General features: G+C 49.3%; 2 protein-coding genes across 2 annotated transcripts; one reads left to right on the forward strand and one right to left on the reverse strand.

The window, feature by feature from the left end:
• Positions 1-6,476: 6,476 nt before the first annotated feature.
• On the forward strand, positions 6,477-7,579 carry LOC308635104 (cyclin-dependent kinase 5 activator 2-like; the record flags this gene model as incomplete). The annotated part of the gene is given in 2 exon segments (XM_081269359.1): positions 6,477-6,588; positions 6,591-7,579. Coding segments are annotated over 2 exon segments (1,101 nt in total).
• Positions 7,580-28,802: 21,223 nt separating this feature from the next.
• On the reverse strand, positions 28,803-45,855 carry LOC308635065 (DNA-binding protein RFX2-like; the record flags this gene model as incomplete). The annotated part of the gene is given in 13 exon segments (XM_081269326.1): positions 28,803-29,021; positions 29,843-29,916; positions 29,919-29,991; positions 31,197-31,294; positions 32,677-32,831; positions 33,322-33,434; positions 33,660-33,778; positions 34,692-34,807; positions 36,473-36,592; positions 37,564-37,745; positions 45,060-45,094; positions 45,097-45,124; positions 45,415-45,855. Coding segments are annotated over 13 exon segments (1,773 nt in total).
• Positions 45,856-64,419: the final 18,564 nt, after the last annotated feature.

A 64,419-nucleotide genomic window follows, 5' to 3' on the forward strand; every position in this document is an offset into this window, starting at 1 on the left:
TGGGGCCAGTACAGTGCCTGGCACAGTAAAGGCACTCAGAGGGTCACAAAATTAATGAGGCCTGCAGTGGGACCAGAGAAAGGGACGCATTTCTGAGACACTGTCAAGTCTTCATGACCTCAGGAATCAAATCAACCCCCCAACAAACAATCTGAGTTGCAGTGGTACCAGCACAGTAGCTAAGTAGAAGTAACAGCTGTAAATTTGGGTCTCAAGAATGAAACAAGGGCTGGGGATGTGGCTCAAGCAGTAGCGCGCTCGCCTGGCATGTGCATGGTGCTGGGTTCAATCCTCAGTACCACATACAAATAAAGATGTTGTGTCCGCCGAAAACTAAAAAATAAATACTAAAAAATTCTCTCTCTCTCTCTTAAAAAAAAGAACGAAACAAAAAGAAATGATAGTACCACCCTGGCTATTTAATGAAGAATGTTTTGATGAAAGAAAAATCAAAAATAAAAACTTACTGCCAGTGCAGTCAAGCAAACCTTTCTGGTTTTGTAAAAATACTAACAGTATAGTTTAAAGTTCTGAATACGAAGCATCATACTCATGGAATATACAAGCATTGTTCCAACATTGTAAGATTAAACAAAATCTTACAAAAACCCTTTGTTCATGGTCTACTTTTATAGACCTCAGAGAAATTAAGAAATTTGCTCAGAGGCCACAGCTCCTAAATGGAGGGAGTGGATTGGAACCCAGACCTGAGTGACTCCAGAAGACAACTATGAACCCTCACACTGTCTCTTTTAAAATAACAAACATTTTCTGTGCTATTTGTGAGTAAGATTTCTTCAGCCTGGTGTGGTGGCACACACTTGTAATCATAGCAACTTGGGAGGCTGAGGCAGGAGGATTGCAAGTTCGAGGCCAGCCTCTGCAACTTAGTGAGGCCCTATCTCTAGTAAAATATAAAAAAGGGATAGGGATGTGGCTCAGTGGTTGAGTTCCTCTGGGTTCAATTCCCAGTACAAAAAAAAAAGACAGAAAGAAAGAAAAACATTTTACTGGTCCCTCCCTTTGATAATGAAGGAATCTGGGCCAGTCAGCCTCTTGTTCAGTCCCAGGGATCAGTCCCTCTCAGGAATGAATCGTGTAAATCAAAATAAGAAATATTCTTGTGATTTATGTCTGAGTCTAGGGACCAAGTACTCTCTAGAGGTTGCTGGAGGCAGACAAAAATGGTCCTTGGAGCAGAGAAGAGATATCTGTGTGGCTTTAGGGCACAGAACTGGAGTTCTGAAAGTCTCTTTCCCCAAGAATCTTCGGGAGCCAGGTTTACAGACCTTCTTGGTATAGGTCAGGCACAGAAGCAACCTCCTAGCCCAGTACACCGGGGTGGGAAAGCAGGTGTCTCTGAGAGTCTGTGCTCACAGTGTAGAATCTGGACAGGATAAGGGACATGTGACATGAGGGCACTAGAGAAAGGCCCAGTCATAGCGGCAATCTCTGGCAGCCACCTGCCTGGTTGAGATGTAAACGCTGATTCCAGCTCCAGCCCCCAGACAGGCTAAGAATATCTCAGCCGAGCAACAGCCCCCACCCCCGCCCTTCTTGATCTGCTCCTACATCTGTAGTGCTATCCTGGGCGCCAGTGAGGATATGGAGTGGGGGTGATGCTTGGAGCATGGGGTGAAGGGGAGGAGGCCAAAAAGAGGCTTGGTGCAGGCAGGAGAAGGTGAACTGAGAAAGGCTGGGAGGATTAGACAGAGAAAGCTGTTCTCAGGGGCAGCCAAGGAAGGTGGAGGCAGGAGCTGGGCAGCTGAGGAGGAAGGTCAGAGATGAGGACTGGAGAGGGCTGGTATGGATAACTAGAAGGGAGACATAGCTCCCCTGTTCATCAAGGAAGGAATCAACTCGTGGCAGAGAAAAGGAGCCTCCAGCTCACCTCTATTCTTTCTGTTCCCTTCATTCTGCGACCTCTACCATCTTAGCATTGCTTGATCCCTTCTTTCTGCCCTGGGGCATGGCATTCCTCCTGTGTTCCTGACCCTATTCCCTGTTTCAAAGAATCTGTGTTTGGGCTCCTTAATTAAGTCCCTCTAGCAAGGAGCTTGCTATTTGCAAGGAAAGAAGTGAGAATGTGGGTGGGGTCTCCTTGCCCACAGTTAGTGGCACCTCCTTTGTCAGTATCATCTCTTTGATCACCCCTTCTCCCCACCCTCCTTTTACCTAGGGAAGGGTTCTACTCCCCTCCACCTACCTACCCAGCTCTCCTGTGGTAAGGTTCTCAGGAGAGGGAGGGAGACCTGGGCTGGTGCATATCTCCCCTTTGCCCATCTCAGGAACTGAGGGTTAGGGTTAGGGGTGAGGAGCCAGAGCTGGTGAGGGTTGGGAAGTAGGATCCAAGCATCAGACGCCCAGGCTGGGTATCCATCCTGGCTGCTTTAAGATTCTGTGTTTCCATTTGACTCTGTAGAGGCCCCTGGAGACATCAGCATACCAAATGACCAAAACCTGGGGTCTGCAGCTTTGATGTCTATGGGAAGACCCTGGACCTCAGCCTTCCCTCCTGTGCCTACCCATCTTTTAGAGCTCCTCTAAAGCATGGAGGGACCTGGGAAGATTTCCATTACTAAGAGCCAGAGCTCCCTTCCCTCTCATCACCTGGGTTGAACTGCAGAAGTGCAGGCCTCACAAGGATGCTGTGCACACAAAGACTGAGCCTGTCAGACAGAGACAGATCAGGGAGAGCCAGACAGGGTTGGAGCTAGAGAGCCAAACAGATTGGTAGGCTAGATTCAACTTAGAATCCGAATCATAGAATTGGGAGAGACTTTAGGAATCCTCTTTCAGTTCAATTCCTGAAATGTTATTTTATTCTTTTAATATTCATTTTTGTCTGATAATAAAACTAAAATGTATAGAATCTTTGCATTTTAATATGAATAAACAGAGGTTCCGAGAACTGAAATGACTTCCTCAAGGTCATACAACTGGGTAGCAGTGGACTAGAACTCCTTCTCCCACCCCCTAGACTGTGGCCCTTTAGAGAGGAAGGAAGGCAGTACCAGAGGAAGGAAGAGCCAGACTGCACTGCCTGGAGACATTCCCTTAAAAACAGGGCTCATTACCCAGGCAGGAATGTGAGGGGGTCATCTAAGGTGAAGCTGGTGGTGATCCTCAACGATAAACCCTGTACTGCTATCACCTCAGTCTGGGCCTTTCAGCTCCTGGTCTGGGCCTGCAGTTGTTGCCTTGAGCCTCAGAAACAACCAGTAATCTGGACAGGGTGCTGTTCTAGATAACCTAAAGAGACAAGGGGACAGACAGGGAGCCAGGCTTCAGGAGCTTTCCCATCTAAGGGAGTCTGACATAGCCAGCCCATCCCCGAGGAGCATGCAGGAAACGGACAAGAAGCAACATCCAGACACTAACACATAAGGGGAAATCACAGCATACAGACCTTAAATATAACTCAACCAAAAAAGCACACTGGCGGGAAGCAAGTTGTGGCTCAGCAATAAAGCACTTGCCTAGCATGTGCACGAGTACTATCCTGGGTTTGATCCTCAGCACCACATAAAAATAAGGTATTATGTCCAACTACAACTAAAAAAAAAAATCGCACTGGCAGATTGGCAGATGTGGCAGGGAAGTCATTGCCCTTCTGTAAATTCCACCTACTCCATGAAGTCTTCCTGGTTTCACTACCTTTATCTTCTTTGGTCTCCACCCTGTAGAAGTAAAACCTCCTTCTGGCTCATCCATTAGAGCCTGCAGCTTGCATATAAGAGCAATACTATTGCTCTTTGTGGATCTGTTTTAATTAGTTTGTCTTTTAAAATTCATTCCAGTGACCCAGGAGACTGAGGCAAAAGGATCACAAATTGGAGGCCAACCTCAACAACTTAGTGAGGCCCTAAGCAACTTTTTAAAAATTATTTAATTAAATTAATTATTTAATTACTATACCCCCTGTCTCAAAATAATAATTAAAAAAATGACTGGGGGTATAGTTCAATGGTAAGCACCCCAGGTTCAATACCCTGTACTCACCTCCTCCAAAAAATTCTATCCATATTTCCATAATGGAAATCAGAGTCTAGCCCTTAATCAGGTTGTTAGGTAGCAGCTGCTGCTGAGTGTAAGAGGTTGTAGAGGCTGAAGTCAAAGCATTTGGTTCCCTCCAATAACTCTAGAAAGACTCCCTGGAGAAACGGGGATTTCAAGAACTTGACAGAAGGCAGGGTGGTAGGTAGTCTGAGAGAGAATTCTGGCCAGAGCAGGAGCTCAGAAATTGAGGAGAGAGGAATTGTGTGTGAGGCAGAAAGAGGGTCTGAGGCAGGGCAAGGCAAAGAGTGAGGAGTGAGACCCCTGGAAGTACATGGTCTCGGGATCCTGAAGCAGAGGAGGCAGTTCTTGATCCTGATCAAGAGAACAAAAGAGGTCACAACAGGGCCTGGAGTGGGGGTACCATGGTGGTGATGTCCGTGGTGCTGCAGGGAAGATCTTGTTCTAAACATTACCAGCAATAGGCCTTACGTCAATGAGGGACTCCTGGGAGCAGTGCTGGGAGGACCCACGTGCCATTCAGATTCACGTGCCCAGTGTTTCTGCCAGCGCAACTCAGTCTCTGTGGGGCCTGTCCTTAACTACCGGTGAGCCAACTGTTCCTTGGGTGTCAGATAAAGGCTGACTCAGAAGGCCTTGTAGGAGGAAGTGGGGCCAATTACAGGAGTTGAAAAGAAGGAACATTTCCCTACAACTGTGGAGAGAATGAGATTGAGCAGGCCAGCTTGGGCTGCAAAAGAATAAAAATCAGATCCAAGAGAGCAGGAACAATCCTGTTGAGAAGGTACACACTGGGTACTGAGTCAGGGAGGAGGTACAAGTCTGAGTGTGACCATGGTACTCAAGATAGCCAGGCTGCAGGATTCCAGGAGGGTGTGAATGAGTAGGGGCCGGGAAATTGATAAGAAAAGCTGGGGCTTCTGGTGGTTGGACCTGCAGCCCACAAAGATTCTGGAAAAGCCTATCTAGAGTGAAACACACACACATACACACACATACACACACACACACACACACACATTTGAATGTGTGCACAAACTGATCTTCATAACAATGGATCCTGGGAGCTGTGTGGGTCCATGAGGCACATAGAGGCAACTCCAGGGAAAGTTCTGAGGATTTTACCCTGTAGACAGTCTTCTCTCCCCATCAGGCTCATACCCACCTACAAGGCCATTTAAAAAAATAGAAGTCTCCTGTGTTGAGAAGCTACAGAGAGCAGACCAGGAAACGGGTGCTACAAGGCACATAGAGCTAGCTGGGCTCAGGACCTGCAGGTAAGGCCCAGAGAGTTCAAATTCCTGGACAAAGATCTGGTGGGCACTGAGGAGGGAACAGACAGACCCAGAGAGAAATGGGTAGGACCTAACCAAACAGCCTGTAGCTGGAAGTTGGGCAGCAGGGCCTGTGCAGCAGGATGAAAACCCACCTCAATTTGGACTGGAGTGGAGGTTGACCAACCCTCTTAGGCCTCCTTCCACACAGGAAGCCATGTCCACTGTCCAAGCCTGATCCCAATTTTCAGCGTTTCCCCAGGGATCAATCATCCATCACCCACCCAAATGTGAATCAGTGTGTGCTGGTGGGGACAACCAGGCAAGACGAGCTGCCCAGGGACCACAGCCGCAGGCTCAGTTGCAGGGACATATTCTGAGGGTCTTGCTCCCCTGAAGCAAAGACCCCCAAGAAGGCAGACTCTGACCTGCAGGAAGTCTCATCATCGGCCAACACCCCCTCACAGGCAGAGCAATAATGTGCCTGCTGACAGTCCTTCATAGTGGCGGCGGGGGGCGCTGAATCGACCCGACGGCCAGATTGGAGAAACCAGTGCAGTGCCAAGGAGCTGGGACCTACGCCTCTGGATGAGGGCACTCACTGCCACGCTGCCCTCCTACACATAGATGGGGGCGGGGAAAGGAAAGACTGTTCCCATGGCTTCTCTGCTACCGCGAATCCAGTACATCAAAACAAGCTGATCCACCGCCCTAGGATTTGGAGAAGGTGGTGGGAGCAACCATTCTCCCCACGCCCTACCTCTGACCCAGAGAGGGACCCTTGAACGAAGGCCACCTCCTGCCCCTTACCCACTTTTCCCCTTCGAGTGAAAGGAAAGGACCCAGGACAGAGGGTGGGAGCTAAGGCGGGATTTGAGATTGATATCTGACATCTTATTGGTCAGAGGAGCTGCCGATCAGAAGGGCAGCTCGGTGAGGATTGGCTGCGTGAGGCGGGGCGCGGCGGGGAGAAAGAAGGGGCCTAAGGGGTGGGGCTGACGCTGCAGCTGGCGCAGCTCAGACTCTGAGCATCTGCCGCCGAACAGCAAAGCAGCTCCTTCCCCCGCCTGTCCGCGCGCGCGGCCCAGGGCTAGGCCCCCCACCGCCGGGTCCCCCGGGGCTGCAGCAGCAGCGGCGCCGCCCGCGGTTCCCGCCGGGGCCCGGGCGCCGGCCCCGCTCTGCAGGATGGGCACGGTGCTGTCGCTTTCCCCTGCCTCCTCGGCCAAGGGCCGGAGGCCCGGCGGGTTGCCGGAGGAGAAAAAGAAGGCGCCGCCCGCGGGGGACGAGGCGCTGGGGGGCTAGGGGCGCCGCCAGTGGGCAAGGGCGGCAAAGGCGAGAGTCGGCTCAAGCGTCCGTCCGTGCTCATCTCGGCGCTCACCTGGAAGCGCCTGGTGGCCGCATCTGCCAAGAAGAAGAAAGGCAGCAAGAAGGTGACGCCCAAGCCAGCGTCCACCGGTCCTGACCCTCTAGTCCAACAACGCAACCGCGAGAACCTTCTCCGCAAGGGCCGGGACCCCCCCGACGGCGGTGGCGCTACCAAGCCCCTGGCTGTGCCAGTGCCCACAGTGCCCGCGGCTGCTGCCACCTGCGAGCCACCGTCGGGGGGCAGCGCTGCAGCCCCGCCGCCAGGATCGGGTGGAGGAAAGCCACCGCCGCCACTACCCCCAGCCCCGCAGGCGGCGCAGCCGGTGCCTGGTGGCTCGCCGCGGAGGGTTATCGTGCAGGCGTCCACAGGCGAGCTGCTCCGCTGCCTGGGCGATTTCGTGTGTCGACGCTGCTACCGCCTCAAGGAGCTGAGCCCTGGCGAGCTGGTGGGCTGGTTCCGCGGCGTGGACCGCTCGCTGCTGCTGCAGGGTTGGCAAGACCAGGCCTTCATTACGCCCGCCAACCTGGTGTTCGTGTACCTGCTGTGCCGCGAGTCGCTGCGAGGGGACGAGCTGGCGTCGGCCGCCGAGCTGCAGGCCGCCTTCCTCACCTGCCTCTACCTCGCCTACTCCTACATGGGCAACGAGATTTCCTACCCACTCAAGCCCTTCCTCGTGGAGCCTGACAAGGAGCGCTTCTGGCAGCGTTGCCTGCGCCTCATCCAGCGGCTCAGCCCGCAGATGCTGCGGCTCAACGCCGACCCCCACTTCTTCACGCAAGTCTTTCAAGACCTCAAGAATGAGGGCGAGGCTGCCGCCGGCGCCAGGGGTCCACCGAGTGGGAGCGCGCCCACAGCTTCTTCGGCCGCCAGGGATAGCTGCGCGGCCGGAGCCAAGCACTGGACTATGAACTTGGACCGCTAGGGATACCCAGGGGCCGTGCCCGCCCCCCACCCAAGTCTCCGACACAAACTCGGACCCCCCCTCTCCCCCGCCCCCGGGACTCTCAAGCCACCGCCGGTGTTACCGCCACTCTGGGCTGGGCGGAGGAGGAGCCGCTCCTGTCCCGCAGGGGAAGGTGGAGGCTAGGACACCAGAGGCCACGGTGTCTGGATTTGCTGGGCGTGGGCTGGGAATGGGGGATGAACACTGGAAGGCCACCCCAGCCTCATCCTTTCCATCTGTCAGTGTCCTTATCTCTTCATTTCTGCCGGGTTTCCCCCTTCCCTGCCGTGCGTGTCTGTAAGTCCATCTCCCCTGCCCCCCCCCCCATTTCTTCACCTTCTTTCTGAGTCTTCATCTTTCCTCCTGTCTGCACTTTCATCTCTCCCTCTACCTTTGCATTCACCGTTCCTTGGGTCTGTGTTTCCATCTCCAGCTTACCCCCGTGCCTGACTGTATCCCATCGCCCCCGTTTCTTCTCCTGCACCTGTGTCCCCATCTTCCCTTCTTGATCTCTTTCTCCTTGCTCCTGTCATGTGTGAATATTTCCCCTCCTGTTTGCCTTCCCCCTCTGCTTGTATCATCTTGCAATTCTTCCCCTGACTGAGACCCCTTATCCCCCTCCCCAGATCAAAGGGACTGTTAGTTTTTAATTTGGACCAACTGAGGTGCGACAAGAAACTGCAGTCCCAGGCGACCAGACAACCACCAGAATGGCCCCTTGCCCCACCCCCACCGCCTCTCCCCACCTTTTCCAACAGGTTGCATGCCGGGAGTTGGCGGGGGATGGGGGCGTGGAGGGACTGCTGGCTTCTTTCAGGAGGCTGAGATTTGGGGCAAAATCAACCTGCGAGAACACCCCAGCGGCGATGCCTCAAGTGGGCGGGCGGCAAGAGAAAGAAAACTCTACTTATTTTGAGGGAGGGGCGTCCCTCTTCCTTATCCTTAGGTTTCTTGTTATCCCTCTCCCCTTTTAATTTATTTCACTGTTTCCGGAGGGAGGGGGGAGGGGGGGTTGTTGGGCCGAGAACTGTCCGAGGTGCTGAGCTGGGGAGGGACCGGAATCTTCCCGGGAGAGTACTCGGAACTGGGTTGGGCCTGGGGCCGTGTCCAAGGTGCCAATGATGCGGGCCGACGGCGCGGGCCGCACTGTCTGTCTGTCCGTCTATCCCGGAGAGAACTATAAAGCGCTGGAAGCGCCTGCACATGGTTTTGCGCCGGCCTTTCTTTGGGCCCCTGGAGGGAGGGAACGGGAGCGGAAATGGAACTGTCACTGGTAGAGCAGGAGGACCAGATATGGGGTCTACTGGGGAAGGTCAAGTTCCTGAGCGCTGCTACCTGCTGACCCCTCCCACATCAGCTTCAATTTTACAGAGTAAAGTGGGGTAGCCAAGGGTTGAGGCTGAATCCACAATTCCCATCCCAGCCTCCATCTTGTCTAACCTAGCTCCTCATAAATGCCCAGGCCACTTAGAGACAAGAGGTAAGGACAGTAGAAGTCGTTTCCCTTCTATGAGGTGACCCCTTGAGGAAGAATTAACTAGTCAACTATTGCTGCTTTTCCTCTTTCCCTACCATATAGTGGATCTAGAGTCCAGTTAGGTCGGTGTTCACCGTTCCCGAGTGGGGCCTGATGGCTACATTCAGCTACCCGACCCCACCCACACTCCCACATGTGTCCCACCCTCACCACTACTGGGCAGCTTGGAGGCTGCTTTGGTTACAAGCCCACCCAGGGCAGTCTTGGGAGGCCCATCCCTGCTTCCAACTCAGACCCTGAGTCAGGGAGGCACAGAGATGAAAAGGGGAGACGAAAGCCATTCTTCAGCATTGAAACGAGGGAAAATGAGCTTTTGGCTTGAGATCCCTGCTCAGCCCCCATTGCCTTCTTAGCTGCATGGCAAATGGCTAAGTGCTCTGGTTATTGTTCCAATGGCCCAAGGAGGCCTGGCTTCAACAGAGCTCTTGAGGCTCTAACCCCGATCACCACCGTGGCCTAGAGGACCCAAAGAGAGAACCAGGAGGGGTTGGCCAAGACCAGGCCTCAGGTTTGCTGTCCGTGGTGCTGACAGGCACGTTTGGGCAGGGTGGGGACTTGTATGGGCAGGAAGAGTTGGGGACTCAGTCGCTACTAGATCTTCTGGATAATTTAGAAATAGGGTGTAAGGTATTTTGATGGCGAGTTACAGAAGTCTGGCCCGAGACCCCAGCAATGTCGCTTCCCACTTGCCCTCCTGAGAGATCAGGACTCGGCCTTCACCCGGCTTCGGCCCAGAGCTTTAGCACCAGGCCTGGAGCCGGAAATCCTCAGTCCAGATTTGTGAATCGAGCTGGGGGCGGGGGGGGGGGGGGCTGGCGGAAGAGAAGGCGGGAGCAGCCGCCTATTGGCTGGAATTTGGCGCAGTCAGCGCGGTGCCGTCTTCTCTCCCGGTTTCAGAGGAGGGAGGGAGGATCACTTGGGTCATTCCGCGGCTGTCGCCATAGTAACCAGACTGAGAGAGCGGGGCCGCCTCTCTACTTTCCCACTTCTGGCAAGGGAGAAACAATCCTGGTTCTCTAATTTGGAACTAGTTAGCGAGACTTGATTGAAATTTCTGAGTTAGAGGAGCCTAAAGGGAGTGATATGGAGATGGCAGAGCCCAGGCAGACCCGCATACATCCTGCCCTCCGGAGGCCTCTAAATACTGCCCCCAACCCACACATAACACCTACACCTACACACACACACACACACAAACACACACACACAGACACACACACACACACACACACACCCCTCTTGGAATCTGTGGTCTGGTACTGTGGACCCAGAATGAGAAAAAGGCCTTAAGGAACGGTGTTAACTTAAATCTCACCTTCCTTACCATGCCCCAAAGCAGGAGCCACTACTTTAATCCGATTAGCTGGGAGGGACTGTAGGAGGATCAACACGGAAACCCGTAAGAATTATTCTCCTGGGTCAAACTTGGTCAGAGTTCTGTTTTCTCCAAGATGGTCTTTTGGGGAGGCAAAGGGAGAAAAGAGTACGTGTAGAAACAGGATAAGATGACTTTTCTTTACTGCCCAGGAGTGAACCTGGGGGAGGTGAGTCCAGGCTGGTGAGGAGGTGGTGAAGAAGGCCCAGAGTCTAGAGAGCCGGAGGAAGAATGGAGATGGAGGATGGGAGACAAAAACCCAGCTGGAGCCGTGACTCAGCACTTCCCCTCGCAAAGAGCCGGGACCACTCTTCCAGCATAGGGGCAGCCAAAGCGGTGAGGGGAGGAGAACAGGAAAATAAAAGGGTGATAACTGGTGAGCCACCCCTTTGCGTGATCCATGCCGATACATGCATTGACACATAACCAAAAGGGCACATTTTAACCCAGAGCAAACACACATGCATTTATACTGATTAAGGGTCATTCAGTCCTAATGTACTCTCATCTTCATTCTCCCCTTCCCTGTTCCCCTTCCTGGAGCAGAGGACATTTTGTCCAGAGATCCATGCTCGCCTGTCCCTAGAATACCTTGGTACTTATTGGAAAAGGAGAAATGCAAAAACTTGCGGGTGTGGTGTGTGTGTGTGTGTGTGTGGTGTGTGTGTGTGTGTGTGTGTGTGTGTGTGTATGGGGGGTGTTGTCATGGTAACTGTTTTGTCTGCCAGGCACGGTTCACAGCAACCAGAGCATCTGGCAGGATCCAAGAGGACATCCTATGGGTTCTGCCCACTGGGACTCTGCTTCAGACACCCAGATGGGCACCTGGGGAAATTTCTATAACAGAGCCTGTCAAAGAGCTCCTCCAGGCAGTTCACCATGATTAACTAGAAGCCACTTACAGGCACCTGACCACCTTATTCTCTGGTTAAGTGGTATTCCAGATCCCCCTTGTAAATCACAGATAACATTTACAAAGACTCAAGACAGCAGGTATTAACCCTTCAAGACCTTTTTTTTTAAGACAGTGACCTTCTGTCTCAGCATCTTGACACATGTCCTACAAAGAAAGTTATTTTTATCTACACAGGAGTGTAGATGACAGAAACTTTGTTTAGTTAGTGTGATAAAAGACTGGGTACACACTGGGTGCAGTGGTGCATGCCTGTAATCCCAGCCACAGGGGAGGCTGAGGCAGGAGGATCACAAATTCAAGTCCAGTCTGGGCAACTTAGACCCCATGTTGAAACAAAAGATAAAAAGGGCTGGGGATGTAACTCAATGGTAGAGTGCACCTGGGTTCAATCCTCACTACTGAAAAAGAAGGAGAAGGAAAAAAGAAAGGAAGGAAAGAAGGGAGAGAGGGGGGAGATTGTGAATAAAATAAACTGCAGGGTACAATCCCAGAACTTAGTTTCCTTTGACTTTAAAACCTCATGAAGTTTTTAGATGCAGATATCTCAATGTACTTGCAGCTAGGCTGACTTCTCTCCAGCTCCTCCTTTTATTTCTCTCAATATTCAAGTTTAACCTCTTAGTTTCTTATTTAAAACCCCCCATTCCAGTTTGGAATTTCATGTCCCCCCATTCTTCCCACTGTCTCTTTAGCTGCTCTCAAGGTCTCTTTCTGCTTAGAAACACTGCCCATAATAATTCCCCCCCTCTTTCTTTATATTTATTTTTTATTTATAGGTGAACACAATGTCTTTATTTTACTTTATGTGGTGCAGAGAATCAAACCCAGTGCCTCATGCATGCCAGGTGAGCACTTTACCTCTGAGCTACAATCCCAGCCCCATAATTTCTCTTCTCTTTGAGACTTTCCCCAATTTTTTTTTATACCACTTACTCATAGTTTCCCATGATTTTTTTTGAGATTTTTTTTTTAGTTGTTGATAGACCTTTTTCTCTTTCTCTCTTTTTTTTCCCTTTGGTGGCGCTGGGGGTTAAACCCAGAACTTTGTGCATAAGAGTCAAGCACTCTATCAATTGAACTATATCCCCAGCTCCAGACCTTTATTTTGTTTATTTATATGCGGTGCTGAGAATCGAACCCGGTGCCTCACACATGCCAGGCAAGTACATTACTGCTGGACTACAACCCCAGCTCTCCTGTGATTAATATTTAGCTTTAAGCCCATAAATCTTAAAATTAGTCTATGTGTGTTTTCATATATGACAACCTAATAGTACAGAGGGGTGATGATGAACTATACAGAAAGGAAAAGAAGTACTTCTTTATGGTACAAATTTTCTACATGCTACTCATTTAAAAAAAATGTGGTGGCATTCAATGATATAGTCCCAGCCACATGCCAGGCTGAGGTGGAAGTATCACTTGAGTCCAGGAGTTTGAGACTATCTTGGGCACTAAAATGAGACTCCATCTCAAAAGCAAATTTAAAAATTTACATGTTATTCCAGAAAAACACAAAATATCAAGAAAAGCCAAGAAAGAAGAGTAGATTGTAGAGAGCTTGTCCTATCAGATATTAAAATTGTTGTGGAGCTATGATAGATAAAATGTGTGGCCCTGATACAGTAATAGACTTATTAATAGAATAGAAAAGAGAATCCAAAACTAAATTCTGTCATAATGAGAATTTAACAGAGGAAGAAGTTCCCTTTGGAATTTTTTGGGAAAATAGATTAGTCAGTAAATGGTTTGGGTACAACAGGGTAGTCATTTAAATGAAGAAAAAAAGGCCAAGCCCACCTCATCCTTACCCTGAAATAAATTTCGAATTGATCAAAGATTTAACTTTTAAAAAGTATAAAAGCCCTAGAGGAGAAGGCAATGTGAAAATATCTATTAATATTATAAATTTACAGACCTTTCTACTCAGAAGTCTAATTTTAACTTCTAGTGTTGATCCTAGAGAAATACTTGAATAAGTGCACAAAAAGATATGAAAAGGATTCTTTTTTACTGTACTATTGTTTGGAGAGAGAAAAATTGTAATCAACCCTAAATATCTAAATATAAATATAGGGTAAGAGTGAAATATATTTTGATACATTTGATACATCCAATTTACCAAATACTCCAATAATTAGTTAGAAAGAGAGAGAAAGACTGAAACTGTTATTGACAGGAAAGATCTCCAAAATATTTAACTAAATTAAAAGTCACATAACAATACATATGATACAACATCATTATGCAAAAGCAAAATAAAATTTCTGTGTGTATCTTGAGAAAGAGATGCATTGCAGGTCCTCTGCCTCTGAGCTACATTTCAAGCCCTTTATTTATTTATTTTTTTATCTTGACACAGGGTAAGTTGCTGAGGCTGGCCTCAAACTTGTGATCCTCCTGCCTTAGTCTGGGAATACAAGTGTGTATCACAACACCTGGCTCCCAATCCTTTCTTAAAATTTTATGAGACAGGGTTTCACTAAATTGCCTAGGCTGCCCTGGAACTTTCCATCCTCCTGTCTCAGCCTCTTGAGTAGCTGGGATTATAGGGTGTACCACTGTGGCTGGCCACATTGCTATTGACAAGTGATTTCTGGGAAGGGACTGGGATTGATGTTGTCTGGAGGACTTCATTTGTAGAGTTTAATTAAAAAAAATTTTTTTAGCTGTGGATGGACACAATACATTTATTTAATTTATTTACTTATTTTGATGTGGTGCTGAGGATCAAACCCAGTGCCTCATACTTGAGAGGCAAGGACTCTGCCACTGAGCCACAATCACAGTCCTAGAGTTTAATTTTTTTATAATAAAATATTTTATTGTTTGTTTAGTTAGAAAACAATAGTTAATATATGATCATAAATATTAGATTAAAAACTTTAAGAAAATATAAGTTGCTTATTACTATTATTGTTATTGTTGCATCTTGGGATGGGTGGAGAACATCTTTTTAAATGTAGAGAGGACTTAGAAAAAAAGATTGAGTCATCTGATTCCATTTAAACTTTTTTTTGTGTGTGTATGGGGGGATCTTAGTATTGGGGATTGAACCCACTGAGCTACATTCCCAGTCTTTATTATTTTTCATTTTGAGACAGGATCTCACTAAGTGGCTGAGGACCTCGCTAAATTTCTGAGGCTGGCCTCAAATTTGTAACCCCAGCCTCCCTAGTCACTGGGATTCCAGGTATGCACCACTATACCCAGCCCATTTAAACTTTTGAATGTCAAAAAGAAAAAAAGAGAAAAAATTGCTCTTCATCACAAATTTGATTTATTTTCTTGTTAGCATTTGTCCCCACCTCATAAATTTTGTTACTTATTTACTTGGTATCCTCTCAATAAAAATAAGGTTGAAGGACTAGTGACAAACTGAGAGAACATATTTGCAACATGGTATACTTTTCAACAGAAAAACAACTGAAACTATGAAGACAGAATTCACAAAAATAAATGTAAGTAATTGATAAATACAGGAAAAGATATTTATCTTCACTATTGACCAAGGAAATTAAGGCCAAACAGCAAATGAATTATTGCATCTCTTATCATGACAAAGGTCATCAAAATGGAAATTCCAACTGTGGGAACAGCATGGGGAGATGAACATGCTAGTTTGGTCTCTGGAGAATACTGAACCAAAATGTGAGAGGCAGCATGTTCTTCAGCTACCACATTTCAAGAAATCAGTCCTGAACAGTTAAATGGGAAAGATCTGACATGGATGCTTATTATTACAACTTTTTTTTTTTTTTTTTGGTACTGGGGATCGAAACTAGGAACATTTTATCACTGAGCTACATCCTTAGCCCCCTTTTTTATTATTTATTTTAAAATGTTGAGACAGGGTCTTCTAAGTTGCCTCGGGCCTCTCTAAATTACTGAGGCTGGCCTCAGACTTGCAGTCCTCCTGAATCAGCCTCCCAGGTTGCTGGGATTACAGGTGTACACCACCACATCCAGCATAACGTTGTTTATAATCATGAAATACTGACTACAAAAGGCTGGGGATGTGGCTCAAGCGGTAGCGCGCTCACCTGGCATACAAACACACATACAAACAAAGATGTTGTGTCTGCCGAAAACTAAAAAATAAATATTAAAAATTCTCTCTCTCTCTCTCTCTCTCTCTCTCTCTCTCTCTCTCTCTCTCTCTCTGTCTCTCTCTCTGTCTTAAAAAAATACTGGCTACAACATGAATGAACATCAGCAGGAGATTAAGTAAACTGTGGTAAGCTGGTATTTACTGGGGTATTATGAACCATTAAAAATTATACATCAGAGCCAGTTGCACGCCTGTAATCCCAGCGGCTTGGGAGGCTGAGAAGAATCTCGAGTTCAAAGCCAGCCTCAGCAATTTCGAGGCATTAAGTGAGACCCTGTCTCTAAATTTAAAAATACAAAACAGGGCTGGGGAATGTGGCTCAGTGGTCAAGTACCTCTGAATTCAATCTTCAAAAAAAAAAAAATATATATATATATATATATATATATATATATATATATATATATCTCAGTATAGATTTGTTGATGTAACAAATGACTATGACAAAGTGAAAATAGTAGGTTGAATAGCAGGTTAAAAACATTATAATATGATCCCTTTTCTTATTTTGTTTTATTTTAGGTTTTAGTACTTGAGATCAAATCCAGGGCCTGGAACAAGCTAGGCAAGTCCTCTATCACAAATTATACCCAGCCTTCAAAGCTTGGTCTCTCTCTCTCTCTCTCTCTCTCTCTCTCTCTCTCTCTCTGTGTGTGTGTGTGTGTGTGTGTGTGTGCGTGTGTGAGAGAGAGAGAGAGAGAGAGAGAGAGAGATGCGCCTTTAAACAACACTCAGATCTTGACTTAACAACCATCTCCTTCCTGATGAACTCAATTCTGCCTGCCTGACTGCTATATGGAAACAGAAAGAGACAAGGAAGGAAGGAAAGAAGGGAAGGATGGAGGGAAGAAGGAAAGGAAGATGGAGAAGAGAGAGGGAGGGGATGAAGAGGAAGAGGGAGTCGGGCAGTATCTGGCAAAGGAGAAACACATCTCCAGCACTTTCCCTCCTTTCCCACACACCTTCAAAGCCTGTTTTTCTCTCTTCCAAAGCTGTTTTCAAATCCCTATGTTTTAAGAATGTCCTTTGCTGGAGGGCAGGCTCCTATCTAGACCAGCAAACACGTGTTATACATGTTATGTCTACACAGCATACGTGTGGCGAGTGCACACACACACAGAGGCAGGGCCCATTGGCACACATTCTTACAGGACTCTAGACCATTTAAAGAGCACTTCTCTGTATTTTTCATAAGTGCTACAGAATATCCACTGTTCCTTATTCAAATAATAAAACTAGGGAAACTTTTCACATTAACTTGTTCATATCTTTTTATTAAGAAATACAGTGCCTAATAATAATTCTCCATAAGTGAGAGTGGATGTTTATTCAGGTGGCATCTGATTTCTTAGAAACAATGTTATGATGAGCATTCATGCATTGGATTTCCCCCCATTTATCTCCTTATGGCAATGAATAAATGCACTTTAGAAAAATCACAATGTTTATGTTTATCTTCAGTTGTCAATAAGTATACAACTGAATATGTATCTTTAGGACTTGACTGTGGTAACTAACTCCTTCTAGATATTTATATTCCTATTTTTCTAGATGTTCTTGTTTTATGTTGGGTTTGGGAGTTGAGTTTTTGGTATTTAAAATGAATCTGAAATTTATTCTGTATTTTTATAGTATAGTTATTTCACTCTTTAATCTATCTTGGAATTTATTTTTGAATGTCTTGAGACATAAAAATTTTCCCAAAATTAATAGCAAGCTGTTTAGCCTTTGAATAGTCTTTTCCCCCAGCAAATGCCATCTTATTATTTATGAAATTCACACCCATACATGGATCTGTTTCAAGGTTCTACTCTGTTCCACTGGTCTACTTGACTATTGCTGTGCCAAACCACACCTTTAATAACTAGTTTTGCAGTATGCTTATTGTTCTTTTGCTAAAATTGTCTTGTCTCTTCTTAAACATAGTCAAGAAGAACTTTAGAACCACGCCTGTCAAGTTCCATAAAATTTCTCTGGGAGTTGGATTGGGGTTGCTTCACTTTTATAGATCAATTTGGAGAGATTTGACAATTTTGCAATATTAAGTCATTCCACCCAGGAACATGCTCAGTCTCTCCATTTTTTCAGGTCTTCTTTTGTGTTCCTTAGTAAAGGTTTTCTTCATGTAGATGTTTTTCATTAGGTTGATCTGGGAGCAAATTTTTATTGCTGTTATAAATATCTTTTTTGAGAGAGAGAGAGAATTTTTTAATATTTATTTTTTAGTTTTTGGTGGACACAACATCTTTATTTATTTATTTTTATTTTTATGTGGTGCTGTGGATAGAACCCAGTGCCCCGCGTATGCCAGGCAAGCACCTTACCGCTTGAGCCACATCCCCAGCCCTGTTATCAATATCTTATTCTCAATTCTTTTTTTTCTTCTTTGTACAGGATAGCAAGAGAACCATATATTTAACCTTGTTGAAGTCCTTGCTGGAATTCTATTAGTTCTAATTATTTTCCAGTTGAATCTCTTAAATTTTCTAAGCAGATAGCTTATTTTCTGTACACAAGGACATTTTAATATCTTCCTCTCTGATATTTACACATAGTATGTAATTTTTCTTGTCTTATTGTATTAACCACCATGTCCTGTACTGTGCTCAGTAGTAGCAGAGATAAAAAGATTAAGAGGAATCAAAAAGACATCCTTGCTTGTCCCTAACCTTTATGGGAATGCTTCTTATATTTTACCAACTGCTTTTATATTTGTTTTTTAAATTGAATATTCTGTGTGCATTGCCATATAGTAAATCATCTCAAATCATTTTATGGAAGAGAAAACTTAAATAAAAATTAATTATTCAAACCACCTATGCTGAGTAAAACACCAACTAAACCACATCAGACTATGTGGTCTTGGGCATGTGCAATTTAGGATATAGGAGGGGGTGACCAAATGACCCCTGGGACTCCTTTTTCCCCCACGACATTTAGACAGTGTGATATGATACACAGAACAAGACTATCAATAAAAAATTTGAGTCTCTCTTCTGCAGTTACTCTCTCTTGATCTAATAGTTAGTTATTCAACTTCTCTGAATTTCAGGTTTGTTGTGTCAATCAAATGTCTATGACAGGGATAACAACATGACGGTTGATGTTGACAAATGTTGCTATGATAGTCAGCATTGTTAATAAATATCAATGTGGAGGCTGAAGGTATAGCTCAGTGGTAGAGCACTTGCCTCCCATGTGTGAGGCCCTGGGTTTGATCCCCAGAATCACAATAAACACATAAATACTGATGGAGGACTAAGGTACAGAGATGGATTCCTGAATGGGGCCCTGGGATCTCTGTTCAACTCAGCTTGCCCCTGAGGCAGTGGGGAGCCCTGGAGGCCTGGGCCTCCCCTGAGCTCTCCAGTGACCTGGGTGACATGTGTTTACTCCTTGCTGCCAGGTCTGGGTCCCAGTGGGATCCATGTGCCTCTCTCTGGAATGCCTTCAGCTGCTGGTATGTAGGTACTTGTGACAGTCTGGTCTAACACAGCAATATTTCTGAGTCTAGACCATTGAATCAGCAAGCTGTCAGGACTCTCCTGGGACTCCCCACTCCAGGGATCCCCCCAGGCTGGTTGGGACTAGCAAAGAAGAACAGCGGAGTCCTGCCTCCACAACTACTTTGTGACCAGGGTCAGGATAAGTACATCTTGGGGCATCTAGGCCCTAAGAATGGTGTCCACACATGTGTGTGCTATTGCCTGGACTAACATCCATACAGCAGAGAGTAGTGGGAATGACCTGAGCTTGGGGCAAATCTATTCCTTCACTGCAGGACCTTGGGACTTTTTTCCCTCATCTGTCATCTAGGAATAAAGGTATCCTTCAGTATCCAAGTGGGGGTTGGTTCTAGGACCCTGCTTGGGATAACAAAATCTGAAGATACTCAAATCCTTTATATGAAATGATGTAGCATTCACATATAGACTACATACATCCTCCCATATACTTCATTTTTATTTTTATTATTTTTTTGTGGGACTAGGGATTGAAGCCAGGTGTTCTACTACCAAGCTACTTCTCTTGTCCTTTGTATTTAATTTTATTTTTTGGTACTGTAGATTGACCCCAGGGGTGCTTAACCACTGTGCAACATCTCCAGCCCTTTTTATTTTTTATTTTGAGACAGGGTCTTGCTAAGATGCTTAGAGCCTCACTAAATTGCTCAGGCTGGCTTTGAACTTGCAATCCTCCTGCCTCAGTCTCCAAAGCTGTAGGGATTACTGACATGCACCACTGTGCCCAGCTTTTCATTTTATTTTTGAGGCAGGGTCTCACTTAGTTGCTGTGGCTCTCACCTAGTTGCTGAGAGTCTCAGTTGCTGACACTAGCCTCAAACTTTCGATTGTCCTGCCTCAGCCTCCTAAGTTGCTGAGATTACAGGCGTACATCACCACACCCAGCCTCCCATATATTTTAAATCATCTCTAGATTACTTCTAAATCCCAACACAATGTAAATACTATGTAAATAGATGCTGTACTCCATTAATTAGGGAATGACAACAAGAAAAAAGTCTGTATATGTTCAATACAGACCTTTTTTTTCAAGATTTTTTTTAGTACTGAAATTGAACCCGTGCTAGGCAAGTGCTCTGTCACTGAGGTACATGGATGGCCTCAAACCTGCAACCCTCCTGCTCAGCCTCCCAGGTAGTCGGGATTACATGCATGTACCACTGCATCTAGCTTTCTTTTTTTTCCAAAATATTTTTGATCCATGGTTGGTTGATTCCATGGTTGTGGGGCCCAGAGATATGAAGTGCCACTATTATAACACTCCCACTATTAAAGAGGCTGTCATAACTATTAAGTGAAATTGTGTTATGGATCAGCTTTGTAAACTGTAGAGCATAAATACAAAGTAGTTCTGGGTCTGATCCTTAGGTGCCTGGTCACAGATGTGACCATCGCACAGATGTTTGCAAAGGACGGACCCAAGAACCATGTGTCAAAGTAGAAAACCAAGGGGAAAGGGTAGGGGCACTGAAGAATGATCACAGAGAATGAAGATGAATCCTAGAGGCTACCATCAGAGCCTGGGACCCTTCCCCTCTTTTCCAATTCATCTCGCTACCCAGCAGGCCCCAGATCTCTCTCTTTGCTGCAGGATAAAAAAGAACAGCATTGCCTAGGAACCTCCCTGACAACTCTTGCTGTGTTGCTAAGCAACTTGGCCTCCTCTTCCAGAAAGAAGAACCCAATGCTCCAGGCTTGGACTTCCAGCCTCTTTTAGCTACTTCTTCTTCTTTCAGTCTCTAAGAAGGAAGGAAATTCAAGGCAGGATGTTCTTTGACTCATGAAGGAAGAATTAGGATGCAGAATTGGAGAATTAGACTGACAGAGAAATTGTATGAGCTTGCAGGGAAGGTCCTTGCTTCTAGGCTCATCCATGTGAGGGGCAATGACAGGCATGGAGCAGCCCTCTGTGCTAGAATCTTTAGGTACATTCTCTGTCCTCAAAATAAACTGAGGAGAAGGGTCTAATCAGCATTTCTATTTTATAATGAGATCACTGAAGCTCAGGGAGAGTAACTAGCCTTCTCAGCCTCACAGGGAATAAGCTGAGATGGTATTTAAAGCCACATCCATCTGAGATCCTTACTCCACCAAGTTGTTAAAGATAAGCAGGGTCACAATGGACCACAAGAACCATTAAAATGCATTTCTCACTTTGTTATTTGTCTGGAACTCATTGTGAGTGCTGGAATTGGGAGTCTGTGCTGGGGTTGAGCTGGGTTTGGGCATTTTGACTTGCAACTTCCTGCGCCTCTCAGAATCCACATATTCTTCCAGGAATATGATGGTGATTAGGGGGAAAGGGGTTGGGGAGGGACTAAAAGCTGGGCCACCGGGGTTTGAACTGCATCTCTGCCACTAGGCAGTTCTGTGATCCTAAACAAGTTATTTAACATTTGTGCATCAATTTTTCTCATCTACAGAATGGGAACAATACTAGGACCAATTCCAGAGGGTTGTAAAGGCTAAGTGAACGTAAAGCTCTTTGAATAATTCTTGGCATATAAATGTTCAGTGAGTATTTTTCCTTCTTATTGTTACTCCTAGGCAGCGTTAGCATATAAAGTTCTTTCATATCCATGGTGGTTAAGAGAACTCACTGCCTCTGGAATCGGGCTGGGCTCAGATCCTGCACTGCCTTTTCTCACTGTGTAACTTTAGAAAAACCTTATCTCCTCTGAGCTGCAGTTTTTTCCTATGTAAAATGGGGGAAATAGCAATATAGCAATGTCTACTTCAGAAGATTGCTGTAAGATTGAGTGCAATTTGGGTATTAATCATGGTGATGCTAGTTGCTGTTACAGGAAAAACTCTTTCCTCAGTTAATAGTCCATACATTAACCATGGAAAGTTATTAGATAATGATTAATAATTAAATAATTAGAAATTTTATTTTTTTTTAATATTTATTTAGTTAGTTAGTTTTTGGCGGACACAACATCTTTGTTTGTATGTGGTGCTGAGGATCGAACCCGGGCCGCACGCATGCCAGGTGAGCGCGCTACCACTTGAGCCACATCCCCAGCCCCAAATAATTAGAAATTTTAGATAAAATGACGATAGACTTAGAGAAAACTAAGTCTTGAAATAGTGTAGACATATTCTCAAGGTCACAGAGCCAGTATCTAGTTGAGAACTTATAATTCTAGATTCAGAATATTCCCCCTTCCCTCTTTTTTTTTTGGTGGTGGTGGGTGGGGATTTAATCCAGGGGTGCTTAACCACTAAGCCACACACCCCAAGCCGTTTTTTGAAAATTTGAGATAGGGTCTTGCTAAGTTGCTGAGCCTGGTTTTGAACTTGTGGTCCTCCTCCCTCTGCCTCCCAAGTTGCTGGGATTATAGATGTGCACCACTGCGCCCAGCAGTACAATCTGCTCTTACTCCCCAAAGAAACAGAAGAGTCTGAGTCCAGGAGGCCAGTCCATGTGCTGGTGGTTGTGATTCCATACCCAGTCAAGAGGCTGGTTCTTGGTGAAACTCACCCTGTGGGCCCAGGATAGTCTGGACTGACACGGAAAAGTGAGTATGGCCACTGAAGGTCCTCCCCTGAGCATGCAGATTGGGACTAGAAGGGGAGGAAGCAGGAGCTTGCTTTGCTTCATTTCTATATATTTGTCTAAGAATAGAAAACACTGATGGATGTACCAAGGTACTTACATAATCAATCTTTATAGCAACCCTATGAGGTAGGTTCTATAATTATCATATCCATTTTACAAATGAGGTCATGGAGGCACAGAGAAGTAAAGGTCACATAGCTTTTGATAGAGCCAGCACTCAAAACCTGGGAAATGCGGCCCTTGCTCTTAACTGCCTTGCTATGCTGCCTTCATATATATGTATATGTGTGTGTGTGTGTGTGTGTGTGTGTGTGTGTGTGTGTATAATTTTAGTTGTAGTTGGACACAATACCTTTATTTTATTTATTTATTTTTAAGTGGTGCTGAGGATCAAACTCAGTACCTCACATGTGCTAGGCAAATGCTCTACTGCTGATCCACAACCCCAGCCCTGCTATGCTGCCTTTTGATCATAAGAATAGTATGCTAAAAAAGAAGGAAATAGCAAACAGGGTCCAGCAGGAAAGAATTCCCAGAAATAGAAAGAGTTGCAGTTGATGGGATGTTGAGCCACTTTCCTCTGGTTTTGAGACACACTGCTGAGTTTGGACATGCCACCCAAGTCAAGATATAGTCAGACCCTCACCTCCACTCCTGAGCACAGTGGTCTACTCCAAGCTTGTAGAATGCAGGTAGGAAACTAAGGCTGGCAGAAGGCAATGGGATAACTCCTGACAAGGAACAAACACATGGAGACACTTGTGAGACAAGCTGTCAATCAGTCCTTCTTAGCCAGTTGTCTTCTGTTATGACTGGACAATTAGACAGTGCACACCTGCAATGGGGAAGTAGCAGTTCATGGTTACATGAAGAGCTCTCCAACAAGAGAGGATCTGGTGGAGTGGGAAGCACCTGAGCTCTGGGGTCCACTGCTGGGTCAGCCACTGAACTTCAAGCCTGTTTCTTCATCTGAAAATTAAGGTAATACCCCCACCTGGTAAGGTTGCAGCCAGATCAAAGGAGACACCACCTGTAAAACATCAGCATAGGGCAGAACCTGGCACAAAGTCAGGTTCAATGAATGGGAAGGTATGCTCTGATTGTCAGCAGGCCTTCTTGACATGAATTATAAATACTATAAGGAGCAAGATAACATAGGTTTTGATGCATTTTAAAGTCATATCAATGGGAAGATGGCCAGGAGCACAAAGGCTCTGATAACCCCAACCAGCCTCTTTCTCATATAAAAGTATCCAAGGAAAACCGTCAATCACCATTCCTTTGTGTATATCCTGAACATGGCAGAGAAAACTTGAAAAGAATTAATGGAAACATTGACTCTAAAAAGAGTGTTCCATAAAGTGACTGGACAAAAGATTCATGCTTCAAGGATTCCCAACACATAGAAAAAACAGCATTTGGGGAGATGGAAATTCTAGTTTTGCTATTGACCATTACATATTATATACATGTATAAATTATAATTCCATCAATGTGTACAAATATTACATGTTAATTAAAAAAGATTCAGATTCAAAATCAATAATACCAGTAATAATCACCTAGGAAACATAATGAAAAGAAGAATCTCATTTCTATTAGAAATGAAATCCATCAGCAACTTAGGAATAAACACAGTAAGAAATGAGTGAATACCTCAGTGAGGAATATTAAAATTGTAATCAGTATGGAAAGACATAAAAGAATAAATGGAAAGATGGAATCTACTTCTGGGTGGTAAGATGGCAGTTTGCAACAATACTTGCTTTCCTTAAAAACTAAGTTTGGAACAAGACCATTGAATTAAAGGGCCAAAAGTTAGTATAAAAGGGACAATACATAAGCAAAGAAAGAAGTCAGAAAGAAACTGTGAATCTCTAGCAGTGTTCCAAGTGTGGTATTGAAGTACCACAGATAAGCTGAAAAATGACATGGGACAGGGTCTGGGAACTGATTAAGTCAAAGACAGCAGTGTGGCTTATGATGAAGGAAGTTCTTCAACCAGTAGGAAAATAACAGAGCATTTTAAAAGTGATGTTGGGACCAAGGGCTCCTCACATGGAAAATATCAAGATGAAATTCTAGACTATTTCACTTTTTATTCATTTATACACAGAAATTAAATTCCAGGTATATTAACAAACTAAATGCAAAAAAGTACCAGCATCACTAAAATAGATGTAAAGTCATTTGAAGAAAATACAAACTGGAATTTTATCATTGTAAATAGTGAAGGCATGGAATGTAAATGTCATGGAGGGAGAAGGAAAAATGTGTGTGTGTGGTGTGTGTGTGTGTGTGTGTGTGTGTGTGTGTGTGTTCACACATATAGATAGATAGATGTACAAACTTTCTAAATGATTTTTAATTTACACAGAAGTTTCAGAGATAGAAAAGAGTTCGTATACCCTTCTCCCAGACTCCCTAATGTTAATATGCTACTGAACAACAAAGACAGAAGTCATCAAGTAAAAAATAAGAAAATAAGTATATTCAAGGCAAATTAATAAAGTTTACATTGAAATTAAGGGTCATTCTGAGCAGACAGACTGAGATATTTTAAGCAAACATACATTATTATAGAATAATGAGTTCCTACAAATCAGTTATAAATGACAACTCAAAAATATACAGGAAACAAAAAAGATCAGTCAATTCACAAATGCAGAAAAAAATGATGTCCAAAACATTTGTGAAAATAAACTCATGCACAGTTGTAGTTAGGAAGATAACAATTAAAATAAGATAACAATGCTCATTTATTAGAATATAGAGAATGGAATCATGCCATTAGAATATAAAGCATGTAAAATCCTGATACTATCAAGACTTTGCAACAAGGCATGAAAGACGTTCTCACATACTCTTGATGAAGCACGAATCATTTCAGCCTACTGGGAAGGCAGTTTGTTGGTATTAATCAAATTCTAAAATTCACAAACTTTTGATCCAGCAATCCATTTATAGGCGATGTCACCCAAACTCTCAAGCACATGTTTTCTGAAGATCTATGTACAAGGAAGCTGATTTCAGCATTGCTTACAGGGATAAGAAATTGGAGGCAACATGCCTCTCAGTAGTTAAGAGCCTCATTGGTGAATTATCATAGACATTTCCATGCAATCACTTACAGTGATCACAAAGAATGGAGCAAAGCTGTGTGTCAGACATGGGATGATCTCTGGGATGTTGTTTCGAAGTGGAGTAAGCTACAGAACTGATTGTAGAGCTGGATCCCTTTATATTAAAAAAGTGTTTATATCTGTGAATAAATCTAGGGAAAATGACATAAAGTTTGCCCACCGAGGAGTAGGGAAAGGGAGCATTCATGCTTTAAATGATGTAATTTTAGGTGTCTGAATCCTTCACAACATGATTATATATATCCACATACTTAATGTAATACACCTTGAAACAAGAAAAGTAATAACAGAATTTTTCTTTCTTTCTTTTTTTTACTGTTAAGAATATAACCAAAGCTAATCTTTTGGAGTGAAAATGAGGATTTAGAGGGTGACTGAATTTGTCTGCCACAGAGGGTATTGCTGAATACTGGTCCTCACTTCTGATGATGCTGGCTTCCCACACCTGCACCAGGGTGAAAGGCATTTAGCCTTTAGCACAGGCTGGCAGTTGGAAGCTTTTGCTCAAAGGCAGGTTGATGTCCTAATCAGAGTGCTTTGCCTGTGGCACAGTCTTCTCAGAAACACTGACAACCAAGAAGGAAAGCAGATAAATAGCATATTGCTGGCCAGAATGAGCCTTGCTATTTCTTAGATTAAATTGAAACATATGCCCAATTGTAAGTTTTAAGCAGTGTTATCAGGCTGCTTGACAACTCATCCAGGAATACAATATGGATCTATCAAGAATGTAGGAGCCATAATCCGAACTTCAAATTTCCTCTTGTGCACCAGTGGATGAGGGAATTGTAGGTGTGGCTTCCAGGTATGTGGGTTGCTGGGTGTGCACGAGTTCACATGTTTACCTGCTCATGGATGTGTATGTGTCAGCCTCAGTTTAAAATTTTCTATGCTACTTTCCTTGGCAAGCATAAAAATATTCCTCAGAGAAAATTTTGGCATCCCAGTCACATTTCCAAGGGATTAAGGATTGGGTGGGTGTTCAGGATGATTATGCAGAAAGCAAATTCTGGTTGGGGTCATGCTGTTCAATGAGTAAAACTTTCAATTCTGTGTATCATCCATTTATCTATCCATTCCCTCAACAAGTATGTCTTGATTACTTTAAAAATCATTTTGTAGGTCCTCTCTTCACATTCTTAATTATTTCCTTTGTGTGCAGAGCTTTTAAATCTATGCCATTCCATTTATTAACTCTTGGAATTATTTTCTGAGTTTTAGGGGTCCTATTGAGAAAGTCTTTGCCTACGTCTATATGCTGTAGGGTTGACCCTAAGCTTTCTTCTAGAAGTTGCATATTGTCTGGTCTAATTCCCAGGTCTTTGATCTATTTTGAGTTGACTTTGCTCAGAGTGAGAGATAGGGATCTAGTCTCATTCTCCTACGTATGGATAACCAGTTTCCCAAGCATCATTTGTTCAAAAGACTCTTGTTTTCTCCAATATATGTTTTTGGCACCTTTATGAAGGATCAGATGACTATATAGTCATGCTTTTAGACTATATATTTGTGGGTGTATCTCTGTGTCTTCTATTGTGTACCATTGGTCTATGCATCTGTTTTTATACCAGAACCATGCTAGCTACTCCTCTGACAGAGGATTAATATCCAGAACAGATAAATAAATTAAAAAACTCAACATCAAAAATGAAATAACTCAATTAATAAATGGGAAAATGAACTAAACAGACATTCTCAAAAGATGAAATACAAATGGCCAAAAATATATAAAAAAGTTAAACATCTTTAGCAATTAAGTAAATGTAATTCAAAACTATACTGAGCTAGGTGCAGTGATGTTTGCCTGTAATCCCAGTGACTTGGGAGGCTGAGGTAGAGGATTGTGAGTTCAAAGCCAGTCTCAGCAACTTAGCAAGGCACTTACAACTCAACAAGACCCTGTCTCTAAATAAAATACAAAAAAGGGCAGGAGATGTTGCCCAATGGTCAAATGCGCCTGGGTTCAATCCCCCATACCAAAACAAAATAAAACTACTTTGAGAGTTTATCTCACTCTGGTTAGAATGGCAGCCATCAAGAATCAAGTGATAATAAATGCTGGAGAGGATGAAGATGAAGAGGAACACTTTTCACTGTTGGTGAGATTGTAAATTAGAACAATTACTATGGAAATAAGTATGAAGATTGCTCAAAAGACCAGGCATTGAACCACCATATAACCCAACTGTACCACTTCTCAGTATTTATCCTGAAGAATTAAAGCCATCATACTATAGCAACATATGCATAACCATGTTTATGGTAGCACAATTCACAGTAGCCAGACTATGGAACCAGCCAAGGTGTCCATCACTGGATGAATGGATAAAGAAAATGTGGTATACATACACAATGGAGTTTTGTCAACCATAAAGAAGACTGAAACTATGTCATTTGCAGGAAAATGGATGAAACTCGAGACCATTATGTTAAGCCAAATAAGCCAAACTCAGAAAGTCAAGGGTCGTATGTTTTCTCCCATATGTGGAAGCTAGAGAGGACAAAGAAAACAAAGGTGTGTGTGGGAGTATCTCATGAAAATAAAGAGGAGAGCAGAAGAAAGTGACCCTGGGGAAGAGAGAAGGAGGGCGGGAGGGGGGGCACTGGACAAATTATGTTGCTATAGTGTGTGAATCTATGAATATATAATAACAAATCCTACCATTATGTACAAGTATAAAGCACCAATAAAAACATAGGAAAAAAAAGCCAGGAGGAAGTATAGCAGATTACCAAATACAGAAATAAACTTACATATTAATCTTTCATGAAACTTCTTTTGTAAATGATTCCATTCTTAAACTCTTTAAAATTTTTATCTTAAAAATTGCAAATTAATGTATTATATGGCTGTAATTTTGTGTTCTTGAATATTTTGGATCATTAAAATGTTGCCAATTTCTATATCCCTTGCAAGATATGTGGGGCTGAGACAATAGTCAAAGAAGGTGTGTGTGTTTTTGTGTGTGTTTGGTGTGTGTGTGTGTGATATGTCATGTATGAATGTATGGAGTGGGGATGGGAAAGGCCAGGATTAGAGTGAAATCCAAAGAGAGCTCTTGAGCAGGAACTGCCGGGCGGCCTTGGGGAAGCTGGGGCTGCCCACGTGCTGCTTGAGCACCTGGGTCACCACGTTGTCCAGCCAGCTGGCCCACTGGTCCAGCGAGCTCTGCTGCTGCAGGGTCAGCTTGAAATCCTGCTCCAGCCGCTGCACCAAGCTCTCCTCACACTGGCACACCCACGAGGCCTGCTCCTGCAGACAGCACAGGGACAGTGGCACCCTGTGCTGACACAAGGAGGGGGCCCAGCCACTGCAGTCCCCCAGACCTGAGCACGGCTCAGCGGGGGCCTCGGGCTGTGCCCAAGTCTGGGTTGTTCTTTATTTTTTTGGTTCTGGGCTGGAACCAGGGCCTCACACATTGCACCACTGTGCTGGGCACCCGTTGGGCCTCTTTGACATTGGCCACTGACCACTGAGCCGAGCACCTTCAGCACCTGCCTGACACTGCAGCCAGCCACGGCTGGCGCCGTGGGTGCAGAGGGTGCACAGGCCTCCTGGATGGAGGCTCGCGTCACACCGCGTCTTTGTTTTGGTTTTGTGTGTGTGTGTGTGTTCACTTATTCCACAGAGAAACTCAGGGCGGAAGTGAGGTGAACACAGAGCTGCAGCTGTCACCTGTGGTTCCTTCAGCCCAGAGGGCAGAGCCATGAGGACGGCATTAGGGAGGTGACGTGAGTGTGGCGCCAGCTCTGGGAAGCTGGGGGCGTTTGTGAGGAGGGTGAGTGAGGTGTCAGCCACAGCGCCTGGGCGGGAAAGGGGCCTGAGCCATCAAGGAACGGAGCCACCAGGGACCACCGTGGCTGGGCAGGGCTCTGACCTGGCACCGTTTCATGCAGCAGAAGCTGGGCCAGGCCCCGGGCAGGTGGGTTTGCTGTGGGCTGAAGCCATGGGACTCTTGCTTTCCTAGAGGAGGGAGGCCTAGGCCAGTGCGGGGAGGACCCTGAAGTCACGGCCTCTCTGCAACTCAGCGCCGTTCTGAGCCACACTGCGGGGACCACGTCTGAGAAAGTCACCTGCACATTGGCAAAGTCCACCCGGTTGAGGTCGCTGAGCATCTGGTTGATTTGGGAGGTGTTCTGCAGCACGGCCGGGCCGCCTGGGCCAGGTGGTTCAGGGACGTGTATCTCCGCAGAGTTTGGGCAAAGAGACTGACGACACCCACCTGCGAGGGGACAGTGTGGATCACCAGGAGCCGCAGGCCCCCGAACCAGGGCAGGAGGGGCTCTGCTCAGTTCCCTGCCGGGAGGAGGCGGCAGGAGAGGGCCCTGCTCTGCCACAGCAGGACGAGGAGTCACGCCACGCTGGGCTCAGATGGTCACACTGCAGGTGTGGCCACTTCCAGTCTCTTTGCGAGTGGGAAACGCAGACTCCTGGGCATCCCAGGCCAGAGCCCTGGGGCGTGGCCTGGGAGCGGGAATTCACAGCAGCGGCCACAGGCCACGACTCTCAGCACACCCAGCACACCCAGGGCCCAGAGCAGCACAGACCAAGGGTGGGGCGCCAGAGGCCCCTGCACCTGAGAGCTGTTTGAGAAATGCCCCCAAATGCCACGTAGTCATTCTCTTTCGCACATAGGCAAAATCTCTACCTTCTGTCGGGAGCCGCTCTGGAAATACATGCCCTGAAGTCCTGAGCAAGAGATGCTGAAGGATTTCCACCCCCCAATAACTGGGGCTTGACCCCAGCCGGGATAATGAGGTGTGGCTCCAGGGGTGGGCGTCACCCGGTGGGGTGGAGCCACACCCTCCTGTTCCTTTGCAATCCTACCACTTTGCCCTTTGGGGGATAGAATGTTCCATGGGACCTCCCCTCGGGTGTCCCTATATAAGAACATAGAATCCCAGTGCCCTCTCTCTTTCCACAGACCCCTAAGGCCAGAGAGTCATCCCCGAATTTTGAAAAGGTACTTCTGTGGGTTTCGAGCTTTCTTCGCCATTTTCTTAAGTTATTGGGATTTTAATTATCAGATTTGTGAACCCACCGAGGTCGCCGCTAGGAGAGATGGCGATGACCTTTAAAACTCAGTCTGTGGCCAGGACGGTAACGACAGGGCTATAGCGAGGAGATGGGACCTCCTCCCGTGACCACCGTGGAAACAACCCGGATAGGACACTGAGTGACGCCGGCCATGGCCCTCCCTGCCCGCACCTACGCCACACTCAGAGCATCCCCAGGGCTCCCTGAAAGGGCCAGGTGCCGCTCTTGGGCACAGTGGTCCTCGGGTTTCTGGGGAGCAGGGCAGGGAGCCCCCTCCTGCCAACCCCCGCTCCCCCACCCAGAGCACGCAGGTACTGAGGGGTCCCTGGGGCCTGTGGCTGCAGCTGTCCCCCCATCAAGGGTGGGTGCCCAGGCCCAGCCTGAGGTTACCTTGGTCTGGATGACCTGCTGCAGGAAGTCTCTCATGGCATTGGCCAACCAGCCTTCTAAGCTCTTGGCAAAATTACGGATCGCCTGTGTCAAGGTACCTGGAGACGTAAGCCACAAGGTTGACAGTGAGGAACGTGTGGGACAACGTGGGTGCAGGAGATGCCCGCCCCGGAAGGACAGCTGCGGGGGAAGGAACTGGGGCCAGGACACTTGGAGGAGGGGCCCGGGAGAGCCAGAGACGTGCCCTTTGCCACTGCCCCCCTGTCTAGGACGGTGGTTCTCACCCAGAGTGACTCTACCCCAGAGGACACTGGGCAGTATCTGGGGACATCTGTGGCTGTCTCAGTTGGGAGCTCCTGGTGTGCAGCCGGTGGAGGCCAGGGCCACAGCCCAGCACCCTGCAGCACCCAGGACCCCACCCCAGAGGACACCCAGCCCCGTCGGCGATGGCAGGGGAGACCCCGATGCATACGCCACATGCATGTAAGAATGTTCTGCCAACTTCCACACTGATGTTGGAAAAAGGGGACTATGCCCAGGACTTGAATCTTCACTGGAGGCTCGTGCTGGTCTGCAATGACCAGCTCCAGGCAGCGAGGCCACCGGAGAGAGGTGGCCTGTCTGTCCTTCCTCATCTCCTGGCAGAAAGCAGCCTGGCAGTCATCAAGACCCAGACTCGCCCTGCACCCATGACTGCTGCCAGGCTTGGCCCTAGTGCTCAGCAGCGGGCGGCCTGAGCTCTCCATGCTCCTGTCTCCCCCAGGGCCATGGGCACTCGGCCTGGGCGGGCACCACAGCCCTCGTGTGGCCTGTCATCGCCGTGGAGGGCGGAGGCCCTGGAGCAGCCCACCGCAGGGACTCACGTGTTCCTCACGTCGCCCCTCACTCTGACCCCTCATGTCCTCTGGGGCCGTCACAGGCAGAGCCTGGGGTCCCACAGTGCTGGGCAGCCTGGGGCTCCGTGCGCGCTGGTCGGGTGGGATCTGGCGGGGTGAGGTGGCCCCCAGCCCAGCAGGAGCTGTGCTTCCATCCTAGCCATCCCATGTCCACTCAGGAAATGCCCCCAACCTTACAGGGAACCTGGGACAGCAGGTGCTGGCACATCCTCAGGACTAGGGTGGTGACAACTTTACATGGCCCTGAGGCGCTGCTTCCCTCACAGTGACAGCTTGGAGCTGTGACCAAGCCACTCTCGGAGGCCATCGGGCCACTCACATGCCCTCCAGCAAATCTTCCAGAAAGCACTGAGCCTGGCCTGGCCTGCCCTGGACAGTGTCCTGACAGCTGGCAGAGCCCCTGGCAGCCACTAACTCTGACACTGTGGGCCAGGAACAAGGACAAATCCACAGGCCCTCTCGGACCTGGGAGTGTTACCTGAGGTGGGTGGGAGGGGGCGGGAGGGGCGATGCGTGCGCAGGTGACAATGGGAAGAAGAGGGAGGCAAGGAGGTGGGCCGCGAGTGGCCACTCGGGCCTCTTACTGGGGACCGGCCTCAGCACGTCGGGGATGAGGATCTCCACCAGGGCCTGGTAGAGGATGTGGTCACAGCTCCTCATCCACTTGAGGACAGGGTCGTGTTTACACAGGGAGATGAGCTTGTCCTTGGGGAGTACGGCACCTTCCGGCTCGTCGTCACTGCGGAGGGATGGGCAGGTGGGTGAGCCCTGTGGGGGGGGGGAGCTGCCCCGCCACGGGAAGACCCGAGAGCACGGCCCCGGTGAGCGGGGACAGGCCTCTGTGGGCTGGCTCCCGGGCCCTGCAGCTCAGCCCCACCCTCAGACGCGATGCTGGAGGCCACCATGGAGCACCTCTGGGTCTTCCCCAGGATCCACACTGTCCCCTCCTCTGTCTGTGGCCCATGTGACTTTTCTCACTGCAGCAGTGGGTCAAGGTCACCTCTATGTGGGATTAAGTCATGGCCACCTCTATTAAACAGTCTGATTTGAAAAGGGTCAAAATTCAACAACAGGAAGGTCTAAAAGAGGAGGTGCCTAAGACCCCATTCTTAGGGAGCTGGACATTGGTGGGTCACCTGTGGCCACCAGCAAACAACAGTCTGCAGGTTAACCCTGGCGGGCCTGTGGACTGGACAGGGGTGGCCGCTGTGGTCGGTGGGGGGTGTCACCTGGCAGGCAGGGAGATGGGGCCCTCGCTGGAGCAGGCTTTTGCGTTCCAGAAGGAGAGCCACAGCTTCTCAATGTAGTGGAACTGCAGGTTCGTGACAACGCCCAAGGTGGCCTGGGAGGGACAGCGGCTGGTCAGGTGGATGCACGCGTGAAAGCACGAATCCCCTGTGTCCTGGGAACACGCAGTGAGCAGCCATGACCACGGGAGAGGGGAGGCAGGGGACTCAGGCCTCCTGTCCCCTCGTGCCGTGCCTGGAGGGGACCTGAGGCTGCAGCCACTCCAGGGAAGGACGGGGGCGCGGGCCCATGGGGCCGGGGCCAGGGCCCTCACTGTCACCTCGCAGTGCTGTCTGTACACCAGCTGCAGGGCCTTGACGTCATGCGGTGTGACGCTCTCCTGCAGCAGCACGCCGCCCAGGTCGGGGGCCGGGAACTCCGGGAAGATGTGGGAGACGTCTGGGAGGAACAGGAGGTCAGAACCGGCCCTTAGGAAGTGGGCAACGCGCGGTCGAGAAGCCCATGTGCCGGGGATGCTCCTGGGCAGGCATCCGGGCTCCTGTATGCAGTTGGTGACTTTTATAATTTTTAGTTTTCTTGAGTACAAAATGGGGACAATACTGTCACACCCAGGGATGTTAAGTAAGCTGACCCACAAGGAGCCGAGCTCTGGCTGGGCACACAGCAAGCCCTCGAAACCTCGATTCTCAGAGATGTGGCGTGGGAGTGGGGAGCCCATGGGCACCCACAGAGCCAGCCAGGGCAGCACATGTGGGGAGACCAGTCTCGGTGGCCCCACTGTGACCTGCTGGGCACAGGCCAGGCACCAGCAGGTCCTTCTAGGAACCAGCCTAGAAGGGTCTGTCCAGACTTGAAAAAATACAAGCCTCGGGGGTCTCCAGAGTCTGACAGGGATGCCCGCAGGCCTCGGGGGTGGGGGTCCAGGCGGCAGGCCCAGGAGGGAGGGCACGCCCGCCCTGCCAGAGGCCAGAGGCTCCAGGGGAGCCAGGGAGAAAAGCCAGAGGCGGCACCCCCCCTCCCCAAGTGCAGGCTGTTTTTTATTTATTTATTTTTGTGGCCCTGGGATCGAATCCAGGGCCTTGTGGGGGCAAGCACTTGGCCCACCCAGCTCTGTCCCCAGCCCAGCTCAGGTTCTGGACAACACTTTCTTTTATCGACTCATTTTTCTGATGGTCACTTAATGCATTAATTAATTCTTTTGGCAAAACGGATCCCTTTAAAACCCCGGGAAGCCAGCCTGGGAGTTCTCCTGGGCTTCCCATTGACTGAGCAGGATCCCGAGGAAAGCGCGCCATGGGCAGAGCGCCCTCGAGTGCGTGTGCCTGGCAGCAGGACCCTGCGCTGTGCCTACCTATGTACTGCTGGTGGTGCTGGCTCTGCGCGGCCATGGCCTGCTCCAGCGTGCTGTGCAGGCTGCTGTGGGAGCTGCCGTCCCCCAGGCTGTCCGTCTTCTGCGCTGGCCGGTACCTGGCAGGGGACACACGTGCCTCCATGAGGCCCCAGCAGCGATACCTGGGAAGGCCCAAGGAGCAGGGGGCTGAGCAGGATTCAGTTTGGGTTATGTGCACAGTTTTTAACCACATTGTCAAGTCACAGACAAAAACTCCCCCTTAGCCATTTCTAAGTGCTCACAGGCTGGGCAGCCATTACCCACCAGTCTCCCGTCCCCTCTAGCCCCCGCTCCCACCCTGCTGCTTCCTCTCTCTGTGGATCCCAGACTCCAGAGACCTCTGGATGGACCCTGCGGCGTGCACTCTGTGTCTGGCTCATGTCCTCGGGTCCATCCGAGCTGGAGTGGGGTCGGTGCCCTCGTGCTCCACTGAGTGGACGGCCAGTGTGCCCACTGACTGCTGGTGACACTTGGGCTGGGTGTGCACACTCCCTCCCGTCTCTCGGTGGGTACCTGCACTCTCCCAGCTGCTATCCTATGGCCTCAAGGAAGGGTGGAGCCAGAGGGCAGGGGTGGCCTGTCCAGGCAGCTCACCCAGGGACAGGACCTGAGGAGGGAGGTCTCCCCAGACACCGTGCAGAGCAGGCAGTGCCAGAGCTGGCTGTACCTGTTCCCACTGGGCAGTGGGCAGTGGGGCGTGCCTCACGGGGAAGGACAAAGTGCCAGTTGGGTGTGGCGGACCACCTGGTGCAGGCTGTGGCTGCCCCAATGCAAGTCCGTAACCCTGTCCCACGAGAGCTGCTCCTGAAACGACACTTCCCAGAGTGGCAGGTGTCTGTCAGGGGCCAAAGCTGAACCAAGGAAGGGACAGGGTCCCTTGTGTGGGCAGAAAGGACAGGATGGGCCAGGGCTGCATTCTGGAGCCCCTCCTGTGCGAGTCGGTGCTCCTGGCCTGTGTGGGGGGCGCTGGAGAGCAGCCCTAGACCGGGGCCCAGAAACAAAGGCCCTGGGTCGAGTCTGCATCCTGTCTGTGGCCGAGCCACCACTCGCTGCCCCGCAGCGTCACCAGAGTCGGCAGGCCTGCGTGGTGAAGGGTTTGCCTTAAAGGCTGGCGAAGTGTGCGACACACAGAGAAGAGACCATTCCAGAAACGACTGGCCGTCCCAGCCCCCAGGGAGCAGTGGCCTCCGCGGGGAGGCCCCCTTCTCCGGGCGTGGGTTTGCTGCGCCGTTTCCCCTTAAGATTGAGAAAGTGAAGAGTGTGACTCTGACTCTGAGACTCTGGGAAGGGCTGAATGATGGAGACCGCGACAGGATCGGTGGTTGCCAGGGCTGGGAGAGGAGGGGACACCAGGGCGGGGAGGCCGTGACACCCCTCTAAGGCTGTCGTGGTGGAGACGTGTGGCTGGACACAGCACAGCAGATGAGCCTGATGCGGACCGCGGGCCCAGTGACCACGACGCATCAGAGCAGGCCATCAGTGGGGGCTGTGGGGGACAGCGGTGGGAACTCTCTCTACTCCCACTGAATGTAAGGGAAAGTCAGGGGCTGGAGACACCTGGCTGCTGGAGGCTGCTGGCCTCACGGAGGCACTGGGCAGAGCTGTGAGTCCTGGTGCCCTGGATACTAGAGCAGGGTGGTCAACAGAAGCCCCTGGCCCACAAATGTCACCTTCAGGAAACTGCCCTCCTAGCTCTCCAGGGGGACACAGCCTGACACCCTCAGCTTGGGGACATCACCCACCTGGGCTTCTGGTGCAGGGGCTGCTGCCGCATGGCCATGTACTGCGTGTCCTCCTGCAGCCAGTTCAGCGGGGAGTCTGGCTTCAGGCGGATGCCATAGTAGTGGTACTTGGAGTTGCCCCTGGAGCAGACGGCCCAGGCTCAGTCCCTGCACACCTCAATCTAAAGGTGGCTCCTCACGGCCCTCTGCGTTTTCTAACCCGTGTGAGCAACGTTCACGGGGCATTCTCACCCCGGCCCCTGGTGGCAAGTCCCCTCTTTTTTAGTATAATAAAGGCTCTGAGAAGTCCTGCAGGAAGCAATCCAGGCCAGCCTGTCTAACCCCCACGCCCCCTGGGGACCGTCATTATTAACAACTCGTTATGGGGAAAATGATGACCAGAGGGCTTTAAATAATTTTGTTAAGGGGACCAGAGAGCTGCACGGGACCTAGAATTGGCCAACAGGTGGAGCTGTGCAGACTTTCTGGCTCCTGAAGCCACGCTCCGGAGGCTGGGGACAGGCACCCTGGCTCTTTCTAGAAGAGGTGTGTGCTCAGCTGGGTGGAGACAGGCAGAGCTGGCTGTGACCCCGAGGCCCAGGGCCTGTCCTTCCCCCGGACTCTGCTCTGCTCTCTTGGGCCCCTGCCGCTGCCAAGCCTCGCTTGCCACAGGGTCTCCTTATGGATGCTCCAGGCCACTGGCTTGGAACTGGCCAGGCGGCCTTTTCTGCTGGTAAGGGGAGCTGCCCGGCTGGGGGACAAGCCCACCGCCTGTGGCATTCCATGGCAGCTGCTGGCCCGGGAGAGGACGTGGGAGAGGCCATGGGAGGTGGGCAGGCATCCAGAAAGGGCAGATAACCTGGGGCTGCCTCCCACAGCAAAAATAAAAGCTTGCGATTATGAGGAATTTCAAACAGAAAGAAAACCTCAACCATCACTGGCTTCTAAAGGAAAAAATGGGGCCACGGCTCCAAGTCCACCCGGCGGGGCTATAGGTCAGGGTACCTCTGCAGGAGGTTTCCCCCCAGGTGCCAAGAAGCCCATTTCCAGAAAAAGGAAGAGGGGAGGACGTGGGTGGTCAGACACCCGTGGCCTGGGCTCCTGAGACCCACCTGGTCCCCAGCCGCCGGGTCCGCAGCCCCATGAACACGGAGCGGATCAGCTTCCCGAAGGACGCGGCGTTCACGGGGTCCAGCTTGTGCTCCTGGCAGTGCCGCAGGTAGTGGCTGTACAGGGAGCTCCTGGGCAGGCTCACACCCTCGGCCGTCTCGTAATTGTCCAGCAGCCACTGGAGCTGGAGAGAGACGCGTGGCTCTTCAGAACCCAGGACCCAGTGCCACGTGGACTTGGGACTGAAGGGCCTGCTCTCCCTTTCCGAGAAACCGCCAGGGCCCACGCCACCCTGGCTGCCAGGGCTGAGTCCTCTGGGCCATCGGCAAATGGCTTCTTCTCCTTGGTCCATTCGTCCCCTGCTCGGCCAACCCCGCTCTTGGGCTCCTGACTTACGCGTTGCGATGGCATGTGACCCAGAGAGAGATGAGGCCTCACGGTGGCTGGCTCCACCACGCAGCCCCACCATGGGCCCTCAGCGCACAGGACAACAGGCAGTTCTGAGGCCACAGAGCGCGGGCAGGTGGGGCGGAGCCTGCACCCTGGGGCACACGGTGACAAGACTGCGATGGAGAGGCCCCATGAGGCCCCACGCCCGGCCTGCATGGAGCACGGTTACTCCAGCTCGGTCTGTGCAAGACACCACAGGGCAGAAGCTGAGGGCGCTGCTAGGGCCAAGGGGAAGGGCCAGCCCCAGAGCTTTGCTGCCTCTGGGCAGGCGCAGGGGCACAGCGCATCCCCTCCCACTCAGCTCTGCAGGTCAGAAGCCTCCTTCCTGAAGGGACCCCACACAGCAGCCACCTCACCAAGTGTCTTGACGCTGCCCAGAGGCCAGCGAGCCAAAGCCAAGGCGCAAGGATGGAGCTGTGAGGGGGAAGAGGCCTTGACCAGGCCTGTCCCAGCCGCCCTCGGGGACCTGAGGGCCCCGGCCGCCCTGCCTGGGGTGGGCAGTGCTGCCTCCCAGCCCCCCGCGGCACGCACTGCTGACCTGCAGGACCCATGGTGGAGTCTCCCCTGCACTCTGCACTGCCTGCCTTGCCCCTGCCCACCTGCCCCCTCAAGGTCCTTCCTTCTCCATCCCTGGGGCTGCCCCCCGCCTCCTGCAGGTGGTGAAGACATCGGAGATCCAGCAGACGGAGCAGAGGCCTCAACAGAAAGGCAGCCGCCAAGAAGTGGGTGACAGGGGAGCTGCTGGCCAGACTGGGCCAAGTGCAGGCTCTCTCTCATCCTGGGGGATGGGGAGCCTGGGCCTCTGTGCTGGAAGCAGGGCAGGAGGGTGGCCAGTCCTGCCCCAGGGGCCCCAGGCCCTATGCAAACGCAGGGGCTTCCGGGCCTCTCCACTGCCACTTGCTCTGCAGGTCAGCAGAACCGGGGGCCATCTCTCCCTGCTGTCCCCACAGGCCTGCCTCCCACAGCCTGGATGTGGATCCCCGTGTGGCCTTCTGTGGTCTGCAAGGTCCCCTTCCCTGGCTGTGACCACTGGTGACTAATTAGCAGCTGTCCATCTCATGTGTTCAGTGTGGGTGCTGTGGCCCTGGGGAGGAGGGACTCAGGCCCTCATCCAAGGAAGGGAGGTCGAGGATAGGTGGCGGTCAAGGGCTGAGGCCTGTGAGCCGGGGCAGCAAGAAGGGCCCAGGAGGACAGCGTCTTCCTCACCTCCTGGGGCTTCACTTCCGCAGCCCCGTGCTGACTGCTGGCCTCCCCACACCCCTGCCCACCCTCTGCTGACACCATCGGTGGCAGGTGCCTGTCTCTGTCCCAGAGTCTCTCTGACCAGGGCCTCCTGAGCCCGGTCACTCCATGTGATCTTAGGATAGGGCCACACTGTGCAAGCGAGTCCAACTGAACCTCTGAGGCTCTGCCCTCTTACCTCTCAGGGCACAGCCCTGCTCTGCACACCAAGGCGGCCACAGTGACCACACTGCACTCCCCATCCCCCCGTGTCCCCTCCAGGGAGGAGGCAGCACACGCAGGGATGGGAGGGTGGCCAGCGTGGAAGCCACTTCCCTCAGGCCACCAGATGTTGCCCGCGTGGCCAGGAGCAGTGGCGGCGTGAATGTGTTCTCATCCGCCTCCCCTCGTCTCCCAGGGCCTGGAGCCCTGGAATCTTACTCGCCTCCTGTCCAGGTTTGGCCTGTGCCTGTTGACTGCTCGTCTCCCCTGGGCACGCAATCCCCAGGGCAGGGATGAGATAGCTGTCCCTGTTTGTCCCCCAGGACTCTGAAGACATCTGAGAATGACAGCCAACACAGATCACCTGGAGGAATGAGGATGGGTTGCCTGGCTGGGCAGTGGCCACACCTGTGACCCCAGTGGCTCGGGAGGCCAACAAGGAAGGAGGATCAGGAGTTCAAAGCCAGCCTCAGCAAAATCAAGGCGCTGAGCAACTCAGTGAGACTCTGACTCTAAATAAAATACAAAATAGTGCTGGGGATGGGGCTCAGCGGCTGAGCCCCAAGTTCAATCCCTGGTACCACCCCCCCCCAAAAAAAAACCCAAATAAAAACAGGGGTGCCTGAACAGAAAGGGGACAGAGCCAGCAGACAGCGTCTGGGTACTGAGGCCAGGGGAAGTTCTTCTGTGTCACCCCACGGTGGGGAGCAAAGGTGCACTCTCAGGTCGTTCTCTGGGGTGGCGGGAGCCAGGTCCAGCAGTCCAATGTCCTGAGGCTGAACACGTCAGCCAGTCGGGCAGGAGCCCAGTGGGGATCCGGCTTCTCAGCTCCTGGGGAGCAGGTATCATGGGGGCCGTCTGGAGGGCACTGCACGCTGGCCTGGGAGCACCAGGCTCGTGCCAGCTGGACACAACTGCTTCACACATCAGAGGAGAGGCTTGGCAAGAGGAGCCTCTGCCCCTCACCCCCGACACGTAGATGAAGGCGGAGCCCCTGCTGGGGTCACTGTGGGTGCTGACGTCAAAGGGTGTGTGGTTGTTCAACAAGCCTCTGGGGGCGCGGCGCAGGCAGAGGCAGCTCCGCGTCGGCAGGGTGGGCCCTTCTCCCAAACGAGTGACGGCCCTTTCTCTTCCGTCTGGTGGCCTCCTGGCGGGCAGGCCAGGCTGCGCTCTGACCACTTACAGACTCCGCCTGGCTACACCTGGGGGACTGTGAGTGGCTGTGGTGCCCAGGCTGCAGGTCAGGAGCTGGGGACCAGCATCCAGCACCCCCGTCGGGCCCAGCAAGAGCCCCGTGAACTCATCCTCCTGACTGGGCCTGCCTCGCCCGCCACAGAGGTCCCCCTCCTGGCCTCAGGTGACTTGGCATGCTCAGGAGCGGACAGGGCTGGACAGATGGCCTTGCAGGTTCTGGGTACTGTGTGGTCGGTCTGGGCTGTGCTATGTCCACATCAATGAGACGTGGAGAATGCTTTCCAAGAGCACGTACTCATGGAGCCCTGCTGGCCCGTGGTGCTCGCCGCTTGGCCAAAGGTTAAACGCTGCTTTTTATGGAGAACCCGAGCACTAAGCTCGCCCTGCGGCTTTGGGCTCTGCAGCCACAACCCCTGTGGAAGGGTGTCCCTCCTTCAAAATGGGAAGGCAGGGCTCACGTCCACACTGCACTCAGCCCACCCCTTGTGCTCCAGGGCTCTTGTTCCCACTATAGCCACTTGTTCCTCACCAACTGGACACGCTTGGAGAGACGTGCCCTTTGACTTCCTTGTTGTGCAAACACCACTGCGTGCAGGTGCATGTGGGAGAGGGCACACCTGGTATGTGCCTAGGCTGCATGGCACACACAGCCCTGTAGTCCTATTGCCCCAAGTGTCGCTCTGCCATTCGTGACTACATTTGGGGCGAACGCAGCCGAGGCTGGTCCTGACTGGCCGAGTGAGGTCTTGCTGGGCCACACGCCATAGCTTGGGCAGCCTTTCTGAGCCCCAGTGATTGGACACCCTCCTTCCTTTTCACCCACTCATTGACTCTCCACTGCCCATGGACTCAGGCCAGGCCCTGTTCTGGGTGCTGCAAGCTGACCACAAGCAAATATGCAGCACCCCTGCCTTCCAGAAGCAGCCATTTTAGGGCCGAGACCCACAGTAAGCAAGAAAGATGTACAGAATGAGGAATGGTGTGACGTGCTGTGAGGGCAAGGGAGGGCAGGGGAGGGCAGGAAAGTTCCCTGAGAAAGCACCCAGTAAGAAAGGGCGTGAGGGTGAGTGGGCCGCCGTGGGGAGCAGCATTCTAGGAGAAGGGCACAGCCTGCACCAAGACCCTGAGGCAGGGCGAGCCTGGCACCTGGAGGAGGAGCCAGGAGCCCCAGTGACTCAAGTAGAGGGAGGGAGGGGGAGCGAGGGAGGCCAGGAGGCCAGGAGGCCAGGAGGGGACGGCGGATCATGCCGGCACTTGTGGACCGTGGGGAGGGCTTGGGCTTTGACCCCAGCGAAGGTGGGAGCCATGAAGGCTTCTGAGCAGAGCAGTGCTGTATCCACCGCAGGCCCCGGTGGCTGCCGTGAGAGAGACTGGAGCTGGCGAGGCTGGCAGGGAGTGGCCGGGGCAGACGGTGGTGGGGGTGGTGCAGGGGAGGCTCTGACTCTGGACCTTCCCTGAAGGGGGCTGGAGAGCACTGGAGGCAGGCGTGGAGGAGGAGGGCAGCGGGGGCCAGGGGCTGAGCACCTGAAGGCACTGTTCCTGCCTGAGGCAGGACGGGGAACCAGGGTGGCGGTGGGGGGTCCAGGCCCAGCTCTGGACGGGCCAGAATCTGGTTCGAGCAGTGGGTGAGGGTGGAGTCGGGGAGCCGGCGGGCGGCAGAGTGGGCGGCAGGAGCACTAGTCACTGCCAGGAGCCTGTCACGTTGGCGGGAAGCAGGCTTTGGACAAGGGCGCTGCCCGAGCTGGGACCCGGGGACAGGGCCAGGCCTGGTGGGAGGTCGTGGGGCCCCTCTCTTATCCACACCTGGCCACGAGGGGAGTGGTCCTCCTGCACCGGGCTCCCACCAGGCCGAGCTTCGAGGCCACAGGCCCGACAGTGCCACCCACGGGTCACGGACTGCGTGCAGACACACCCCATGTTACAGCAGGGCAGCGGCTCCCACAGGCACCCCGTGGCCAGGCAGAGCCTGGCCCGCGGGGTACAGCTGCCATTATGCCAGCCCACACCTGGACACCAGGAGGCAGCTAAAGGACCTTTGATTATTTGTTTCTTGATTTAAAACACAAAAGCCCAATGATCAGAACCACCCATCTAAAGCCCTCCCCCTTCCCCGGGGTGTGGAAACGCTAACAGCACATCTTATTGGACAGGGATGGCTTTGCTGTGGGGTCCCAGTGTCAGCTGGCCACGGGGACACAGCCCCTGGAGGGGCCGCGCTTCCTGTGCTGTGGCAGCCCACGGCAGCTGCTCAGTGGTGCCTCCTCCTCTGCCTCTTCCCTGCACAAAGGCTGCTCCCTGTTTCATGCCCTGCCCAGTGGGGCCCACCTGGGCCGCCTCCTTTGGGGGTGCTATGCGGTTTGGTTCTGCCTGGATGTACTCTTCCTGTGGGGGGCAGCGGGCAGCTCCCAGGTGCCCATCTGGGTCTGGGAGACGCTGCTTGTCTGACTCAGGCACCAAGGAAGCATGGCTGTAGGCGCGCCAACCAACCAGCTCCTCTGGCAGCCCCCGGGGGGCCTGGGCACACAGAGGGCACTGGGTGTGGCCTCCGCACTTCCCACTCCTGCCCTCCAGTGCTGGGCTCCTCAGGGTGTTTCCCCTCTGCTTTGCTTGGTGCTGACCTGGCTAGCACCCTGCCCACAGCAGACGGTGACTGGTGTCACTGTGTGGCAGCAGAACACAGGCAAGGTCTTGCCACTGGTGAGGCTCCCTGACCTGGCCAGGATCCTTGAGGGAGTGATTGCTGCGAGGCCACCAGAACATGGGCCCGTCTCCCCAGGCCGCGCTGCCCAGGAGCTGGGCTGACACCCCCCCCCCCCCCGAGCACTTCTAGAAGGCCGCTGCCCACCACAGGAGCCATCCCAGCCCAGGCAGCCCGGGGAGGCCGTGGTGAGCGCGTGTGGCCTGGCGGAGGACCTGGCAGAGGACCTGGCGCACAACGGGCCAGCTTAGCTGCCCCTGTCCTCTGGCGCTCTGGCTGGCCAGGTCAAGATCCAGGCTGGTTCACTCCTGCCCAAGCCAGCGTCTGTGGACCACCGCGGAAGAAGGGACCCAGGGCAGATCCCCACCGGGGCACCGCCAGGCAGAGTTCTCTGCTGGGAAAGTCAACTCAGAACCATGCTGGAGGGAAGCAGCCCATCTTCCCATGGGAGCCAGAGAGTCACCCAGCAGCCAGGATGCCTGGCTCGCTGGCCACCTGTCAACCTCCCACGACACACGCCCACCCGCCTCCGCAGCGCTCTCTCCTCCAGGCCTGCAGGTCACTGCTGCCCACCGGCTCCTCGCCTGTGCCCTTCCGCTCAGCATTCCACCCTCTAGGCCCTGTCCAAGGCAGGACATCGTCCAGGGCCACCTTCCACTCCCCCTGCAGGGGGTGGGTGCTGAGCTGGGGCCTTTTCTGTTTCTATTTGTGCCTGAGCCCCTGGCAGAAGGACACATGGTTCTTGCCTATAGTGACAGGCCTCTGAGATGCTCCGGGGGCTGCCTGGAGCCACTGGCCACACCTGCACCACCCACAGACCCAGCTTCGGACGTTTCTCTAGATGCAAGGAAGTCCTGAGTCATGGTCAGTGGGTTTGACCAAAGGTCAAACTTTTTCCCTTTGAAGTTGTGTTCTCAGGAAAAAATCCTGTCCAGCGGCTGACAGCCAGAGGCATGCTCTGAGCTCAGGGGCAGGGGTCAGCTCTAAAATGCCACACCCCCTTCCCACTCCGGGCAAACCTCCGGGAGCATTTGAAGAAAAGTAAGAGGGGCCCCTGTAGGGACAGGCTTCCCTCCTAACTGTCCTGCCATGGAGCACTAAGCCAGCCCCTCCTTCAGGCCTGGCCAGCCACACGGCTGCCCAGGCAGGGATAGTCAGGGCCTCCTGGACTGGCCTGAAGTCCATTTCCTCCCCAGGGGCAGCGGAAGAGGAAAGCCCATGGAGCTAGAGTCAGCAGGAATAACTTGCTTTACACTTTTCTCCAATCACCATTTCTGCAAAGAGCTGACCCCAGGAACAAGAGCTAAGAGTCTCTGCGGCACTCCTGTCCCTCTTTCTACAGCTTATTTTAGGGTCATTTCCTTTTTGATTTGGCACACTGCGGCTTACCTTCCAGGCACTGCTGGAGTCTCCAAGCTCAGTAGTGGCTGGCCCCAGGGAAGCCCAGGCCGCGTGCCACCAACAGGTCCCTCTATTTCGCAGTGCTGGGATGAACCTGGCCTCCCACGTGCCAGGCAGGCGCTCCCCCGGGGCCGCACCCCAGCGCACGTCCCTGGCTGTGGGAGGTGGCTTGGCTGGAACTGTGTTCTGACCCCCCCCCTCCTGGCACTCTTCAGATGTCACCTCACTATTTGCTTTTAAAGGGTCTGGAGAGCTGCGAGCAGAGCGGGCGGAGCGGGCGAGTGGGCAGAGCGCAGGCGGACACACACTTACATGGCTGTTGAGTAAGCCATGTTGAGTAAGCTGCTTTTTTGGAGGTTTTCAATCGCCATTTCAAGCTAAAGAAAATGTGCAGAAACAAAACAAAACAAAACAAAGTGGAAGGAAAAAAAGGAGATGAGATGGTTAGCATCAGCCCCGACCTGCCTTCTGCCAACACCCAAACTCTAGCTCCTCCGACTTCAGGGAGAGGCTCGACCCAGGAGGGGAGGTCCGTCCACAGTGGCGAGCAGAGCTGAGGCCACCTCCTGCAGCACATGCACCAGAGCCTGAGGGACAGGAGCAGCGGAGCCGCACCCCGCAGCCTGGTGCGGCATCCGGACACAGCCCTGCACGTGCGCATGCAGACCAGATTAATACACAGCCACAGAGGAAGTGTCAGCAAAGCCAGCGTCGCCGTCCCCACACGCCTCCCCCACCACATCTGCTGCTTGGGAGGGTCAGGTAATCGCACGAGGGTGGATGGCCACGCTGACATCTGGGCCAGCCCAACTGGTTGCAAAGCCCAGATCTGGATGCTTTGTGAAAATACCAACGAGGCCAGAGACACAGGCCCTGCCAGGCCCTGGGCCCCTGCAGGCCCAGAAGTTGACCCCTGACCACCTACGGATCCATGCTGTGCAGAGAGGGAGGCGTGGAGGACAGACCTGCGGGAGGGCCTGGCTACTGTGAGGGCTTCCTGGAGAAAGTGGTCTTCCTGGGGCTCTGAGGCCAGGCGGTGGGCACGGGGGACAGGAATGTGCTCAGAAGGACAGGAGGGAACACCAGCCGTGCACAGTTGCCACCACATTTACACGTTTTGAATGTGACCTCGATTCCTATCTGGAAATTGGGTGTTTAGAATCTGCTGTGGCCACCATGACAGGCAGGGGGCTACGAGGAAGGGCAGGAGCCCAAAGCTCCTCTCCACCCCTGGAACAGCTGGGAAGGCAGAGGCCTCAGCGTCCCTGGGAACAGCAAGAGGGTGGACTTCAGGGAGGGGTCCTGGGCTGGGGGAGGCAGCAGGCATGTCCCTTGCCCAATCTGGACCACTGTGCTTCTGCTTTCTGTCATCAGTGACATGTGCTACCAGCCGGAGAGGATACCACGGTCACCCTGAAGGTGCCATGGAGCAGCAGAGAAGGCGGAAGGCGGACTTCCCCACCCCTCAGCCCCAGGCACAGCAACCAGGAGGCACACCACCTCGATGGCAGTGGGAAGGCACAGAGCTCCTGGGCCTGGAGCCAGCCTGACCTGTGCTGGGCCCGAGTGGCTCTACCCACCCTGTCCACCCTCGGGAAGTGGCCCTGTGGGGCAGGGTGGCCTGTGCGTGCCCAGCACCAGGAAAGAGGTCACACATCTTCCTGCAGGCGGCCTTCCACGTTTTACTCTATTGTCTCCTCTGTACTATTAAAGTCGCGTGGCACCCTGCCCCACTAAAGGAGCTCTTTAAAAGAGTTAAATCTATCAATATTTCCCATTTTAAGAATTGTGAAGGGAAATTTAAAAAGTATCTATTAATTCATTTAAAAATAATAAGCCCATCACTGGTTAACATAGATAACCCTTTAAAATGAAGAATAGCTGTATTTTCCAAAGCACATGAGAAGAAAGGCTCGTTTCTGTCTCCCCAAGTCTCTCTGCAGCTGAGTAGAAAACGAGCTCCATGCCCGCATCTGCACTGTCACATCTGATGTTAATTTTTTAAAAAAAAATTTAAATATATTTTTAGTTGTTGATGGACCTTTATTTTATTTTTTTGTTTATATGTGGTGCTGAGACTCGAACCCAGTGCCTCACACATGCTAGGCAAGTGCCCTTCCACTGAGCCACAGCCCCAGTCCACAGTCTGCTGTTTGAGATGCGCAGCCCTAAGAGAAACATGACTTGCTTTATGTTCCAGGCAATCCTGGACATCTTTACTTGATGCTACACCAAACTGCGACAGTTTCTTACAGAGCTCTGGTATCCTCTCTGGCTGGTACCAGATATCACTGATGACAGTGTGGAGGGCAGTGACAGTGACTGGGAGACCAGTGTCTGAGATTGGGGTCCCTGATGACTTCATGGCTGTGGCATGCTTGGTGACTGGGAAAGTTTCTGTGCCAAGGTGTGGGATGCCTGGTTGCTATGGCAATGCTCTCCATGGGGACACTCTGTTGCTAGAGTCTTATCAGCTTTGACCTTGCTCTCAGGCACACAGCTCCTGGGAATGAAGGAATTTCCTTGCTAAGATAACCACAATGGTTTGTCAGTTCTGCTGCTCTTGAATCTGCCTGAGAATTAGTAACTTTAAACAGTGGACTTTCTTGAGAGCTGCACAATGCTCCTAACATTGCACATTGAAACTGTAGAATGTAACTGTTACTAACTCTGTAACTTTCATGAGTACAAAGATTCATGCTTGCATAGTCTTTAATCTGCTTAATGAGACATATAATAAAGATTGCTGGTGTAATTCTTTAGACCTGCTTCCCCATCAGAGAGCAGTGCTCCACCAGATCCCAGCTTTATCTTCAAGATCTGCGTGTGTGACTCTTTATTTTTTCTAATCTCCCTTCACCCCTTGCCAGAATCTGCTAGTTTGGCTGCACTGGTCAGTTGCAGCACTCCAGTATGGAACCTGACACCATATCAAGAAGCTCTTCACACTCAAGCATGTTACAAAATGCAAATGACATCAGTGAGAAAGGCGGAGTAGAGCAAGGACCAGGTCTCCACCAAAGTCCTGAATAAATGGGCAAACCCCACTGTACTCAACTTTATCCACAGTCTGGAAATTTTAAAAAGTTTATAGCAACCAGGTGGATCCTTCACCAAGAAATAGCTGAAACTTGGCCTGTAAGGGAACCTCTGTGACATCACTGGCTGACCAAATGGAAATCCCAGTGGCCTCCATGACAGCATGCACAGATTTCACAAAAGCGGTCCAGGAAGCCTGATAAACAGTCCACAACAACTACACAGCAATGATAAACCCTGGAGAGGACAGCAGATCCAAAATCCAGAGTTGCCCCCTTATTTATTTATTTTTATACCTTTATTTTACTTATTTATGTGGTGCCTCATACACACAAGGCAAGTGTTCAACCCCTGAGCCACAACCGCGGCCCGAGTTGCCCCTTTTAACATTAAAGATGTCCAGTCCTCCACAGAAATCTACAAGGTGCACAAGCCAACAAGACAGCACGGCCCACGCACCGACAAAAAGGGAACCAACAGAGCCACCTGGGGAAGCCCAGACATTGTCTTTATGACTCGAGGAGTTTAAAGCTACTGTATGTGCTCCAAGGACTCACAGAGACCAGGAGAACGCGGTCTTGCCACAGAGAGAATAGCCATAAGGAGGCATTACAAAGAGGAACCAAACTGAAATCACAGACTTGAAAATCCATTGGAAGATACGATGGTTGGAAAGCCTCATATTTGATGAAAGACATGAATACACACATCAAAAATCTCAATAAAGCTTGGGATACAGCATATCAAGACCTGGCAGGGATGGCAGAGAGAATGAGCTTCCAGAGCCCCCCAGACAACTGACCAACATCCCACCAGCTGTCTCACAGTAAGCCTGGGGGCTTCTCTGGGCCCCTTCCCCTTGGGCCTGGAGTGGTAATGAAGGAACGGGCTGCCACTCTGGAAGCATGGAAGTCACTCTTTCTCCGAGCTCATCAGTGTGTGAAAATGAACATTCTACTTCTAATAACCCCACTGAGCAAGCCTCCTAGGGAGGGTCCCTCTGCCACAGTCCAGTGTGTCTCTAGCTGACAAGGGCATCACCAGGCTGGGTTTGCCAGGATTTGTACTGGGTGACGGGGCCCTGCCTCCCGGGAGAGTCATCAGCAGTGGGAGTGGACAATGGTCCCGAAGACCCAGACAGGAGACCAGAGAGACAGGGGCCTGCTGTTAGACTCGCTGCAGCTGACCATCTCTTCAAAACTACAGCTTAGCCACGCTACCATAAAAGGAGCTAATAAAAGTTTAAATATGTTATGAGCAGAGCCCTCAAGATTCTTTATTAAAAAATTCAGAATGTTTTCACAGGAGGAGGGACAATTGGAAGATAAGGGCAGAGGGACAAATCTTAGAATTAGGTTAGAAAAGGGAAAAGCTGGACATACTGGTCCAGGTGGGAGGGACCCGTGGGGCTCGGGGCTGAGAGGGTGACAGGCATTCTTGCTCTGCCTGTCTGCACCTGCCTGGCCCAGGAGGTGTTGGTGGGGGACCGGTGTGCAGCCTTTCAGGTTCACCTGGGCACTTCCACATTCGCCTCCATGTCTGGTCACTTTGGCTACTTGAGTTCAGAGTTCAGTGCTCCACGGCCTCCTTCCAAACCAGCCCAAACCAGCTGTGGTGGCCCGGATCCCACACGGCTGACTTCTCAGTACCCCCTTTGCAGATGCCAGATTCAGCATTCAATCCAGGGTTGAGGTGAGGTGTCAAGAGGCAGGACAAGGTGGGACCCTTGAGGGACCAGGGCTCTCCCCTAGTGACTGGACTAGCCACTTGTGGGTTAGCGGTCACCTTCAGAGTGGGTCTGCCACCAGGGCCTGTTTGGTTGGATCTCATGCTCTCTCTGCCCTCACCAGGTGACATCCTGTATCATGCCGGTTCTCTGCCAGCATGAAGGCCATCCCCAGATGTGGGACCTTGACCTCAGACCAAAACTGTGAGCCCAAACGAACCCCATCTGTGGTCCCGAGTTATAAGCAGCAGAATATGGAGTAAGAGCCAAACAGGAAACTTTGGTGCATGTGTGGTGGGTGTGACGGGTGGTGGCCAGGGCCAGCTGGGTGTTGGAAGCAGGTGGCTGCCCTGATGACACAGGTGAAGGTCACTCCAGGTGACGTCATGGCACATCTCAGGCTGGGTCCTGGAGAGCTGGCATCCAGCAGTTCAGGCCAAAAATAGCGGCTCTTTTCTTTTCTTTGGAGGTGCTAGGGATGGAACCCAGGGCCTGGCACGTGCCAGGGAAGTGCCCACCGTGAGCCACACCACAGCCAACTGTGAATACTGGGGTCGAGGACAAGTTCTGAAGAAGACCCTGAGTGTCCTGCAGGCTGGCCGCCACGGTCCCGGCTCTTCTGTACATAACAACTTCCTCACGCAGGTAGGAAGAGGGCAGGGTGGACTCACAGGGATGCTGCACATGGGAGCCAGGTCCTCAGAGCTTCAGAGAGGTTCTGCTTACAGCTGAGGCAGCGGAAGGACCAGTGTCCCCAGCATTCTCTCTCTGGAGGAGCCTGTCCTGCCATCTGCCATGCAGGGCCACCCAGGAGTCTCGGAAGTCAGGATGAATCCCTGAGGGAGGCTGCTGGGCCTCTCTCCAGTTTCTGGTTAATCCCAACATCCCGATATACTCTGCCAGGACTGTGATGGCGACTGGGACTCCTGGGCAGGACACGGCCCAGATGTGCACCTGGCACACCAGGACACCCTGAAGAGAGACTGCAGCCCCTCCTGCTCGTGGCCAGACGGTTCGACTCTAAGCCCCTTTGTCCTCGCCAGCCCCCAGGAGCCCTGTGGGGGACTGTGGTCTGGCGTGGTCTCGTGTATGGTCTCTGGGTCCTCCTCAGACTGCAGTGTCCTGCATCCTTCCCTGGACAGAGCCCTGGGCTGAGGCCTCCGTGAGAGCACCCCCTCAGGTAGCTATTGGGCTCATGTGGCTAAAAAAGGACATCAGAAAGTTTCCACCCAACACTAACCATCTAGGCCATCAATGTGCCACCAGGTGGCCAGTCACAGGGGCTGCAGGTGGCCCTGCTTCAGTCTCCAGACTATTTTCAGGATTAATTTAAAGTCTCGTGACACAAACCCTGAGGTGAACGATCGGCAGGCGTCAGGGTCAGAGCGGAGCCTGGGCTTCTGCTGCTTCTCGGGGCTGTCCCTCGCTCCTTGGATCTCGGTGCTGTCCTCATGAGGTGTCTCCATGCCAAAACAAGTCAAGGGACGACGCAGTGTGGGCGGTAGTGGGGCTCTGATTCTCAGCTGGGAGATGGAACCCACGGTGACTGGAGGGACACGTGGGAGAGGGAGGGAGAGACCACGCCTGCTCCTAGGTTTCTAATTGGTTTAAAACTTCAATTATTCCAAAGCAACTGGGACAGCTGTGGACCTGGGAGGCAGGTCCCAACAGCACTCCGGCTTCCACAGGGCTGCTGGAGAGGGCACCCCGAGGCTGCTCATGGGGGGACCGTGGCCCCAGCCCGTCCTACTATACAAGCTGGTGCCTGTTCCAAGGCCAAGCCTGCCCCATGCATGGATGTCAACGCAGGCTGCGAGGAGAGGTTCTAGTCAGTAAATCCCAACAAGTCAATAAATCCCAATAAGTCCCTCCCAGCCTGTCTTGAGGCACGCCTGGCCCCCGTGGCCACCCAGGCTCTGGCTGCTGATGGGGCTGGGCACGAGCTGGTACACCTTGGATGAGCAGCAAGCACATCCCAGTGTCACAGCCCCTAGGAAGCAAGTGACTTCTCTCCAGGGCAGGGGGCCAGGGCCGTGCCTGCCCTCAGCACTGGGTTCTAGGAGTCACTCAGAGGCAGGAAGAGAGAGGACAGCAGACTCAGAGGCCTCATTGAAGTCAGGGTAACCCACAAACACCCAGACCAAGGGAACAGGGACAAGACCAGACTGTCACTTTCTAGTTGAGGAGATTAGCCTCACACCAAAATAAGAAGGCATTGCCTAGGTGACAGTCCGTCAGGGCGATCCCTCCTTCACACTGTGCAGGAGGGAGACGGTGACCCTGTCAGCTGAGAACGAGCGTCTCACAGAATTCTACGTCTGTTCAAAGAGACACCCAGAAACTAGCAGTAGAGGCCCCGGGAGGACCTAGGAGTCAGCCAGGCTCAGCAGCAGGCCCGAGGCTCCAAGGCTCCCGAGGTTGCCGGGCAGGACACCCGGGCTTCCAGCCCCGCCCACGCCAACTGGAGCCCTGGCAGTGCCAGGTTGAGAGGAAGGAAGGGGCACCCGGTGGAAGGGAAGGGAAAAGCGCTTATATTTTCAGACAATAAAAACAGAACGAAACGGTGTGTTCAGCAAGGCTGCAGAATACAATGCCAATGGCCAAACACCAGCTGCATTTTCATATTTAGTAATGAGCAGTTGGAAACTGAAATTCCAAAATTGCTATGACTCACAGTAGGTTCAAAACCATGAAGCTCTAGGAATGAATCTAAGAAGCACATGTAGGATCCATACGTTGAAAATCACAAAATGCTGATGAATGAATTCAAAGAAGACTCAGCATAGTAGAGATGTTAATTTCCCCAAACTGAAGGACAGACTGGATGCAACTAATGAAAAAGTCCAGTAGCATTTCTGCATTTGTAGATAAGTTGACATAAGACCCAGAGAGGCTGGGCTGCAGCTCAGTGGCAGAGCTCTTACCTGGCATGTGTGAGGTGCTGGGTTTGATCCCCGGCACCACATAAAAATAAACAAAATAAAGGCATTGTGTCCATCTACCATTATAAAAAAAAAGATTTAAAAAAAAAAAGAAAGTCTCATAGAAACTTTCAGTTCACGCACCAGCGGCACGCGCCGAGGGAGCAGCGCCATGCGATCACATGCCTCCTGCCCAGCTGTGGTGGTCAGGCCAGGGGCTGCTGGCGATGGACAGGCACATGGATCTGCGGATCAGGGCAGACACCCTGAAGCAGGTGGCCCACTGATGTTGGACAAAGGTATAAAAACAATCCAAAGGAGAAAGGATGGCTTTTTGTTTGTTTTTATTACTTCACCAATGGAGTCGCCCTCCTTCCCAGGCTTGCTCTCCATCCTGAGCTTGCCCGATTTCCCTTGCAACACTAGATACTCATGTGGGGCTGATTTGCTAACATGCCTGCAGAACCCCCAGCCCTTTCAGCAGGGTAAAAGGAGCCCTGCATAGAGCCTCCCCACATGCCCAAGCACAGAGCCAACATCAAAGGTTTGCATTGGGGTCTGTTGCGATTTTAGTATGTGACCAAGCCACTTGTTCTGGGCAGTTTGTATTCAGGACATATTTGTCTTCAGGGTGTTTCTCTCTCTAACTCTGTGCATCATTAATCTTTTAAAATGAGAAACTTTAAGAGCCCAACACCATTTGTTAAAATCTCCATATGTGAGGTACATATTACTCAGTCTCCATCAAACACAAGTCTCTGCAGCAAAGTCAGTAAACTGAACAGGAAAACCATCCTAGAAAACATGTAGATCCTGACATGGTGCTCATCTCCTCCATAAGCACTGGGAGAAGAGCTGGGCACACACAGCTCTTCACACTCATCCTCTAACCCAGAATAAAATCCTTAATCAATACAGAATTTTCTCCTGGAAAATAACCAAATACTGTGTCAAAATATGTGAGGCAGCTACTTTATAAAAAAAAAAAAAGAGAGAGTGAGTTTTATTTACCTTGCAGTTTGGAGGCTGGAAGTCCCACCATCATGGCACAGATGCTTCCAAGGGCCCTGTGACTGCATTTCATCATGGCAGGAGCTTTCTTGCATTCCTGGGTATTTGGCCTACCCTGTACTTACACAGCTACCAGGATACAATTATGAGGACTCCACCCTGATGACCTATCTTATGCAGTCACTTTTAAAAGGTCCTACCTCTGGACACCACAGACAGATCCAGTCTCTACCTCTCCATACCACTGGTATAAGATTTGGTGGCAACACATGGATTGAGGCCACAGCAATTTGTTTGCTGTGACACTTTGGTAATTATCAGTGAAAAGTGATACCCAAATAGAAAAGAAAAAATCTAACAGGAGGCCACTCCTTTCCCTGCACATGACCACCCTCATAACAGGTCCATAACAACTCAATCCTGGTATCATCTTCAGGAGTCATCACTGACACAAGATGACTTGGTGCCACTGAAGTCTAATTTCTAAGAAGCCACAGGCTGTGGTGGAGCTAACAGGAGATGAGGATGGAGGAGACATCCATTTCCTTCTTTTCTGTTTTTTCACCTAGTCCATGATGCCACCTGGTGTAGATGGTGTTTCACTTATAAAGAGTGTGAAGCATCAACCAGAGAGCCCAGGATTCAGGTCTTAGAGAGCAAGTGCCCTTAGGCAAAAAAGCATCACTGAGAATAATTAAATACCATCAATACCAAGATGAAAACCAGGGAGATGTCCCTGTAGGTTGGTGTTGTGAAGTGCCTTGTACTTAGCAGGTGATTATTGAATATTTAACAGACAAATGAAGAAAAAAAAAGAAGTAAATGTCACCGAAAATTTATTTTGTTTTTTTCTTTTTTTGGTCCATTTTTGAGGGCCACAGCCGAGTCGGGATGATGCATGGCATTTTTGCCAAAAGTAGTGGTTGAGAGGTGATGCCAGCAAGCCATTAATATGATGACTTTTGAGTTCTCGTTGTGTTCCCATTGAGTTCCGGTTGAGATCTCGTGGGGATTCCTGAAGAGTTTGCATTGGTTGGGGAAGTCCGGAGGGATTTCCAGTTAGTGGTTGCTGTAGGAGCCGCATGGCATTCGGGAGAGTTCCCAGGGAGCGTGTGTGGAGTGTGCTGGTGTAGTTCAGAAATAAAGTTTGTTCCTGCTTCAGTGACTTGTGATTTCTGCCCACACAGACTGCAGAATTTGGCAGCCCATGCGGGGAATGCCTGAAGCTCAGAGGTAAGTAAAATTGCTCGCCCCTGAGGGAAGCTGAGATAATGGGTGACCATTTCAAAAAACAATGTGTTCATGTTTTGATTTGTTTTGTTTTTGTTTCAAGCTGCCTATCCTCAGAACTTTCTTAGGTGAACTGGGAAAAATGATTGGCTCAAGGTTCACCCCTGAGAAAGAGATAAAAATAGACCACAAATGCACATGTCAAGAAAATAGGAAAATCGATACAATGATTTTTTGTTCCGTTTTTGTTTCATTCTGTTTTGGTTTTGTTTTGTGTTATAGTAGATCAGAAATTAGCAAAAAACAAACTGAAAAAGTGTTAAGTAAATTGTTAGAGGTCCAGACTATGGTATAAAACATGTTAGATCAAGCAAAAGAGAAGGTCTCTCGAGCTAGTCAGACAGAGGAAGAAAATTTAAAGGAAGAAACCTTAGAGGAGAAACAGCTATCAGGGGGGAAGCTACAAAAGGAGGCTGCTACTAACACCGTTCTATCACCAGAGGGCGTAATTCAACCAAGAGCTCCATCTATGGAGACAGGTGAGTGGCTTTCAACCCCTGTAGTTGATAGATGGGATCCTTAGACAGGACATCAAAGATTAGCATGCCTTGTACATGAGCAGGCAGTAGGCCAGCGAATTCACCGTGCTTTAGATTTCAAAACAGTGAAGCAGTCAAAGGAGGCTATAACAACCTATGGTCCTCAAGCACTCTTAACTGTAAGCATGGTTGAATCCATTACCAACTTGAAAATGACGCCAGCAGACTGGGCTAGCATGTGTAAAGCTGTGCTAAATGGAGGGCAATATTTGTTATGGAATAGCCAATGAGAAATTTTGCATGGAGACGGCTAGGCGATATGCAGCAGCTGGTAATCCTCAGAGAAATCTAGATATGTTGTTAGGAAAAGGACCTTATGAGGATCAGCAGCAACAAATTAGATATGATCCTGCTATATACTCACAAATTGCTGCAGATGCAGTTAGGGCATGGAAGACTTTACAAGGACATGGAGATTAACAAGGTCAATTATCTAAGGTAATACAGGGAGCTAATGAACCTTACACTGAATTTGTAGATAGGCTTACTCAAACAGCTACCAGAGTTTTTGGGGATACAGAACAAGCAATGCCATTAATAAAACAACTGGCATAGGAGTAGCAACTAATCCCCATAGAAGTTCAATGGTATTAGATTGGAAGGATCCTGCAGGATGTTAAAGAACTATACAGCCAAATCGTTGGTGCAGAGCGGTCATTAGACCATGGATATATGAAGATTTAAACACATATATCAAATAATATAGAGACATTAATGAACAAGGGCAAGTCTTGGCAGCTGCACTACAACAGGCTTTAGATACCAGGCCAAAAACATGCTACAATTTGAACAAACAGGACATTTTAAAAGGAATTTCCTCATAGGAGGAGGGTTTAACAAAACTAGGTATCAAAGGGGTAGACTACTGGGTATTTTCCCACGATGCCATAGAGGGAGACATTGGGCTAATGAATTCCATTCTCAAACGACCATAGAGGTTACTCCATTATCAAAAAATGGACAAGGACCAGGTGTTTACCACAATATCGTGGAGAAAGGCATCGGGCTCCATTGCCAAAGAATGGGCAGGGGGGCCCAATGCTCTGGGGCCCATGACCACAAATATACGGGGCACTGGAGTAACCCAGAAACACCATGGAGGAACCCAGCCACACCATCAGAGTAGTGCCCAGGACACATTATCCATCAGATCTCTCATCAGATGAACCAGAGGGACCGCAGGGTTGGACATCTGCACCTCTGCCAGAGTAGTACTAACTCCAGAGATGGGAGTTCAAATTATTCCCACAGGAGTAAAAAGACCTCTTCCCCAAGGCACACTAGGCTTATTGTTAGTACACAGTTCTTCTACTCTAAAAGGACTTATGATATGTCCTGGGGTAATTGATCCCGATTATGTAGGTGAAATAAAAATTATAGCTAGTTCTCCAAAGGGTATATCAGTAATTACACCAGGAGATAGAATAGTACAGTTATTAATAATACCCACCCTACATGATAAATTTTCCAGTAGTACTTTAGAAAGAGGTTCCAGGGGATTAGGCTCCACAGGTGTAGATTGGGCTATGCTGTCTTTAAATTTAGATTCTCTCCAAATGCTAAAACTAAATATTCAAGGATATGAATTTAATGGGCTACTGGACACAGGTGCAGACCTTAGCATCATATCTCGTCAAGAATGGCCAAAACATTGGCCATTACAACAGGCCATTCAAACGCTTAGAGGCATAGGAGTAGCAACTAATCCCCATAGAAGTGCAATGGTATTAGTTTGGAAGGATCCTGCAGGATGTTAAGGAACTATACAGCCATATTTATTGGATCAACTTCCTATAAATTTATGGGGACAAGATGTCCTAGATCAATTAGGTTTGACATTAACAAATAATATCAATCCAAATGCACCCACTATTAGGGCTAGACAAGGTTTTAGGAAAAAAAAAGATTAGGAGAACAAGAACAAGGTATAGTAGCACCAATTCAAATAGATCAAGGAATAGATAGACATGGATTGGGTTTTCAGAAGGGGTCACTGAGACAATAAAAATTACTTGGAAATCAGAAAGACCAGTATGTGTTCCTCAGTGGCCCCTGACTAAATAAAAGACACAAGCAGCCCATAACCTGATCAAACAACAATTAGCGAAGGGATATATACAACTTTCTGTATCTCCCCATAATACTCCCATTTTTGTCATAAAAAAGAAATCTGGTAAATGGAGATTATTGCAAGATTTTAGAGCCATTAATAATGAGATCGTTATTATGGGACCTCTCAATCAGAGATTCCTCAATTGTCTGCTTTGCCAAAAACCTGGTATGTTTTAGCTATAGATATTAAAGATTGTTTTTTTTTTTCAATTCCAATTCATCCTGAGGATAGTCCAGGTTTTGCATTTACTATCCCTTCACTGAATCATGAATGTCCTGATCAGAGATATGAATGGAAAGGACTCCCTCAAGGGATGGCTAACAGCCCAACTATGTGTCAAATTTATGTTAACAAAGCAATCCAGCCACTTAGAAATCAAAATCCTGAACTACAAATATTTCATTATATGGATGATGTACTATTACCACACCAAGATAAAAACACATTGCTAGAATGTTATGCCACCCTTACAAACTTATTAAAAATTATAATCTAGAGATAGAAATAGATAAAGTACAATTAAATTTTTCAATTAATTATTTAGGAGTTCTATTATCCTCAACCATTGTCCATCCAGCAAAAATTCAAATACGAGTAGATCAACTCAAATCACTTAACAACTTTCAAAACTTATTAGGAGACATAAATTGGATAAGGCCTTATCTAGGCATACCAACAGGAGAGTTGGGACCTTTATTTGATATCCTTAAAGGTCCATCAGATCCAAATTCACCCTGCATGTTAATGCCTGAAGGAAGAAAGGCATTAAAAATCATTGAAACATATATGGAAAATATGCATTTGGATAGAATTGATATGTTGCCTTTATTATTTATTGTAATACCAAAAAACCATATTTCTACAGGAGTATTTTGGCAAGAAGGTCCATTATTTGGATACATTTATATTATTCTCCTAACACTATTCTTTTTTTTTTTTTTAGAGAGAGAGAGAGAGAGAGAGAGAGAGAGAGAGAGAGAGAGAGAGAGAGAGAGAATTTTTTAATATTTATTTTTTAGTTCTCTGCGGACACAACATCTTTGTTGGTTTGTGGTGCTGAGGATCGAACCCGGGCCGCACACATGCCAGGCGAGCGCGCTACCACTTGAGCCACATCCCCAGCCCTCTCCTAACACTATTCTTACTAGGTATTCTGAGGCTGTAGTACAATTGATACTCAAAGGAATAAAAGCAGCAAAGGGAGTGTTTGGAATTTCTCCCAATAAAATTATTACTCCATATACTATGGATCAAATTGATGAGTTAGCTAATGAGTTATATACATGGGCAATAATCATGTGTAAATCTAATGTTTCATTTGATAATCACTTGCCATCTAATCCTTTGTTGTCTTTTTGGTCTTTGCATCCTGTAGTTTTTCCAAAAATGAAAAGAAAAACACCTATTATGAATTCTCCAAATATATTCACTGTTGGGTCATATAATGGTAATGCAGCAGTAGTTACAACTGATCAAACTTTTACATTTTAGTACCCAAACAATCAGCTCAAAAGGTTGAGCTTAATGCAGTGTTACAAGCTTTTGTGATGTTTAATGATTCTGTATTTAAGTTATTTTCTGATAGTCAGTATATAGTTAATGCTATAGTATTCCTTGAAGATGCTGGTAGGATTTCCACTTCCTCTACTGTTTTCTCTTTGTTTTCCACTATACAAAGTCTAATCTGGGACAGAAATGATCCATTATTTATAGGACATATCAGGGCACATACAGGATTGCCTTGAGCCCTTAGTTTGGGTAATGAGTTAGCAGATAAAACCACACATGACATACATATTTTCTCTACAATAGAAGAAGCTACAAATTTTCATAAAAGGTTCCATGTCAATGCTAATACTTTACAAAAACATTTTAAAATAACTAAGAAACAAGCTAGATAAATAATAAAACAATTTCAAATTGTGTGACATTTTTACTACAAGTTAATCTTGGAGTCAATCCTAGAGGATTGATATCTAACCATATTTGGCAGATGGACATCACACACTTGCCAGAATTTAGAAAATTAAAATATTTGCATGTTACAGTTGATACTTCTTCCGGATTTTTTAGAGAAAAAACTAAAGATATTATAGCTCATTGCTAACAAAATTTTGCGACTGTGGGCGTTCCAAAACAGTTAAAAAAAAAGATAATGTTTCTAGTTATACTTCTACCTCTTTTAAACAATTTTGCTCATCATTTGGCATTACTCATATAACAGGAATCCCATACAATCCACAGGGACAAGACATAGTTGAAAGAGCTCATCAAACTATTAAAATATAATTATTAAAGCAAAAAGAGGGAACTGGAAAGAGGTATATATCCCCCAAAGATAAACTTAAAATAACTCTTTTTACTCTAAAGTTTTTAAATTTGGATTCATCAGGGCTTAGTGCTGCGGAAAGACATATGTGTCCAAAAAATGTATAAAAGCCTAAGGTACTTTGGAAGGATATTCTATCAGGACAATGGAGAGGTCCTGACCCAGTGATTGTCTGGAGTCAGAGTTCTGTTTGTGTGTTTTCACAGGGAGAACAGCAGCTGATTTGGATTCCAGAGAAACTAACCAAAGTGATTTCTACAGACAAAAAAGAAGATGATTTGACTCATATTCATAACAGCTGATATCCAGAGCTCTAGCTTGGCTATTCTTACATCTGCAACAATGGTTCTCCCACACCTGGAGGCTAATGAATAATGAACACCATTAAGGCCTATTTCAAATATAAAAACCTTGAGGCTTGCTTGTGAGAATACCGTCAGACCCATATGCAAGTTACAGGAAAAAGGATGGGATATCCAAATAAGAGTCAAACCCAGGTGGTAACCAGGATGCTTTTTACAATATCTATTTTATTATTACCTTTTCCCACATCATTAAGTTCTATTTTATTTTTTGAGCTCATACAGACCTAGGTTAATGTTTTCCTGATCAGTTTTATTTTTAACTGTGGAGTTTTTAAACATTGCAATGGAGATTTCAACTCTGTAAAGCTACAAGGCCTTTACCATTGTCTTATGTGTTGTATGTTATATGTGCACACTTGTGTTTTGTGTTTTATATTTGTATGTGCATATGTTCATATATCATATATGAGGAGTGCTCATGAAAAAATGGATCCAAATATTTTTATTATTCACGTGATTTAAATGGTTTAATTTAAATTGGGTAAACATCTGTTGAGGATTGTTTTAATATGTGAACAAATAAGGAGGTTAACAGATGTGTTTGTTTACTTTCACCTTTCCTTTTCATTATATTTAATAATTCTCTTCAGGATAATGTAAATTGTTCAGAAAATTGTTTTCTTAGTACCTGTTGGAATGTTACATAATTTTTTTTTAGCCATCATTGCCAGAATTCCTATCTTCATCCCAGTGCCGGTGAAGGCAAAGATAAAACCAAACTACAGCTTCTATGATAGTTATCACAGTAAACTGTATAAATTGATGCATCAATAAATAATAACTCAACAAGTAATGCTCAATCAAGGAGTCTATTTACATTGGGAGGAAATGGACATATTGATAGATTCCTCTGTTTGAACTGCTTGCAGAACTTGCCTGGACTAGGTATCACTTGTATACTTTGTGAACTATCTGTTGGTGCAGTAAATTGTGGTAGTGCTGGAGTATCTTTGCTGATGGTGTCACCGGTGGTACAATTTTTCCAAAGGAGCCATCAATTGGCTTGGTGTCATGGCATTTCTGTATCCTCCTCCCTTCTGCTAGTGATGGTCTAAAATTTGGGGGTCAACAGAGGTGAGGCAAAGAACCTCATGCCCCCACTGGCACCAAGGCCAAATTTGGTGGCCAACAGAGGTGAGGCAAAGAACCTCACCCCCTCCCCACTGGTGCATAGGCCTATCCACAAGTATGGCTGTATGCTGGACCAGTAGTCAGTGACAGGTAAGATCCAATTGCAGTGGTACCAACCTAAGACAGGAGGCTGATGCCTTAAGGTTAGCTCATTCAATGATGCATAAGGACCATATGTAGTATTGGACAGCCTAACAGGCATTGTCACTAAGCCACATTGCTTGTTGTTTAATTATAGAGAAGGGTGGAGATATTGAGGTCCACAGCCGAGTTGGGATGATGCATGGCATTTTTGCCAGAAGTAGTGGTTGAGAGGTGATGCCAGCAAACCATTAAGATGATGACTTTTGAGTTTTTGTGGAGTTCCCGTTGAGTTCTGGTTGAGCTCTCTCGGGGATTCCTGAAGAGTTTGCATTGGTTGAGGAAGTGCTGGAGGAGGGATTTCCGGTTTTTGGTTGCTGGTGGAGCCGTGTGGTGTTCAGGAGAGTTCCCGGGGAGCGTGTGTGGAGTGTGCTGGTGGAGTTCAGAAATAAAGTTTGTTCCTGCTTCAGAGGCTCATGATTTGTCCCCAGCCAGACTGCAGCAGTCCATCCCCTTCTTCAATGTTTTATGGCTCTGGTCTGTGCTTCAATTGCTTTATACCTCCCTCCAAGAAGACTGCAGCCCTATGGAGTCCATCTGGCCTGCAGCATCTTGGAACTAAGTTGTAATGTGGCCAATCATGGGTTAAACCAATCATGGTCCATGCCATAGAATGAGAGTTGGGCAAAATGCTGCTGCTTAGTATCTGAAGAAATCCAGAATTGCCCACTGAACACAGATCCAATGTCAGCCACAAATCTTGCAGCACATCACCTGGTGGTGAAAGACAGAATTTAAGTTGAAAGGCCAGATGTTTTCAGTGTCATTTAACTGGGGTGTATACCATCACGTGGTGCAGGGAGGAGTTTCCCTGATAAGATCTCTTGGAGACTTTCTGGTACTTCAAGGAGAATCTTAGCTCACAAGGACCTTCAGCCCCTTCCCCGCACACACCAACATTCCTCATGATTGCCTGGTGGCATAAGGCCTTCCCTGGTATGATGCTCCCTGGTGGCCATTATCTTCTACTGATGGCAAATGATGCTTGTTTGCATTCATAGGGTCCAACTGGTTACCCTTTTAAACCTGGATGAAGCAGCATATTTTAAAGAAAAACATTCAATAGTCAACAAGTGATGTGGCCACAGAGGGGTGTTGCACCAAAGTCTGAAAACTTGGAAACTCAAGGGGAGTGTTAAGAGAGAAGTTTTGGAACTTTTCAAAAACTCCAGGACAACCCAGATCCTAGCAGTGAAGCCTGAGAATAGCAACAGCAGCATAAGGCAATGTCACAGAAACATCAGCATGGGCCATCCTGTTTCCCAAGCAACACCCTCAGCTTATTTCATATTTGGGAAACCAGGTTGGTTTCCCTCTGCAGCCTTCCTGCCCCTCCAGACAATTCCCATACATTCCCAGGCATGTGCACTGACATGTGGACAGTGGGCGATGCAACAACCCCATGTCTGCCCATGGTCCAATGGCATGTCAGCATCTCACACTGATCACTGTCACCATCCCTGCTGGTTCTGAAAGCCAGGTAAGTATGCAAGGTCATGATTCAAGGCACATCAATCTTTGTCTTGGAATACAGAATTATAATGACAGAGAAAGCCATAAGATAATACATTTATGTCCATGACGTGTGATTCACCTTGGGATTTTTTTTAAGGAAAAGCAGTAAGTTGAGTAAAAGACAATGCTAACTTGTAAAAAGTGAGACACTGCATTTGGAAAGCCATGGGCCCTGGGTGATTGGCTCTTGGGCCCAGTTCTGGTGCACATCAGGCCTTGATGCACAGACATGCGTTCATCTGCACAGCTCCAGGGCCAAGGAGACTTGTGTGAGTGGTGCTCTGTATTCCTCCACCATGGAGAAAAATTTCCTTGGGGTTTGGAGGCCACAGAGGTCTGAATATTTGTGCCTCTAAAATTAAGATTTTGAAATCTTCATTCCTCAGATGGTGATATCAGGAGAAGGAACTCTGGGAGAGGTAACCTAGGTCAAGAGGGTTGAGCCCTCATAAATAGGAGTTGTGCCCTTATGAAAGAGGCCCAAGAGCACTTTTCCAGCCTCCCATGGATGGAGAGGGCACAATCCATGAGAATTCCTAGCTCTCACCTAACACCAAATCTGCCATGGTCTTGACCTTGGACTTTCTGTTTCCAAAGCTCTGAGAAACACATTTCTGTTGCTTCTGAACCACCCAGTGCATGCTGTCCTGTTATGTCAGTCTAAAGGACAGAGACTGAAGTCCCAGGTACAACCATGGGTAGCTGGGGAGAAATGGACTCATGAAGTGCATCAGAAGCTGAGCCCAGGACCAGCAAGAGCACAGGACAGGCAACAGCACAAGTCCAACTCTCTGGATGGGCATGCCTTAGATCTTCTCCATCTCAGACCCAACCAAGGCTCAGAGCCAAAAAGGAGGGTAGAGTTTTCCAGAAGAGTTTGCACATCTTGATGGAGCAGCATACAACAGATGCCCACTGATGAGAAAACCTCCAGTTTTTGTTTGTTTGTTTGTTTCTTTCAGGTGACTATTTCCTTTCTGTCCACCTCCTTAGGCCTGAAGGGTTGGTTCCTTGAGACCATGGTTGTTAAGCAGACTGAGGTGTTGGACACCTCCATACAGAGCATCACTGACATACTCACACAAAGGCCATCTAAGCATGGTACAAACATCAAGCCTCAGCTGTGAACTCAATGACTGTCCCTCTATCAGGCTGAGTCATTATTCCTCCTGAAGGGCCTTTCCACGGATCCCATTTTGAGGTTCACTTGGGCACTCCTTCTTGGGTCATCAAATATTTTCATAATCAACTATCCTCTTGTCCCATCTCAACCATATGACTTTCAAAATCAGGACAAGAGAACCGCTGGGGTTTTGGGGATTCTGTGTTGAAAGGAGATTGTGGGAAAAGAATGCCCCACATTGTGTTTGCAGAGAGATGTTGAGCAGGCAGCCTGTCATGACCACACTTTTCTGGGACCTTCTGGACATTGGCCTGTTGTCACCACAAGCTGAGGTGGTGACACCAGAACTCTCCACAATGAAACACCTTCAGCCAGGAGATGCTGGATATTCCCCTCACACTCCACCAACATGCTGGACTAGAAGCCCTG

Source organism: Spermophilus citellus, assembly GCF_964194105.1.
Source record: "Spermophilus citellus genome assembly, chromosome: 16".
Taxonomy (NCBI): domain Eukaryota; kingdom Metazoa; phylum Chordata; class Mammalia; order Rodentia; family Sciuridae; genus Spermophilus; species Spermophilus citellus.